Source organism: Vigna angularis, chromosome 1 (assembly GCF_016808095.1).
Source record: "Vigna angularis cultivar LongXiaoDou No.4 chromosome 1, ASM1680809v1, whole genome shotgun sequence".
NCBI classification, from domain to species: Eukaryota; Viridiplantae; Streptophyta; class Magnoliopsida; order Fabales; family Fabaceae; genus Vigna; species Vigna angularis.
Window position 1 is genome coordinate 42,871,612 of NC_068970.1, and position 72,089 is coordinate 42,943,700.

General features: G+C 34.1%; 4 protein-coding genes across 6 annotated transcripts; 2 read left to right on the top strand and 2 right to left on the bottom strand.

The window, feature by feature from the left end:
- The first annotated feature begins 16,493 nt into the window (after window positions 1–16,493).
- LOC108319705 (putative ubiquitin-conjugating enzyme E2 38) lies at window positions 16,494–20,816 on the top strand. Its single transcript, XM_017550930.2, has 6 exons — window positions 16,494–16,653; window positions 17,915–18,421; window positions 18,684–18,747; window positions 19,016–19,155; window positions 19,234–19,545; window positions 20,249–20,816. The coding sequence occupies exons 1-6, from the start codon at window positions 16,597–16,599 to the stop codon at window positions 20,585–20,587; spliced, it is 1,419 nt and encodes a 472-aa protein (XP_017406419.1). The 5' UTR covers window positions 16,494–16,596; the 3' UTR covers window positions 20,588–20,816.
- A 1,489-nt stretch (window positions 20,817–22,305) lies between these two features.
- LOC108319711 (uncharacterized) lies at window positions 22,306–24,745 on the bottom strand. Its single transcript, XM_017550935.2, has 4 exons — window positions 24,584–24,745; window positions 23,803–23,898; window positions 23,411–23,471; window positions 22,306–22,592 (listed from the first exon to the last, which is right to left on the bottom strand). The coding sequence occupies exons 2-4, from the start codon at window positions 23,885–23,887 to the stop codon at window positions 22,580–22,582; spliced, it is 159 nt and encodes a 52-aa protein (XP_017406424.1). The 5' UTR covers window positions 23,888–23,898; window positions 24,584–24,745; the 3' UTR covers window positions 22,306–22,579.
- Window positions 24,746–34,391: 9,646 nt separating this feature from the next.
- LOC108319682 (pentatricopeptide repeat-containing protein At3g24000, mitochondrial) lies at window positions 34,392–40,363 on the top strand. 3 transcript variants are annotated; one of them, XM_017550899.2, is made up of 4 exons: window positions 34,392–36,280; window positions 36,505–36,594; window positions 37,101–37,256; window positions 39,693–40,363. In XM_017550899.2, the coding sequence occupies exon 1, from the start codon at window positions 34,525–34,527 to the stop codon at window positions 36,199–36,201; it is 1,677 nt and encodes a 558-aa protein (XP_017406388.1). In that variant the 5' UTR covers window positions 34,392–34,524; the 3' UTR covers window positions 36,202–36,280; window positions 36,505–36,594; window positions 37,101–37,256; window positions 39,693–40,363. The 3 variants fall into 3 exon arrangements, with proteins under 3 accessions (XP_017406388.1, XP_017406390.1, XP_052727940.1); XM_017550901.2 differs by lacking the exon at window positions 39,693–40,363 and having other exon boundaries at window positions 37,101–37,489; XM_052871980.1 differs by lacking the exons at window positions 36,505–36,594; window positions 39,693–40,363 and having other exon boundaries at window positions 37,101–37,489.
- Window positions 40,364–44,792: 4,429 nt separating this feature from the next.
- LOC108319715 (protein SRG1) lies at window positions 44,793–47,419 on the bottom strand. Its single transcript, XM_017550941.2, has 4 exons — window positions 47,181–47,419; window positions 46,864–47,108; window positions 46,453–46,777; window positions 44,793–45,115 (listed from the first exon to the last, which is right to left on the bottom strand). Exons 1-4 carry the CDS (start codon window positions 47,373–47,375, stop codon window positions 44,843–44,845), a joined length of 1,038 nt encoding a protein of 345 aa, XP_017406430.1. The 5' UTR covers window positions 47,376–47,419; the 3' UTR covers window positions 44,793–44,842.
- Window positions 47,420–72,089: the final 24,670 nt, after the last annotated feature.

Sequence of the window (72,089 nt, forward strand, 5' to 3'; positions counted from 1 at the left end):
TTATTTATCCATCTCATAAACATCAAATTGATTTTTAGTGAAAAGTTAATCACTCATTCTAAAGTGATTAAGAATAATCGAGTATCATGTTTTTCAAAATCCATAACGGTCTAAAATAACTGATTATCACTTTTGGTAATCGATTATATGTGATAGTTGGGAGCTGTCTTTTCATTTTCTGACCCCTGACATATAAATAGAAGTCTCCTAAACATTTCCAAGGTTACCTAAACTATTTGAGAGTACATAATTGGTTCTAAGGAAGCTATTGTGTTTAAGTGATTGCTTGATCAAGTTCTTGAAGAAGGACAAACTTGTTGTTAGTGTGTCTACGATGCAAGCGGTTCTCTACCATGTTGTTCAAGCTGGTGATCATTCTCTCGTGTGTCAAAGGAAGGTGTACTCTTTACTACGTAGTTATTTATCCATCTTGTAAACATCAAACTGATTTTTAATGACAAGTTAATCACTCATTCTAAAGTGATTAACAAATAGATGTAGAATCTTTCGGTTCGAACCAATATAAAAGTCCTCTGTGTGATTTTCCTTATCTCTGCATCTCTTGACTTTAAACTGTTCGAAGAAATTTTTGAAAGAAAAAGAAAATTGTAATAGAACTCATCCACCCCTCCCCTCTTGCTTTTGTATCCGTTTACATGCTCTTAAACATTCTGCCGCACAATACCAATTCCTACAGTTGAGTTTCATCCACTCTTGGTTTGCACTAGACAAACTCGTCTAGCTATTGTTTAATCCCACCGTGTTAAGTGTTAAGTATTGTATTCTCTTTCAGAATGTGCAATCAATCAGATCGCTTACAAGTCCTTAGATGATTGCTTTCACATAGAGGATGTGTTTACAATACAAATCAATTTAACTGACTTTTAGAGTTTTCTCTCTTCTTACAAACATAAGATTATGATTCTATGAAGCTTAAGAGTATTTTCTTTTCTTTTGAGCTCATTTTTGTTCTTAGATAATTTCTTTCGTATTTGTGTGTTTATTCTCTTACTCTTCTCTTCAAGGATATTCAATTTATACCCGAATCAAATTAATGAGCAATTAAATGCAGTATAAGCTAGGAGAATGACCCCTAGGTCGTCTCCCAAGGACCAAATGTGGTTCAGGAATTAAGTAAAACACATGGTGGGGGTTTTGAAGGTGGTTTTGTGTATTGAAATAAACTAACTAAAGCACAAATTCAAGCACACATTTAAAGAACGATTAAAGACAGGTTGGTGATGGCTCGGTTGCACTTGTTTCCGATCATAGATTTACAACATATATTCAATCATATGACCCTTAATCCAACACGAAATAGACAACTAAGCGAAGTCTAAAACGGTCTTCATAAGATGCGAATTAAGAAAACACATTCACACAATTTCATGAGTTCTGCACAAACACAGTAATCAACTAAGTGAATATTATGAAGCTCAAATTAGACCACTAAGCGAGGACCAATTGCACAAAACAAATTGCTAATATGCAGGGCACACAAAACAGAATCCCAATTAGGCTTAAATAATCTCAAGGAAACCTCTACAACGTCACTAATCACCAACCTAGAAAATTACGCTTCCATGAACATCATTCAAAACGCAGAAACGAATGGGTAGCTCAATGCAACAAAACAAATTCAATTCAAAACTGGAAAATGAAATTGAAACACAACCAAAATGCAAGCAACGAAATGAAAACGAACTTAAATGAAATCTGTAATAGGAGAATGAAAGTCAAATTAAATGTGTAGAATCGAAATTGCAAAGAGTTAAAAACAAAATTGCATTACTGGAATTGAAAGTGCATCAAATTGTAAATGAAAAACCTAAAACCCCAAAAATGGGGAGCTCTCCCTTGTTGTCCAAAAGTGCTAGAAACGTAAAATGAGAGAGTTAGAGAGTGTTTTGCAGTTTGCCCCCCTTTTGCACACAAACCTAGGTCAAGCCACTAATGAGCCTCTCCAAAATGACCCAAAACAGCCCAAAAAGTCAAATTTGTCTAAAAATATAATAAAAACGAATTTACAATTGAATTAAATCTAAAATGCCTATGTGAAGAGTGGTTGTTGACGTTCTTGCCTTCTTGAAGTCCCAAAATAATATTCCAATAATTTCCTGCAATTAATAATGGACATAATTAGCCTCAAATAATTCAAATGAACTAAAATAAGAATTACTGGTGAAATTAAGCCCAAATATCAAAATTGAGGAAATATTGGACAATTAAGCATATTTTCCTAATCAAATGTAGTACAATAATCTAAGTGAATAGTAGAAAGTATTGATTCATTAGTTCGTTTACATACTCTTAAACATTTTGTTGCACGATACCAATTCCTACAGTCGAGTTTCACTCACTCTTGGTTTGCACTAGACAAACCCGTCTAGCTATTGTTTAACCCCATCGTGTTAAGTGTTAAGTATTTGTATTCTCTTTAGAATATGCAATCAATCAGATTGCTTACAAGTCCTTAGATTATTACTTTCACATAGAGGATGTGTTTACAATACAAATCAATCTAACTGACTTTTAGAGTTTTCTCTCTTCTTACAAATGTAAGCTTATGATTCTATGAAGCTTAAGAGTATTTTCTTTTCTTTTGAGCTTGTTTTTCTTCTTAGATAATTTCTTTCGTATTTGTGTGTTTATTCGTTTACTCTTCTCTTCAAGGATATTCAATTTATAGGCTTCAAGAAAATGTCTATTAAATAGTACTTATTTTGATCTTCGGGTCTTCTTAGCCTTTTCTTAGGTAGCAGCTGTAGGTTAAATTCAACTTGAAGAGTAGACATGCTTTTTCAATATTTTATCACAAGTATGTTGTACAAAATCTTGTGCCACTTTTAATAGAAATAACATTATGTGAATGTCTTCTTTGTCTCTAACGTCCACTTATGACTTGTATATGATAGAGTAGGTGGATACTTAATATAGGTAATCTGCATAAAGTAGACACAGGTAAAAAATCGCATTTTTAACTTGTACATTACGCTTCGGTTCCAGAAAAATTGAAGTGTATTAAAACGCGGTGGCAGTTTCGTAATTTTTAGAACACTACATGCCTCCGTTGTCAAGAAACCAATGTCTAAAGAGAATATTGCCTCGGTTGGCAGGGTGAACCGAGGCATAAACCCCATATATATTACACTAATCAGACCTTTCACCCGGTACCTATCTGGTGACAGAGATACTGCCTCGATTGGCAGGATGGGCCGAGGCATATAAGCCTTTCCAATAAGCGAAAGTGGAAATTTTTCCACAAATAAATCATTCAAGCCAGCAAAACCTAGCACCTCTGCTCTTCTCTTTTTCTCGACGAAGTTGCGATGACGACTACAATGGCGGTGAAAGCAAGTGACGGTGCGACGACAGAGCAGCAACGATGCTGCGATGGCGGTGAGAGTGCGCGACGGTGCGGCGAGAGAGCAGCGAAGGTTCTGTGGCTAAGGCTGCGATCTGCTAAGAATCTTAGGAGGTTGGTGTTTTCATGAATCAGAATCAAATGCGACTTCTATTACTGCAGGAGAAGGTTTTCACGCCTTCTCAATGCCCACAACCACAAAATCGGCTCTTCCTCTTGTCACTAGTGCAGAGAGGGCTTTAGACGTCTGTTATTTTGGGCTTTTAATGTTAGATCCCGATTCGACGTCTTTACGGGTGACGTTAATGGGACGTCGGACTCTATAGAGTCTGACGTCTTTTATAGACGTCGGATTACACCAAAACCGACGTTTACTATACACGTCGGACATGACATTAATCAACTTCTACTGCAGCTCGTGTATTTGGGTAGTGTAGTAGCACCTTCTTCCTTTGCTAGTTTCGTCGTAGAAAAGGTTGTGTCTTTTGGACCTCTTATGGCATTTCAACCGTAAACTGAATCTCGGTCCTTGCCTAGTTCCATTGCAACTGGCAATGAAAATGAATACGGTGACATGAGAAGGACCCAGGTTTGGTTTTCGGTTGAAACGCTATAAGACATCCAAAAGACGCATGTTTTTCTTACGAGGAAACTAGCAAAGGGAGAATGTTCTACTACGCTACCCTAAGACACAATAAAAACTACACTAAAACACAATGAAAACTCAATTTAATCGGTTCAAATGGAAGATAATCCATCAAAGACTAATTTAATCGGAGTAAAAGTAAGTTTAAACGGTTCAAAAGAGATATAACGCACCTGGAAATGCAATGCCGCGGAGAGAAAAGGCGAGGAGGAAGACGATGAGGTGTGCGTAACCGCGGGTTCGCGATTTCTGATTTAACAGGAATAAAGACATCGGTGCCCCCAGTGCTCGACGTCTATTCTCGACTATACGTCGGGGACCTCACTAATATGACGTCTTTCTGATTTAAAAATTAATATTCGCGAGACATATAGACGTCGGTTAGGAGGGTGCCCGATGTATAGGTTAACTTTTCACCTACCCTGTCAGCCATATAGACGTCTGTTACAAGGGCACTGACGTCTATAATCATATATAGACGTCGGACTGGCGGGATCAGACGTTTCTATGGCGGAAAAAATGACTTTTCACCTACCCTGTCAAGCATATAGATGTTTGTTACAGAGGCCCCGACGTCTATAATCGTATATAGACGTCGGACTGGTGGGATCAGACGTCTATATGGCAGAACAAAATGACTTTTCACCTACCTGTCAGGCATATAGACGTCTGTTACGGAGGGCCCCGACGTCTATAATATTATAGACGTCGGGGCCCCTCCTAACAGACGTCTATATGCCCAACTTATTTACGAAAATGCCATCAGTCAATAATTTCATTTTCAGTATGTTATCATTATATTCCAGTTGCCAATGCTAAGGAGCTTCTTTCTTGCTATGTTTGATCAAGAATTCTAGACTCGGTTGAGATTAAAAAGAGAAGGAAAAGAGAAAGTAAAAGAGTATAGAAAAACATAACAGAACGAGGAAACGTGGCAACAAGTGATCTCAGTTGAGATTAAAAAAATTAAAAACACTCTACTGCCTCGGTTGTTTGTGAACCGAGGCAGAATCTGAACCCTTTTGACTCGGTTCAGAACCGAGGCAAAAAGCATACCCTTTTTGCCTTGCCTGTATATGCCTCGGTTGCGGAACCGCTGTCTATAAGCGAAAATAATCGTTGTCGTTTCCCTTGACTACACTAGTGATAGTAGATATGCGTGCAGGAACATATGTCTTTTTTCTTATTACTTTTGGTTTGAAACGTTGTGCATTTATCGCTCATTAATGCAAGTTCAGAACAACTATAAGCTTTTCAAATTTTCTATTGCTCAAGTTAGATTTGATCGTTTAAGAATTCTAGTAGACATACCAAGCAGTTCATAAAATTTTCATCATTGGATGAAAATGTTGTTTGGTACAAGGTATCGTTTAGCCTGTGCAAGACTTTTCCTAACAACACTTTGTTTAGTGATTATTCGTTTGGTTCAAGAGCGTGTTTAGTACGATTCTTTCAACACTAGTTTTTGGAACAATGTTTATATCTTGTAGTATGTTTACCAAAAACATCATTTTGCACATTATAATTAGAGCTCGTCTAGCATTGTTTAACAAAGTACAACAAGAGCGCATTAAACAAGACTCTCATATAGCACATTAATGGATTTTGTGAGGAAATCATTTGGTTGTACATCTGCTCATATATTAGTATGTTTACTAAAGCTTTTCTTAAAACATTTAGATTTCATAAAACTTTTTTATAAAACGCTTCGAGCTATATTATTTTCCCTAAGATAGCACTTTGTCATATGCTCATTTCGTTTATTCCCATTTGTTAAATTTCAAAACATATGAAAATGTTTAGATAGTTTAGTTTTATAGACGATCTCGTCTTAATATTTTAGTTTTTCTTTTTTAAGTCAATTTGAAGTAAGGATGAACACGAGGTGGGGGATGCTAGTTTCATTATCCCATCACCATCACCACAATAAATTTTATCTCCATCTTTGTTCTCAAACTGAACAAGTATACAATTCTTTTTCTCATTCTCATCCCTATTGGGTATCAAATATGCCCATACCCATATCCAATTTTTAGTGTTCCAAATATAAATTAAATCATTTCTATAAAAAAAAATACAATCACATCAAAGAAATCATATTATTAATTCTTAATTACACGATCCTCTAATTTGTTTGAAAAATTTAAAAAGATTTGTAATTCTTATTTGATACAATTAAATCCTCTCGTTTTTATAAATGATCAAATATGGTCATTTTCGTTAGATTGTCATTACACCATGTTTGTATTAAAAAATTGAAAAACTATAAGTTGACACATGACATGTACAGACATGACATTAACAACAATCTAATGGAAAGAAACTAATTCGATAATTTTTAAAAGCTAAAAAATTTAATTGCACCAAATAAGAATTTTTTTAATTTTTCAAACAAATTATAGGACCAAAATTGTAATTAAGTTTAATATCAAAATATTCAATATTAAAAGAACATATTCTCTTTTCTTCAAAATAATTGTATATACATTTACTTCCTTTATCTATAATATACGGCTTGAACAAGATTATACAAATAACAAAATTAAAGTAATAATAATTCAAATTTAAACATAAATCTTTCATCTTTGAACTTCAATATATGTTGGATGCTGATAAAAAAAAAATTTAAAATTATATAATGAGAACCCCAAAATTATTCTTTTCTCTTCCAAATTTTGAATCAATTTCCATTATTTTTGATAAATCAACATTACTACGTGAAGAACTCTACTAAAATCGTCAATCAATTTCTTTTAATAGTGAGTTTGAAAATTCTACCCATTCTCTAAGGAAAATTTGTTTTCCCTTGCATGCAAGCTCATATTCATTTGCATGTTGCCTCTTTTGATGTTGATTGAGCTTTTAATTTTTTAAATAGATTGTTTTTTTTTTTCATGTGATGTTGTTTAGGGGAGGAAAGCAAGTTAGACAAACTTTATCAGGTAAGAGAAGATAATATCATTCTTTCTAAATCTAACGTTTTATTTTTGGAAAGATATTAATTGATGGTATGATTGTTATGTTTGAATGTTGCTGCAAAATTGGGAATTTCTTAAGAGAAGTATAAGTTTAATGCATAACATATGTAGTGGTGATATTTTCCGTGGTCTAAAGAAAGTTAAGAATTTATGAGAGGAAGAGATGTTTGGGTTTGTACGGTGAAGTTTTCAATTGGGGTGAAACTACCAGTTAGGATATGTTGAGTCATGTTTGATGTTGTTACGTTATGAAATTCGTATGAAAGTAGTGATGGAAAAGTTAGATGAGTAGAGACTTTATTGATTTTTGTGATTTTTGTGATTGCATGACTAAGTGATTTCTTTAGGTTCGGGTTTGAGTGTCTTTGATGCAGTGAGATGATTATACTAATGACTTTATTATCATATGAAGGAAGGCCTAAAGAGAATAAAAAAAATAGAAAAATTGAATCTAAATATTTGACAAATTGAATTATTAAGGAATATGAAGTTTATTGAGGTATCTATTGTTGAGAAATTTATGTATTTATTTTTGCATTGTTTGATTTGGGTTACAAAGTTAGAACTTGTGATTTTGAAATTCGGTTTGATTGATAAGTTGATTAGGAATATGGATACACTTGTTACCTTCTCTAACACTACTACAAAATCGTTAAATACCGAAGGAAAATTATCGAAGGGCACTTGCCCCTCGGTAAAAATGGTAATACCGAAGGATTTTTCGACGGTCAAAAAAGTTGGTCATTACCGAAGGCTTTTGGCCCTCGGTATTACACAGAGGATATACCGAAGGCTTTTGGCCGTCGGTATATGCATTCACTTAATGAAATCTGAATTTGGGATTTCCCTCTTCCATTTTCCCAAATACTTTCCGAAGAGCTTGTCCCAATCTTTCACTCCCGTCCCCGCTTTCCACTCTACCGTGCCCTAATCTTTACCTCCCTCTTACGTTCACCTTCCGAAACCATCATTGCCATTGATTCTGAAGCTGTCGAGTTGCTATTTCTTTACGACGGTGGTTTGGCGGCGTCAGGAGGTGTTGTCGCGGTGTGGGCAGAGCTTGTAGTTGCCAAGGGAGGCTAATCCAGGGGTTGTGTGACAAAGTACCTTTCGTTGCGTGAGAAGGGTTGCGCGACAGAGGGTATTCGAGGGTTGTCGCTACCGTAGAGGTGAGTAATTGGTTCATATTATTGCTTTAAATTAAGTAGCTTTTGGTGGCTGCCCTGTTTGTGATGCATGTGTGAGTTAACCTGAATATATGTGTATTGGTTTTGGTTGTCATTGGAGATTTTGTTTAACACTAAATATGATTGGAAAATTATTGGAATTGTAGTGGTGCGTTGAAGGCGGAGTGAAGCGTAGTGTAGGGAAAAAGTGTGGTGTTAGGAGGCTGTCTTCGTCCAGGGAGCTGGTTGTAGCGTGGAGGTAAGCTCTTTGTCTCTGAATGAAGCTAGCATTGGTGTAGAATTATGTTTAAATGTTGAACAAATGTCGTTGCATTACTTAAAGAATGAGATTGTATTATTAGAGTGTTTTGAGTTCATCTTAGGAATTACATTGCTTGTATTACTGTTATGCATGTTTGGTAAGGATTGAAACCACAGATTGCTATGGTCATATTAGGTTCAATGCTATTTTTTCTTATATTCCAAGCTATGTTGCATGTGTCAAATGTAGTGTTATGGCCATATTGGTAAAGGGTATGAAGGTTTTAAATGTATTAAAGTCCTGGACATTTGATTCAGTTTTGTTTAAGTATATTAGAATAAATGCTGTTATGAAACTGGTGATGATATCATGGTATGTGTGCATGTGATATAGGTACTTAGTTAGTTGATACCTTTGATTTAGGTACTTAGTTAGTTGTTACCTGTGTTGTTGATTCATTTTCCAGTTTTAGGTGTTTGCTTTAGCCTATATAAAGGCTTGACTGGTCTTTTACAAACCAAAACACACAAACACAGTAGTTGAACGTGAACGCAAAGAATTAAAGGATTGGAGACCTTCCCTTTTTGGTTTAAAGGAGAAGTTATCATGCAAAGACTTTAACATAATTGAAGAAGAATTAAAGGATTGGAAACCTTCCCTTTTTGGTTCCCTTTGAATTGTAGGAGTAGAATTTGCTATCAGTAGCAAATACTCCTTTTCTCTCTTTTCTTTTTCTCTTCTCTCATCTTGTGCTATCTTGTCTTCTTCCGTCTTTCTCATTTATTCTTCTATCTTTTCTCTCAATTCCTCTTCTCTCCTTCTAGTCTCGCTATTTCTATTGTTATCCAAGAGTTTCTCAAGTTTTTCTTTAAATTCAATTTCCCTTGTAGAGAAACCATGTACACCTATCATAAATGTTTTTCCCTCAAAAGTGAGGTATCCCATTAATTCTAGGTCTCTCTTGGTTGAAGGAGAAACAAAGTTTCTTCTCATGCAAGCTCTTAGCTCATACCAATCATGAATGAAGGATTTTCTACCTTTGTTGACACTATATTACCTATGACTCCACCACTCACTTGCATGTTCTTGTAATGTAGAAAGATATATGTTAAGAGCAAAGGATTCAATATCTCTAGGAAGAGAAGGATGTATTATATCAAATTTTCTTAATGACCTTTTTCAAGAAAACAAAAGAAAACAGATTACAAGTTCAAAACTCAAATAGGATCAAGATAAACTACTGTACTGCTCCATGTATTCACTGGTTTTGAATTTCTTTCTGTATCTGTCTTGGTGCTTTAGCCCTTCAATCCTTGTTGAAAGAGGATTCAATCTTCTGGAACAATATTGGGTACTACAGAGTATTGATTATGCTGTTTAGCTCCTCATGCAACCGTGAAACTTCAAGTAGAGCACATTCATCTCATTCTTAATGGTCTTCACAAAGTTGTCCAAAACAATTATGCATAGGTTGAATTTAAATCACGAGCAGTCTTTTCCTTTGTTGTTTAAGTGTATGCACACATCCAAATTGATGATATAAACTTCCTTGAAGTCTCAATTAACCCTTAGACACCCTGCCATTTATTTTTGCCACTGCTAGCACCACTTTAAGTGTCATTTTCTGGTGCAGTTTGCTTATTTTAGTGGTGTTTGATATTTCCAATCATTGCACTTGATTTTGGTCTTCGTTTTTGCTTTTTCTTGCTTGTTTCATCTGTTCTAGTGCCTCTCCTTTTATATATATACAATATAAAGAATAATTTAAGGAGGTGTTCCTAAAATGGTTAAGTTTTCTTTTAATTGTAGAACTTGCTGGTGCTAAAGTAGTGGACTGTGCTTGCCTAAATTTGGAAGTGCACTAGTGAAATACTGTTGCAGTGTGTTTCTTGACTATTTAAGTGTTTGCACACATCCAATTTGATGATGTAAACTTGTTTGACAAATCATTTGAGCCTCACATATACTGCCACTCATATATATGCAGTGAAACCTCTTAAGGGCTACTATAAATGCACTAGAATGGTGAAATCATGATGACTGCACTAAACTAGCCTAAGAAACTTGAAACAAACTGTCCTAACAAGTTTAGGATGGTAAATCAATGGTAATGAGAAAGTCATACTACAAAAACAACTTAGAACTCAAAATATGACACCCTAGAACCTAGAACTAGTTAGTAGAATACACTAAAAGTGGTCATAATATTAAAGCATTAACCAAAACAGTAAAGCAACTATATACACAAGTTTTAAAACATAAAAGAAAGATAGATATGAGGGCACAATTGGAAAATACAAAGTATACAAAATCAAACAGCACTAAGAATGAAAACTGCACCAGAAAAAGAACAAGCAAAGGTCAGAGTTGGCAAAAATATATGAAACGCTAACTTGAAACAATAAACTGTACCAACTCAAATGTCCAAAAATTACAAAATAGTAGTCATTGGAAAGATGTTTGAGTCTAGTTTCTAATAAAAAAAGAATCACATCATTTGGAGGTCGGTGGGAAAAGTTATCAGTAAAATACCCAGCAAAGGTCAAAGTTGACAGCATGTTAACTCACTCAAGTTGCTCATCTCATAAACATTGTTTCTTTCCTCCATCATGGGGTGCCAAAACATCACTTTCCTCCATCATTGGGACATAATCACATCACTAACCTCCCTCTCCCACCACTGAAACACAAGGAACAGCCTAAGACAAGTGCAAAAGTGCCTAAAAGTCACTTTTTTTTCAATGGTGACCCCTGTTCACCTGACTGAGTACCTGTGTTGGACTTTCTGTACAAATTCCAATTTTCTCTCGGGTAATCGTTTACAGGGTTGGTGTAAACGATTACCAGACCCTTGACTGAGTACCCTCCATTATACTTTTTTTTTTCAGCTATTCGGTAATTACCGAAGGCTTTTGGCCCTCGGTAATTAGCTTTTGGCCCTCGGTAATTACCGAAGGCTTTTGGCCCTCGGTAATTATCGCAGAAGCCCTCGGTAATTACCGAAGGGCAGAAGCCCTCGGTAATGGTTAGCGACAAGCGATTTACCGAAGGATTTTTGGCCGTCGATAGGCCTTCGGTAAACATCCATTATCGACGGCTTTTGGCAATTTCCGAGGGCTTATGGCCTTCGGTAATGCCCTACTTTTTTGTAGTGTAATAAACGATTACATGTCGAGTTTATGATTACATACGTTTGACGGGTTAAGTGGTCACATGTTCAAGTCTTGACTTGAACATAAATTTTATGTTATTTATTTATTTTGTTGATATAAGTGCAACACATATTTGTTTGATTTTATGTATATTTTTGCCTAAGGGCATGAATGTCTTTTAACCGTTGTGTGTTCAGGTGTAGAAATTATAAATGGGGTGTAGGAAGTAAAGACCTATAAATGAAAATGGAGACATGTAAAGAATTGAGAGAAAGGGAAAGAGAGCACTGCAAGACATAAATTTTCTTTAAAGAAGAGAAATGTTTTCCTTTAGAAGAAATAACAGAAGTGTGAAAGCCTATTGTTGATTGATCTTTAATGTTAAAGCTCTATAATTGACTACGGTATGAGAAGCTAACCTTATTTTATTAGTGATCGTTGTAGTTGTTAATTTTAAATGCTTTGAAAGATGATGTGATGTTTGTGCTCTATTGGTTGATTCATGATGTTTTTCTTTGTCTTTCTAAACAAACTTGGGAAGATAAACTTTTTACAATATTAGAGTTAAAATTTATATCTAATTATAATTAGAAGAAATCTAACTCTAATCGGTTCACAATTATAATTAGAAGAAAATCTAATTCTAATCTTCTAAAAAATTTCTCTTCCCAAATTTGTTTAGAAAGACAAAAAAACATCATGAATCACCCAATAGAGCACAAACATCACACCATCTTTCAAGCATTTAAAATTAACAACTGCAATGGTCACTAATAAAATAAGGTTAGTTTCTCGTACCTTAGTCAATTATAGAGTTTTAACGCTAAAGATCAATCAACAATAAGCTTTCACGCTTATGTTATTTCTTCTAAAAGAAAACCTTTCTCTTCCTTAAAGAAAATTTCTCTCTTGCTCTCTTTCCCTTTTTCTCAATTCTTTACGTGTCTCCCTTTTTACGTTCTTTCTCTTTTCATTTCTCCTTTAATAAACTTTTTTTCCTTTTATTTTTAATTAAATTCTATTATACAGTACTCGATAACCGTCTAAATGATCTTTCTCTAAAAGTCTCAAAATCAGAACTGATTCATTTAAATTTTTAAATTTTTTGCTTATTTTATTTCAAGGATAATTTAAATAATTAATTTTATTATAAGATTTAAAAAATATTTAATTTATTTTAATATATGTTATTATTTTAATAATTATTATTACAATTCTAATAATAATAATAATACTAATAATAATATAAAATCTTATTTAATATATTTTCATATATTAAATCATATTAAAATAAGTTAACTATTTATTAATTTTAAATTAAAAATAAAATTTTAAAAAGTATGTTAAACAATTTTCAAAATCTGTTAATACGTTAAGGTTTTCAAAACCCATTTAGCATTTTTTTTTAATTTTATTTTCTAATTTAAATTTTAACTAATAATTTTGTTAATATAATTTTGTTTTCTAACTCTGTTAATATAATTTTGTTTTTGTATTTTAATGGTTTCTTAAAATTGTTTAACATATTATTTTAATTTTTTTAATTTAAATTTTCATAAATAGTTAATTTATTTTAATATTTTAATATAATTTAATATGTTAAAATATATTAAATCAGATTTTATATTATTATTGTTAATATTATTACAATTGTAATAATAATTATTAAAATAATAACCTATATTAAAATAAACTAAATATCTTTTAAATCTTATAATAAAGGTAATTTTTTTAAATTTTGAAAAATTAATTAAAATATTAATATAAATTAATTATTTATTAAATTTTAAATTATAAAACAAATTTTGAAAAATATGTTAAACAAATTTGAAAATTCGTTTATGTAACATCCCAAAATATATAGTAAAACTATATAAAATAGTAGTCATCATTATAATATTTAAAGACTTGCAGATAAAAAGTTAATCTTACAGTCATCCAAAATGACTATAAAATTTAAAACTTTATATACAATGGAGTATTTCAAAACTTAAATAAAATAAAATCGACATCCTAACTAAACTAGACAGCCACATCATCACCCGCATGCTCCAGAGGCACCTCATCTATCTCTGCTCATATCCAAAAAGATTATCATTGCAAAAGAAAACACCACACAACAAAACATACAAACATAAGCAGAAGGGTGAGCTAGATATACAAAATCATATCATTATAATAGCATATAACATATAGGTTTAATTCAAGTAAAGTAAATTGAATCACACATCCTAACATGTTATACTCTAGACTTGACTCGTCCGGACTTAGAATGATTGCCGAGCTATGGCGGGTTATGCACTCGTGGTGGCCTCTACTACTTTGCAAAGCCATTGCCAATGGGTTTCACCCTACCACCCTCACGAGGTAGTCTGTTCCGAGCCTTGAGGCATACTGGTAGCCCCCAAGACTAAGACCTCCTACTACTCCTCACGACATGGTTCAATCCTCTCTACTTGAGAATGAAAGACCATTGGAGTTTAAGGATAACCCCCAAGACTAAGCTCCTGCATTCACTCTAAACAACCTGGAATCTCACCAAGAGATTCTACACTGAAACTTACGTTCACCCCTTTGAATCACATACTTTTATTGGTAATTGAACTCATAATAATTCTCAATTATATACAAACATCCACCTTCAAACATAATTCACAATACATACCACAAGTAATTTAATCAACTCAATACAAAGTAATTAAAGAGCAACTGTTTCAAACCTTTCGCTCCGCGCACCCAATTCACAAGGCGAATCCAGGAGTTTCTCGCATAGTGACTTGTCTCGCTATGCGAATTAACTCGCAGAGGTATCAGACCTCAACCTCTCACATAACACCCCCAGGTCGCTATGCAAAAGTCCAGACAGAGACCAACCTTCACAACCACTTGTTATGCGACCCTTTTCACTCTTCGAATAAAATTAGAAGTAACTCCAGACCCCAACCAGGCGCATAACGCATTGATTCACCATGCGAATCACTAGATGGAGAGCAACCCTCACCAACCATTTGCACAGCGCCTAAACTCACTGTGCGAATGCCCTTGGCAAAGAGCGTCTTGCCATAACGACTCGCTATGTGAAACTATTCGCACAGTGAGTTTGCATAATCTGCAGAACGAAATTTTGCAGATTTATGCAACACAACCACAAAATGTCAATTCTAACTATTTTTCCCAATTTCTAACACTCCTAGAATGTAATATATCCCTAATTAGGCTTGTCTAAGTGATTCTAAACATGCCTACCATCAATCTAAAGTGATTATGAACCAATTTCTACTCTAAAACATTAAATTCCTCAACTTAAAGACCCAAATTCAATTCTACCACTTTGCACATGTTTTTGACCATTTAAATGACTTAAACAAGTCATAAATAACTTACCTACACTGCCTCAACAGACCAAATGAGCCATTGACCTCTAATTCTCAAATTCACTACCTCACTTCCTCTAAAATGCCCCAAAACACCATAATTCACTTAACCACCTACCTAATAACTATCATAACAGATTTCACATCTCTAATAACTCAATTACAACAATATATTTCATCCAAATCAATTCACAAACACCAATTCACAGTTTTACATTTAGACATTCACATACATACAATTCAATCCACTCCAAAAATCTAAATTATGCTTCAAACAACAGAATAACACATAACTCAGCATATACACATATTATACAAATAATTTAAAAACAGTATCTAACTCCCCTTAGCTTAGAGATAACTGCCCAACTCACAAGATTACTCCAACAGTATCTTGCACTGCAAGGAAACTTGACAGAAACCTACAAATCACCAATCAGTGATAGAGAACAACTCTTATAACCTAAATTGAGCTGAGAATTGAAGAAGAAAGCTATAAGACACATGCAACAACACAATTTTCATGATCAAGGCTCAAGAACATGTAGAGAAAGGGGAGAAACAGCTTACCAGCTAGAATCAAGAAATTGATCGGTCAGTTGTGTAGCCTTCTACGTCGTGAACGTTTGGGCACCTCCTAATTGTCAATCAGACAACTCAGTTGAGAGAAAAATCTAGAGAAAAGACAGAAAAACGGTAGGAAATAGTGTTTTAGAGAGAAGAAGTGTTTTTAATAATGAACCGAGCTTTAAAAAATTATATTTATATTATAAGATTATTTTTAAATACACCTATCTACTCTATTAGTCTATCTTCTAAGTTCTTACAGTTTATATAGTATTTAATAATTTTCAAAAATTATTTAAGCCTTTAATAGAAAATATTTTAAGCATTCATCGACTTCGAAAAGCATTCATCGACTTCGAAAAGCATTCAGGTCTTTAATTCGAAATTCATTAAGAATTTTCAAGATATATTTTCATAAAAATAACTAAAAAATAAAATTAGAATTCAATTTTTCAAAAATCTAATTTTAACATATCTTTTAACAAAAATGATTGAAATTGGAAGTTAAAATTATTATTCAGATAAATATTATCTATAATATTATAAATAAAAAAAGGAACTATTTTATGTGAGAAAAAAACACCATAGATAAACATAAAAACATATTAATGAACATTAATTAAAGAAATTAAATAATCATAATTAAATATAAATTTTGTTAATTATGCCTTTACTTTATTATAACATTAATTCGTTATTTTTCTAATCAATGGGCATTAATATTTTCTCATAACGTGTAACCAAAAGGGTGATAACTTTCTAGACAAGTAATGAATAACTTCAGTAATTTTACATCATAGTTTAAATTATTTATGATAAATATAAACAGATAGTTTATGTATTTAAGAAAACAACTGATAATAAATTTGAGTATGTAAAAAACATTTATTTTTTCTTAACCTTTTAACGTTTTTTTTTTCTTAACCTAAACAAACATTTGTTCTATTGAAGCATACTAGTGTAATATCTATAGCAGTTGGTACTATTATAAGCCCTTTTTTGGGAGTGTTAGAGTGGCTTTTCGTTTGCACTTGGGTGGTACCTCTCTCTACTCGTGTTGTGGGGGTTCAGTTCAGCCTTTGATTCTATGGATCTTCACGAAAACTCCCAGAATTCTGGGATGAAGAAACGAAAGCCGGAGCAGGTACCATCTCATAACAATTCTCCTAAAAAAGATTCCTCTTTTTTTCATGTTTTTTTTGTTTGGAATTTGGTGCAATTGTTTGTATCAGTCATGTTTATTCTTGCTTTGATCACGGGTAAAGTTTGTTTTTTTTTATGGGCTTATGATCTTGTTCGCCTTGTGTTTCCCCTTTGGATTTTGACCTTCTTCCTTGATCGTTGGAATTTTATAAACTCACCCTTTTTTGTGTTCTTTCTGATGAAATATGTTTTTTTATACCCTCTTTTCTTCTTTTATTCTCCTGGTTTGATATTTTTATGGTTTTACGTTTCACGTTATGCCACATCAGGTGTGTTGATCTGTGGTTGGTGTGCAACCCGACAATAGAAACGTGGCCATTGAATTTTACAGCGAAATTAACTAATGTGGGGGTTGGAACAATGCTTAAAATGCCATGAAACCTCCTCTTCTTTTCTAGGGATTCGACCATCAGCCTATCACTTCTGAAAATAGCCTAAAGACTGACCTTGAAAACCTGTTTGTTAGTGCTTTTGATTTGGGAGTATGAAAGTATCTGTTGAGTTTTTTGTATTATATTTATATTACTGCTCTGAAAACCATGAACCTTGTCTTTTTGTTTGAAGGCCACTTATACAGGCCTGCACATTTTGGGTATGATCCTATTCTGAACAACTAGTTGGTACATCTTAAATTCATAGACAAGGGTTTGTCTCCCCCCTAAAATTAGTTAGTTTGATAAGCACCCTTAAAACTAGTTGTCAAGGGAGGAAAACCAACCCGCTAAGTTCACAGAACATCCCATACTACTCAATGTAAGACTTAAGCACCTCATAATTTCTGAGTCCCTATAATAAGATTTGAGTTCATAGCCTATCAATACCTGTAGGTTAATCTTAAGCATGCCTACAGTTTAGTAATAAAGAGTTCTTAAATTTTCCAACAGAGTAAAAAACCTTATGACATGGAGGCTTACTGCTGGACTTACTAATTTTGCATTGATGTGCAAGTCAAATCCTGTGTTATCTTGCATATTATATTATGATGGGTTAATTTTGACGTGGATGAGGTTGAAAGAGAAAACATTTATTGAGTGAAAAAAGGTGCGTGAGTGGGTGGGGGGAGAGTATAATGAACAGGTTGAAATATGTGGCAGTGTAAAACTATTAAGTTATCCTGACTCTTTTTCTTGATGATGAGCGCACGTGCTTAGAATGACCTTTTGCTCTATGTGAATTTTAAGTATTGTTTTACTCATTTGCAGGATGATGCTTTGATCAGTAATCATGGAAATTCTATGAGTGTAGGAGAGTCATCTGGGAGTGGTGATCTCTGCAAGAGTTCTACCTCAGGATCACTGAATTCAAACAATCAAAATGGTTCCAATTCTGACATTTCATGTCAAGAAGATGAGGATATGATTGATGATGATGCAGATATGATTGATGATGATGATGCAGATGAAGATGCTGATTATGCTTTTAGTTACAATGACGATATTTATGAAGACAATTATTCAAGTATGCAGGATCATTTTGACAGTGTGGATTTACCTCCTGGGGTGGAGGCATCACTGCCTTGGTTGAAGGACATTTCTTCTAGTGATTGCAAGCAGGTTGTCGCCTTTCCCCGTGCAGAATCTAGTTCAAAGGGAAAAGTGGATGAAATTGATGATACGGTCATGGAGAAGTTTCAACAATTCAAGCAATTTGATACTGTTGATTCTTTTCCTGAACATCACTATGATAAGGAGCGAACTTCAGAGTCACAGGTGATAAATATTGTGAAATATATTTGGGTGATAGGCTGCATATGCAGGACATAATTTTAGAGTTTTGATTTAATGATACATGAGCTTCTCATAACTCCAAACACATTCACAGTAATTATTTCTCTCTATGTCTCTCTTCCTATCACATAATATCATCTATCAATCATACACTTCTCTTTTTATTTCTCTAGTTGTCTATCCACTATTTCCCATACTTTTAATCAACTGATGGAATAGAAATTGCTTTTCTAAAATGATACAGAAACCTAAAAATTGGGCCAAAAAGATCCTGGAGGAATGGAAAATTTTAGAGGAAAATCTGCCTGGTAAAATCTCTTTCTCTCATCAGCAAAGATATTCTTTATCCTTAATATGCAAGATGATATTTGCTCCTGTTTTCTCTAGAGATTTATTATTTGAGGTGTCTTCCTATTGTATTTTTTCAATCCAGTTTTTCTAATAACAATTGCCATCCTTTAAATCTATTTTTGAAGAAAGGTAAATAATCGTTTAACTTCTTTTCTTACAATCAATCCTTTTACCATTGTGGTGAAATTGAAATTATTCTGTATGGTAATTTGCTTTCATTTTCAGACACAATCTTTGTGAGAGTTAGTGAATCAAAGATGGAGCTTCTAAGGGTTGTCATCATTGGACCTCAAGGCACACCATATCATGATGGTCTTTTCTTTTTTGATTGCCTCTTTCCTGCTAACTATCCGGCATTTCCACCGGTATGTATCATCAATGTTTAACATGTTTTCAGGTGTCTTGTGCTTTGTATAATGTAAAACTCAAATTATCTTCTGCAGAAAGTTCACTACCACTCAGGTGGCCTAAGACTAAATCCAAATCTATATGAATGTGGAAAAGTGTGCCTTAGTCTTCTGGGAACTTGGCATGGTAAGAATAGTGAAAACTGGATTCCAGAAAAATCAACCATGCTACAAGTATTGGTTTCAATACAAGCTCTAATTCTAAATGAGAAGCCTTTCTTTAATGAACCTGGATATATATCAACATATCCTGGAGCGGAGGGGCAAAGAAGATCTAAGGAGTACAATGAGAAGACATTTATTTTTTCCTTGAAGACAATGATGTATACCCTGCGTAAACCTCCAAAGGTATGTAAACTGTATTCTTTGGGTATGCGTTTGTCTCATAGTTTGATATCTTACGGGCTGTTTATTTTGAGGAAATATTTTCTGTTTTAATTTTATATTTTCATTATTTATTAAAAAATGTTACGTAGTTTCCATTTTTGCTTAATGTTTTCAATAGTTTGTACAAGAGTGGTACCAGAAAATTGGATAGGGGAGATTGTCTAGGATAGCAAGGAAGGCACTAAACTAGGTTTTGGGGTGTCATGGAGAAAACATAAAATTGAAACAACTGGGCAGGGAAAAAATGTGGAGGATACCACCGGGGCAGGAAAAGTAATGGGTGTTTGCTGTTGTGTAGTCTCCAAAGATTTCTTATGAACATACTTCAATAAAAAAAATTATATATGTAGTACGGCTGCCAATCAAGAATCTTTTTGCCACTGACCAAAATCCATTGCAAGTATTATCAAGTAAAAAGAAAGAGCTAATGTGTAATTCGTTACAAATTATTGTTAGACTTGTGGAGCACTTGATAAACGGGAAATGCAGATTGTTTCTGAATTGTCATTTTCCAACCTGTTTCATTGTTTTTGCTGACATAGGTCATTTGTAGGTTACTCTGTTATTTTCCTGAACCCAGTCAAACACCTGAATGTGACGTGTGTTTAGACTGAAAACTGTCTAAATCATAATTGATCTCATGTATACATTCCTTGTGGTGCAGCCCTTCGAGGAGTTTGTTGCAGGGCATTTCCGAACCCGAGCATATTTCATACTGACAGCATGTAAATCATACGTGGAGGGGGCTCCTGTCGGGTCGGTTGTACATAATCTAGTTCCAAGTATTAGTAGTTCTACAACTCCGGCTAACGGCCAAAAGGAATTCGAGTCAGCTGTGAGTGGGATGATGAATACTCTTATTGCATTTTTCACCAAAAATGGCTCCACAGACTGTGATGAGTTTCGATCTCCTGAGATTTATAACCTGTCTTCTGTGGCTACTGCAAACTTAGAGGTTTACAAGATAGAGTCTTCTGGCACAACAACATTGACCCAGGTGTGAATGTCCTTAGTATTTATTTATGCTGAGAATGGAGTGTAGTAGTGGGTACCTTTTTTTTCTCATACTTTTTTGTGGTGATTTTTATGTCCCACATAACCACCCTCCTTGCTGATTATATAACCCCTAGTTGTAAAGATTTACATCCTAGTCTTTAGCTTTTCCAAACATGGGTACTTGTTTCTTATAATTTGCATGTTTCTTTAATAAAATGTCAATAGTTTTGAGATTATCTTGTGGAGTGAATGCTTTATTTCCCAAAATTCATTCTCGGTTGGTTGGACATCACACTACCTAAATCCTCTGTAAAGCATTCGATGGTGTGTGTGTATGTGTGTCTGATCAAATGTATGTAATTATTATTTCTAAAACAATTAAATTTTTTTTTTCATTTTTCTGTCTTTTTCTTCAAAATATCGGTTCTTAATTGTTTTTCCAAGTTAATTTTTCAATGATACTCTATACAGTTATGAGTAAATGTTTTGCAAACGGGGATTGGTACTAAATATGTTGTCCTTGGTTTTAACAGAGGTGTGTTACGAATTTAACTTCTGTTTACGTAAACAATGTTTTTTGGAAGGGTCTGGTTTAGCTAGTTGAGCGAAGGATGAGTTATTGTAAATTCCATATTCAATTACTATGGATAAAAAAGTTATTAAAGTTTTATTTTTGTGTGCTTTATTTGATTTATTTTTTGCTACAAATTATATGTATCTTTTGTGATCGGTAATCCATGGGGATATAAACGAAGCGTATTTACTATTTAACTTGTGAAGGAAGTAAAATGACTTAGATTTTATGTTATTAACTATCTGATTTTCTTATACTTTACGACAGACTTTATTAAAATATATTCTGTATTAAAGAATGAGTAAACGATTTTGAAAGATGAACATCGTGCATTAATTCTACTAAAGAGGATTGCTCCCTAAACTCCAAACAAAAAATTGAAGGACTTACATATTCACAATTGATTGGTTGCCTTTCATATTGTTATTATTATTATAGTGACATGTATCAACTTTAAAACTACCAGAATTTGGGCAATCAATCTTCCCAATTTTAAGTGCCGTTGATGAGTTATAAAGAGGGTTTAAACATTGAAATTGGCTTTAATTGCTTCTCTTCCATATGAACAAGCATGCATGATGGTTAGAAACTTTTAAGCATCATTTGAATGTTTGTACGAGAAACCGCAGAGCCAATCACTTAATAATGATAAAATATGCATTATTTTTAACAGCGCGAGTTAAATTTCAGGTACAATTTGGGCATCCTTGAAATATACAAGTTAAAAATTCCGACATTCTTATTGACTAAAAGTATGACATGATTTCAAATGAATAACTTTTAAGTAAAAGTAACAATAAATGAAGACCATTGGCATCAGAATATAAATTAAACCAGTCTTAGAAAATGCATAAATCTTAAATCTGTCAAAATCAACCTTAAACATAGTTAAGTTAATAGACCAACTTGAATCGTGTTCAGTTATGCTCGTGAGCAGAATGCTGTAAATGCTGGGAGCAGAGAACAACGTAAAACAAAAAACCAAATCCAATTCCCTTCCATTTTCCTCTCACTGTGCTTTTCAACTCTGAAAAAAGGCCAAAATTTTAAGCAGCTGTATTCAATGTTTTGAAATGTCAAAAATGTTATTTTTAATTACACTAACACTATTCATTTTGATGGTATTACGGAGCAGTTCAAACTTTCCACCATTTAAAAGTCTAAACTAACATTCCCAATAATAATATAATTATTACAACGTAAAGAATATCAAACGGAATCCATACAAGAAAATAAGTAAAGAAATGTTCAAATAAGATTCATGACGGTGTATAGTTGGCATGAAAAGTAGCTTTAAGAAATTCTAAGTCAGGCTATATCAAGATATTCCCTAGTCAGCCATACCAAATACACCGGCTGCAACTAATTTAAACTTCCAAGTAACAATCTACATTTGCTTCCTCACGTGAGAATGGATTTTGTTTCTTACCACACATACCTGAGATTAAAAAATATAAAAGTTTAGATGAGGAGAAAAGACCAATTTGACACAGTAATATCAATTACAACATGCACAGATATTCCATAGCAATTGAGAAGCTATAAAGAATAAGGTTGGATTTTCATGCTGGTCTAAAAACCCTGCCATTGAAGAAACTACCAAAAGTTCCTAATGGCTAAAATTGCACTACATGTTGCTTTCCTTGAGCAATAGATTAGTGGAAGATCTTCAGCATTATATTATAAATTAGTAGACGTGAGTGGAAGTATTGTACAGAAAGAATATATAATTCGACATTTACTTGCATATTCAGAATTGGAAATAGGAATAGATTGGATGATAAGATATAAAGGGGTCTTTTGAAGGGTACATTGCTGCATACCACTAGAAAGGAATTACATCAATTGGATTATAATAAACATATAATCTTCACATGAAAGGGATTTACTTATTGTGCCTTGGCTTGGATCTCTAATTTACATCTATCACAGTGAAGGAAATTGGAGGAAAGGTACCAACTCTGAGTTTTTGAACAATGATTATCATCTGATCATTGTAGAAATTTGTAAAGGTGTTATACATACATCTACGCTTTGTGCAAAATTTAACATAAAGCCTATAGTATGGTTGATAGTGACAAAATGAAGGAAATTAGCGAAGCAAGAAGATATGGGTTATATAAGCGTTTTTGCTTTTTAAGAAAATTGTTATATATATCATCATATTCCACTAAACTACCTGCATGTTAAGAAATGGACAGATGCAATTTATGTTACTAATTAAGATGATTGATGAGAAGGGAAGAGATTCACTACCTCTTGAAGAACTGAGTAACATATCGAACGACAAAACACATTAATACAATCACCAAAATATCTGCAAAAAGCTTAGGAAATCCAACAAGAAGTGCCACAGCAGAGATAACAGCATATGAATTCAAGGAGTCCCTTCATCTCTTGGTCATAATTCTAATATAGTTTCAGTTGTCTTTCTAACCAAAGTACATGTAAACCACTATTGCTTTCACTACATTAGAAGTACGTGGAACACAAGTTTCCAACAATTGATGAATCCTAGTTGCATACTTCAAAGAAACCCCCATATAGATATCTAAAAATGCTCAAAATTCTTGCATTTCAAGAGAACAACAAGCAAAGACACATGAAAGAGTTGAAATCCATTTAAAAGATTGTGTAATAAAGGATACTGAAAGTACAACGCTCCCACCAATCCAACATGTAGAGACCGAAAGTCACATTGTAAAGGTAGATCTTGCGCTGAATCCAATTCATCTCTTCCTCAGCTGCACAAACAAATTTTCCTTTCTGGTTCAATCAGAATCAAGACAAATAGCTAAAAAGAATCATCACTAAAAATATTTGAAATTGCTGTTAACATGCTCAAGAAACGCAAAAAGCATTGACTATTTGCATGCAGTGCCATCATCTGCATTCCCTATTAACATTTTTTTTTACATACATCCTCAAACAGTGCACTGATAATGGATCCAAAAATAAACAATTTATAGTAATAAATGCATACTAATTCTTCTAAAATGTAAAAGATTACACTGCATGAAAGAAACTTGTCTTTAGTAATAAAAAGTCCAAAAGGAGCACAAGAGAAAAAGATACACAAAGGAATCAAGAAAAAAAAAAAGACAATTTAGAAATGGCTTTGAAACCTAAAACATTTATAGTAGAAATTAAGGATGCGAAAATACACCACAGAAGGCCAAGAGCCTCGCATAAAATAGTCTGAACAAAAGGCATCGTAACAAACACCCCCAAGCAACCCATTTATTTCAACCCAAGAACCATGTGATATCAAATCTAACAACAATAACGAGAGAACAGACTCATCAACCAAAGCATCAAACTTCTTAACAAAATTAATTAAAAAATAAAAAACAATGGTCCAAAACAACAAGAATCATGAGGAAGAGAGATCTCATTCCATGATTAGATCAGGGGATCGAGGTTCGTTACCTTAAGATAAATATCAGAATACAAAGTTGGCTGCAATTGCGGCTGTTTTGCGTTCCAGATAACCAGGAATGGAATAGACAGCGAGCACGACCACCACAGTAATCTCGTCGACAAGAGAGAGAACTATGTGGGAAACTTACAATGAATAAATCACAAATGGTAATAATTTTTAAGTTTATTTTTTATATAATTATGTTCTTTTCTTTTCTTTCTTTTCTTTTATTTGTTTGGAAGCCGCGATCTTTTCAAAATAGAATTATTGACCAATTAAATTAAATTGCCAAAGTTGACCCTTTATATTGCGATTGGACTTTTATATTTTATAAAATTCCTAGTTTAGTTTTCTGTCATAAATTTTAAAATATTGTATAAAAATAAGTAATTTGAGTTTCTATAATTGTTTTTAATTTTAATCTCTTATTTTGATTATCTATATCTAATGAAAACATATATGTTATGCTAATGTGTGTCTTTTTTTACAAAACCAAAAAATAATAAAACTGTTATTATTATAATTAAAAAAATGAATATAAAAAAAATTATAATAAATTTTTTATTTATTTTATAGATATTTTTTTATTAAAAATGAATATTTTAGTTTTAAAAAATAATTAATTTAAAACAAAACAGTAAAATCTTAAAAGGTTAAATTTTAAAAAAATTGTCACTTAAAGATGAAACTATTCAGATAAATTATTTAGTTTAAAAAACAGTCATTCAAAAGCTAAGAAAGTTTTTAATATGATTAATTTAATGGAACTAAATATCATTAATGAAAATTTTAATATAGAATTTTTTGGTTATTTTATTTCAAAATAATAGAAAATGAAAAATAATTAGATAGAAAATATAAAAAATCATAATATTAAATATATTTCAAACTACTAACTTTTAATAGGTAATTATTTTGTTACATGTATTAAAAAAACACATCATTTATACAGGTATGTTTGAGAGACTAGCACTAGTAGAAAAAAAAGGCTTTTACAGGTATGTTTGAGAGACTAGCACTAGTAGAAAAAAAGGTTTTTAATGCGTTATATACGTTTCGATTTTTACAAAATTGAAGCATATCAAAATGCAGTGACATTTTCGTAGTTATCGCATTATTATATACCTCGGTTTATAAGGAACCGAAGCGTGAGAGTTTTACTACTTCGGTTTAGTGAAAAACTAAAGCATAAAACAATGCCAATTCACCCTGCTATCATTGATATAGTCTGACATACTTTCTGAAAATCACATACTGCCTTGGTTATTTGCAGAACCGAGGCGTAAACTCTAACACATACCCTTTGTCCCTCTGCAAGTCAGAAACTTCAGTGGAATGGCAGGGATATTGTCTCGGTTGTTCAGAGAACTAAGACAGAAAGGGCGTTGACATTCCAATTGCTGGGAAGCTCTAATTTACCCTACTACATCGGTTTTCTGGGAACCGAGTCTATTTGAGCTTTTGGCATCGGTTTTACCACCAACCGAGGCATATAAGGTCAAAATAATTTCAAAATTTCCATTATATTTTTCATTTTTAATTATTTTCTAGTACTTTAGGCATTAGTTAAGCTGATAATTGAGGCAGTATAGCTTAATATATTCACAGAAGTTACCCTTGTGCACTGTTGTTCTTCTTCTCGCTTAAACTCCCTCCAAGTTACCCTTGCTCTCATTGTTCTCCAACCGCCCTCCAAACTGTTGCCGCCGCGTCGTTGTCGCTCCGTCGCCACCACTCCGCCGTTATTCTCACGCAAGATTCAACCTCACAGTACCTCACGGTGCCTTTGTCGCGTGCCTTCTTCTCGCGCAACTGTGTTGCTGTCTCGCCGTCGCGCTCCCTCCGCACTGTCGCCAGTGAGTGTGCTACCTCCATGCCATTGCCGCTACGCTCCCTCCGCATTTTCGCCGGCGTGCTGCCTCCACACCATTGTCTTTGCGCTCCCTCTACCGCGATACCATTTTTCCTTAAGGTTTGGTCTTTTAGTCCATAATTTGTTACATTTTGTACCATTCTAGTGATGTTCCTTAACATTTTATAATTATGATGATATATTGTAGTGTAATAGACAAAGTGGGTCATATGAGTGTGATTACTACATGATGTATTGGATGATGACCACTATTCGTGCCCATGTTACAAGTGGATGAGAAATGGTAATATTTAGTTTTACTGAATTTTTTTCTCTATAATTTAGAATTCATATACACTAATTGTGTCTTATGCAGAGATTCAATTCTACTACTTCAATTCCAAACAAGTCCCTTAAATCCATAAGGAAAACACTTGCAAAATATGTAATTGAACTCTATAATAGTATGTAGATGTTAGTATATAGTAAGTTCTACCTTAGCATATTTATGATTAGGTTAACTTTGTACATTAGATTGATTTATGATTCTAAGTTGATTTATGATTACATTGAATTGATTTATGCTTCTAAGTTGATTTATGATTACATTGAATTGATTTATGCTTCTAAGTTGATTTATGATTACATTGAATTGATTTATGCTTCTAAGAAGTTCATTTATGGTTACTTTGAATTGATTTATGTTTTAGTTTAATTTTTATTGAAAAGATATGCTTCTGAATTGTTATGGGTTGTTCTAGACAATTATGTAAACTTTAATATATAAGTCTGTTTATGCAGTTGAGAATGTTGCTAAAACAGACCTGTTCTTAAAAAAATAGGGGAATATGCATTGGTTGTGGTCACAACCGAGGTAGAAAGCCTGGCAAAAAAAAAATTAAAAAACAGTTTATTGCCTCGGTTCAGGTCCCAATCGAGGCAATAACGTCTAACATATTGTCTCGGTTCAATAGGAACCAAGGCGAAAAATCTGTCAAAAAAAAATAAAAAAAGGAAAAACTCTACTGCTTCAGTTAACTATGAACCAAGGCAAAATTCTATCTCTTTTTCCTCAGTTCTAAACCGAGGTAAAAAGTGGTAGACTTTTTACCTTGCCTGTATATGTCTCAGTTTAGGAACCATTGCGTATAGATGAAAATAACCGCTTTTGTTTTCCTTTAGTGCAAATTAAATATTAGATTATCTATGATGAAGTGATAGAGATTTGAAGAACTAAACAATTCTTATTTGAGCAAACAACTAAAAAGTAGTATTTGATGAGCATACAAAAATCATCTACCTTTAAATAGTAATATCAGAATTTCCAAAACAGATCCTAAGACAAACAACCTATCCTTTTAGCAATATATGTTCATTTTAGTACGGTTAGTACAAAAACATAGCAATTCAATTAAAGTTTGGTATTTTCCTTAACCCTTAATAAAGAAATATAAATTAAAACATAAAAAAAGCCATTTACGATGAAATATTTTGGCTAAAAAGACAACCTAGAAACAATGAGTCACAATTAATCTTTTTTGCACTTATAAATAGAAGTTTGTTAACAATATGAAATAATATAATTAACCAATAAACAACAAAAAGACAATGAAAAAAATGTCTTATATACACTTACATATTCATTTATTCTTTCAAAGCTTATAAATTAAGCTTATAAATTGTGACTTAGTAAATTAATATTAAATTGTCTTGTAGTAAAAGGAATTCTTACTAGTAAATATTTCATATGTGTAAAATAACTTCTTATTCTTATAAGATGACTTAATAAATTCTTATATGTGACAAATGAATAAAAAATTAGATGACCTTGATATCATCAATAAGTAACTTTGTTTAAAGGTCAATTTTTAAAGGAAATTTTAGTATATGTACACATTATTCTCTAAATCATATATCTTTATTTTAATATGGTTGAAAAGAAGATATATATGGTTAAATAAAATTTTATTATTTTTTTAGTGTTGTCAAAATGGGTCACTCGACCCGATCAAGTCCAATTTATCATAGGTTGACCACTTAGTGAACCCACCCAACCTGACTCACTTTTTAGCAAGTCGAAAATAATGAACCCGACTCGTCCCAAATGGGTTAAACGGGTTGGCTGACTCACTTAATTACAATATTTTTTTAAATCCAACAAAAAAATAATAATTTTTTTTTGTAATTCAACTCTAAATAAATTTCACTCTAAAGTGATGTTAAACTCCAAAGGCGATTAAAAAAAAGTAACATACAACTCAAATGTAATTCAAAAGTGTAAGATCCAGAAAAATAGGGGTCTTAGAAATAAGGTAGTCTTGAGACTTTGGTGTTTTTGTTGATAATTAGTGTTCTTATGTGTACATCTTTGTTAGAACATAATTGTTATGTTATTTATTTTATTTTCATTCGTACAGAAAAGACCTTTAACATCACCCTTTAGACGTTCAACACTCGAATATCCAACGTAAAAAATGACCAGTGGTATTTTCCGTAAATAAAACAATCATATAGGCGTCTGTTTTGACGGGAACAGACGTCTAAAGCCATATAGACGTTTGATGTGGGGGGAACCGACTCTATATGGCTGCATTAAAACACCGCGAACGCGAGGCAGCAGTTACGCTCACTTAATGTTCATCATCTTCCTCGCGTTTCTCTCTACGGGTTACGCATTTTAGGTTCGTTTTATCACTTTTGTACCATTTTTAAATTAATTTTACTCCGATTACATCACTCTTTGATGCATTATCTTTCATTTGAACCGATTAAAATGCGTTTTCGTTGGGTTTTGGTGCAATTTTGCTTGTGTCCTTGGGCGACGTTCTTGGGCGGCGATTTCTTGGGTTTTGCGCTCCTCTAATTCTCTCCACTACGTTTTTAAAACCATCCAATACAAAAAACAACGTACAATACATTCTCTTCAACTAAAATATAAAGTTGTAAACTCGAATCACCATGAGCCAAGAGCAACCCGAGAGGCCTCAAGCGGAAAAAGATCCAATCAAATACGGCGACGCTTTGGACGTCTGATCTGTAATGTCAAACGTCTATATAGACGTCTGACCTGTATGGATCGGATGCCTCATTAACGTCACCCATACAGACGTCGAACATAGATCAGACGTTAAAAGCCCAAAATAACAGACGTCTAAAGCTCTTTCTACACTAGTGTTTATTTATATTTTTGCCTAAGGGTAAAATGGTCTTTTATCTTTTATAATTAGGTGGAATAAATTAAAATAAGGGGGTGTAGAAAGGAAAAACATGCAACTTAAATAATATGGAAAATAAATAAAAAGATATTATGTGAATATTTTAGAAAATTTAATTGTTGTTATTTTAACAATTAGTTAAATAAAAATAGGAGATATAATCTTGGTGGGTTTAAAGATTAAAAGAAATATTATTATTAGAGAAAATCATCATTAGGTATTGTTAGATGATATAAAAGATATTTTGAGATATTTCTAGTTAAAAGATATCTTAAGATATTATTAGATGTAATTAGATATTATTATTAGCTAATAATACTAATAACGATAATAATACATTATTGATAGACTCATTATAATTAGAATAAAATATATTATTATAAGTGAGAAATATTAGAGATAAAGTTGGGTTATTTATAAATAATAACGTATAGAGAGAGGTAGTTTTTGGTGTGTTTAGACACCCTAGAAAACAGAGAAAGAGAGGAGATTGGCGTTTTGGGAGAAGAAAAGAGAAAGCAACATAAACTCTTAGTGCAAAGGAAGATTGATGGAGTTTCGGGATTGTAGATAAAGCCTTAGTATTGGCCAAGGTATAGGGAAACTTACCTTTGTTTGCTTGTTGTTGTATCTCATATGTGTTCTTGATTATCTTGATTAATAATCTTTGTGTTGATGCATGTATATGAATATTGTTATGATTATCTGTGATTATTGTTGGGTAAGGGTTTGTGTATGCATGGGGATAGGGTTTATGAAATATTTGTGTTGGGTTTTTTCTATGAATGTATGTATGGCTTGTTGGGTTATCCCAACAGAGGGTTTGATGCTAAGGGAGAAGTAAGTTATGATGCTTGGGGGTTTCCATGCAAATATATGTTGTTAAGTGTTGGGTTATTGGAATTCCTTATGTGGAGAATAGGTCAAATAATGTTGATCATTTTGTCTCACTTTGTTTTAGTGGAGGTAGGTCAGATTAGTAGGACACATTAGAGTCATTTGAAGAGAGGGAAAAGCCAAGTGAGAGAGAAAGAAAGAAAAGAAGTCATTCCCGCATAACATAAAACCTGCACTGGTGTTTTCCTCGTTGTGAAGTCGTTCACTATTGGATAGGGCTGATTTTCTGACAGTGAGTTCAAAACATATGGTTCTTCATTTTTACTGTTCGGATCGTCAATCGAAGATCTAGTTTGGGAGAAAATAGCCTTGCATCAGAAGCTCTGTTTTGGGGAATTTCATAAAATCTGCACTAGCGTTTTTAGTTTTGTAAAGTCGTTCACCGTTGGATCGGGCTGATATTTGGACCGTTGGAGAACACAGCCTTGCAGCATCAACAACTCTATTTTGGAGAAGTTATAGAACGTGATGAGAATTAGAGAATGAGTTTAAAGGTTCTGTTTAGGGTGAAGATTGACTTGTGGTTGAGATTGAAGCATGAGTGGAAGATGGAATGCACAAGAGTGTGTGTGGATAATGATCATGATGCATGGGAGATTAGTTTACTTGTTGTACCTATTAAATGTTGGTTCTATCTACGGATAGGTGTTCTCTTTGACATTGGTTATTGAAAAGATAGTGGTGAATCCCTTTGGCATTGGTTGTTGAAAAGGGTGGGATATTCCCTTTGGCATTGGTTATTTAAAACGGGGTAACTCTCTTTGGCATTGCTTGTTGAAAAGAGAGTGACATTCTCTTTGGCAAATAATTGTATAAAAGAGAATGGTATTCGAGTGATGAATCTTCTTTAGTGAGGGGGATAAATGTTCAGCCTTATGTGATAGGAGAACAGGTTCGAAGCCAAAAGAATGATGGCTCGAGTGTATCTGTATGGGGAATCTATAGATGTGACTGTAGGAGTGGCTATAGTCGGTGAGGTAAGGTACATGAATGTAACTAAGTCTTGTCATGATGGAGTTCATGGTTTGGTGATGCTTATGGTGTGATTCATGATTAGGATAATCATGATGGTGGTGTATCTATGGTGATGCTCAAGAATAAAAGTGAGAAACTATGTTAATGAAGTTAATGTTTGAAGAATGTTTCAAGAACAAATAGGAAACTTAGAAACAATTATGATGAAATAGGCTAATTCCACTATTTTTCCAAGATAGATTCATCATCGGTTATCCCTAGATCATTGTTCAATTGATTATTGTTCAAGTTTCAAATTAATTAAAGTACATTCTTAATTAATTTTAGCGCGATCACACAGTTAACCAAAGTAGATTCTCAATCAAATGCAAGACTTTCTAGATTATTCACAATTAATTCAACCAAAGTACATTCTCAATCAAATTCTATTGTGTTTAATCATGTCTATTCTTAAATCTCCTAACCAAATTAAAAGCTAATTAATCAAAGTAAATTCTTAATTAATTATAGTTGAAATTATTACCACCAATCAAAGTACATTCTCAATTGATAGCAAAAACCCGTTTAATCATATGAAAGTTCCTAAAATTAATCAAAGTACATTCTCAATCAAACCTAGAAACCCTTGAACTCATATGATTAATATGCCTGTAGATTCAAACACCTTATGATGCAAAAGTGATTGCTTTTAATATGATTGAGAGATGAAAGACATAGAAGAAGAATAACTCAAATCAATAATCAAAAGAAACAAATTCATTAATTCAACTTAGCCTCAGAATCCATAATGAAATTAGAGTGGAATAGCCCTAGAAGCTTAGCCCTCCATGAATGGAGTGAAACATGTGGTGAAATAAAAGTGAGAGGAGTGGTGAATGAATGCTTCTACTGGAGGAGTCTGAGTGAATGAATGAGTTATGATTTCTGACTCCTTGGGTCTCTTTATATAGGGCTTAATTGGGCTTGGACTCTGAGTATTATGTTGATAAAATCTTTATCTTATATCTTATATCTTTCAAATATTCATCAGATTTAATTAGTTTTTAAGAATATTTGATAAATATTTGAATTAATTTAACAACTGAATTTTCTCTTTGAGCCCTTCTGAATTTTCCAAAATTACACATAAATCCTAAAATTTCCTCTATTTGCGCTTTAGACCCTCATTTCCTTACAAAATTTCACAAGAGGCCTCAGTTTGACTAGATTTAACCATACTCAAACAAACTTGACCAGCTTTAACTCAAGGTATTTTGTCCAATGGACTGCCACATGTCTCCACCCAAAATTAGGGTTTTAGTAGATTGGGGTAAATGAGCTCCTACGCCGCTGCGAAAGAGAGAACGTATTGTGCTATGCGAGAGACGCCATGGCTCGTGAGGCATTGTGTTTTGATGATTTGTAGTTGAGCAGTGGTGGTCTGAGACGTGAAGGCTTTGGCTCATGGTGGTTCTGCTGGCGGCGCATGGTGGCGGTGCAAAGAAGATGGAACTCACGAGATGGATCTTGCGATTCTTCTCCAATTGAGTTGCTGCTTCTGGTTTCTTGGTTTTCCTCTTTGCAGGTTATGCGAATGGAGGAGATGAAGGTCCAATGATGCGCGATTGGAACCTTCACGATGACGCTTGATTGCAATTTCGCCCAATCTTCATTAGGCTTTCTTGATTCTGGGTTTTCTGTTCGGTTGTTCGGTTATGAGGTGGTAATGAACGAACTTGGATGGTCGCGACAAGGAAACTCGTGTGGTGATGGCGCGACGGCGGAGAGGCTTGCGTTTGAGTGGTCTCTACAGAAGTTGCGACATCATTGACGGTGAAGAAGATGGTCGCGCAACGGTTGATGGAAGACGCCTGAGGAGAAGACTTACTAGAGCTGTGCGAATGCTATTCAAACTCCTCAAGCTTCCTCCGAGAGTGAAATGTGCAACGGAATGATAAATAAACTCTAGATCGAATTGAGGTGAGGTGAATTGAGTTGGCAAGGTTGTGGAAATGTTAAAAAGTTAAAGTTATTAGGTAAAAGAAAAGGGTTAGGGTTTGTGCAAAATCATGTGTAAAATCAGAAGCTCCAATTGCAATTTTCAAAATCAGAATCTCAATTCACAAAATCTTGTGCAAAATCAGAAACCCTAATTGCCAATTTGCAATTCACAAACAATCACAAACCCCATCTCTCTTCCAACATTTCGGCAACTATCACCCTATTGTTGTATTCTTCTTCACCTCAAACCCCCACAACCAGAAAAAACCCATTCAAAGAGGATGAAGAAGGTTGAACAATAATTGAGAAAAAGGGCTGGTGGTAACGTTGGTGGTGCTCCTGGCCATCAACGCGCCTTGGAAAAGTTGCAACAACACCGACGATCACGTCTAGCTCCGACGTAAAGGCGAGGTGAGAAAAGTGTAGCCGTGGGTGAAGGTGGTATTGTAGTGGCCTCATGCAAAGAAGATGGAGGTAAGTGCGGTAGGTTTCCTTCTCTCTTTTGTTGTGGTTGAATTGAAAAACGAATGAAGAAAGAGAGATTATGAATGCTGAAACGGGTTGCTGGCAGGCGGGATTCTTCCAATTGCACCTTTAACAAACCATGAACCCAAATTGAAGATCACTTTCACCAGATTCTTGAACCCCAAATCGTGAATAGATTCTAACGTAATTGTAATTTTATTTAACCCTCAGTTAAACTTTTTCCATGTCATTCAAATTTATTTTTAAAATTGACACCTTAAAATATATCAAACGTGTCACATATTGCAAAACTGTACATATCATTCAGTTTTCGCCATAGATGCAATTGCACCGTTATGTTTTTCTTTTTTTTTATATGAAAAATGTATGAAATATATTTCAATGGTTCAAAGGCGAAGGATAGTGGGTGTTTTTTTTTTTTTGAGGTTACAAGTGTTTAAACCTGAGTTTGAAGCAATGGTGGTTGAAGTTGAAAGTGTTGTGAGAAATGCAGATGAAAGAGAGAGTGAGTAATGGTGTGGTGTGAGGAGAAGGAGAAGGAAGGATGGATCCACGTGCGATGCACGCTCGGGCCATAAGATCGGAGACCAAAGACCGCGCAGTGTGGAACAAACTCATAACCAGCTATTTCAAATCAAACCTCTCTTCCTATGCCAGTTCCCTCTTCCATCATCTCCCTATTCCTCCCAACGTCGTCTCATGGAGCGCCCTCATCTCCGGCCACTCCAACACTCTCTTCTCCCTCCGCCACTTCCTCGCCATGCTCCGCTACCCCACTCTCCCCAACCACTACATCCTCACTTCCCTCTTCGAATCCTGTGCCGCCGTCTCCGCCCTCTCCTTCGCCCTCTCGCTCCACTCCCTTGCCCTTAAACTCGCCCTCGACCGCCATCCCTTCACCGCCTCCTCCCTCCTCTCACTCTACGCTAAGTTTCGCATGCCTTTCAATGCCCGCAAAGTGTTCGACGATATTCCCCACCCGGATAATGTCTGTTTTTCCGCCTTGGTCGTTGCTCTCGCCCAGAATTCCCGCTCTCTGGACGCTTTATCCGCTTTTTCAGACATGGCACGTCGGGGTTTTGCGTCCACTGTTTACAGCGTTTCCGGGGGTTTACGCGCTGCGGGTCAGCTAGCTTCTTTGGAGCAGTGTAAAATGATGCATGCACACGTAATTGTTGCGGGGTTTGATACCAGTGTGGTGGTGGGTAGTGCTCTCGTTAATGGGTATGGTAAAGCAGGTGTTGTTAACGATGCGAGGAGGGTTTTTGAGGATAGTTTGTCTCATATGCGTATTGTGGCGTGGAATGCAATGATGGCTGCTTATGCGCAGCAAGGGGATTATAAATCTGCTTTTGAACTGTTCGAGTCTATGGAAGGTTGTAGACTTGTGCCTGATGAGTATAGCTTTTTGGCGATCCTAACTGCTTTGTGTAATGCTGGGATGTTTCGGCAGATTGATCAATGGTTTACGAGGATGATTGTGAATTATAGTTTGAAGCCGAGTTTGGAGCATTGTACATGTATGGTGGGTGCAATGGCGCGTACGGGAGAATTTGATCGTGCTGAGAGGGTTGTATTGAATATGCCGTTTGAGCCGGATGCTGCAGTTTGGCGAGCTCTGCTATCGGCTTGTGCGTATCTTGGTGAGGCCGACAGAGCTTGGTATATGGCAAAGAGGGTATTAGAGCTAGAGCCGCATGATCCTTTTGCTTATGTTGTTGTTTCTAACGTGTTATCGAGTGTGGGGAGGTGGGATGATGTTGGAGAAATGAGGAAGATGATAAAGGATAGGAGGGTGAACAAAAAAATAGGGAGTAGTTGGATTGAAGTGCAGGGAGAAGTTCATGTGTTTGTGGCGGCGGATTGGAAGCATAAGAGGTCCAAGGAAATTTATCAGAAGTTGTCAGAGCTTATGGGGGATATTGAAAAATTGGGGTATGTTCCTGTTTGGGATGAGGTGTTGCATAATGTTCAGGAGGAAAAGAGAAAAGAGGCTCTTTGGTATCACAGTGAGAAGTTGGCTGTTGCGTTTGGGGTTTTGTGTGGATCTGCACTACCCGGGAAGCCGTTAAGGATTGTGAAGAATTTGAGGATTTGTAAGGATTGCCATGAGGCTTTTAAGTATATGACAAGAGTTTTGGAAAGGGAAATTATTGTGAGGGATGTCAACAGATACCATAGATTTGTGAATGGTAGCTGTACGTGTAGAGACTTATGGTAGAACATATTAGTGACTGTGAATATGTTAGAGAGTTATTTCGAATAACAGATGATACTGAGAAAACCTGATTTTTTCAGTGGTAGGTATTTTTCTTACTGTAGTCCTGTAGTATGCTTTCAATTTTTTTTTTTGGCGTTTTATCTTCTTTTTGAGTTCAATCAAATTTAAGATATTTCCTCACGAACTTTTTAGTGAAGGCAGATAGGGGAATTGTGACTTTGAAAATTGCTTACAAACAAAGAGATGTGTGGAATTTGTGTTATTCCCTTTGTTGTTTTCTCATGGTTATTGCATGAAATGTAGTTAAGGAGGTTGGGCAGGGAAGTACTCTACTTATTCTACTTGACATATGATGTGTTAACAACATTGTGAAGAAGCTCTAGAGGTGACTAGGTGAGTACACTTTGGGTCTCATGTTCCTTAAAGATTGCTTGATGCGGGATGCTATTTCAGTCCCGATCAATAGCTTGATTCGTAGTTCAAAGTCCCACTATGGAAAACAACTACACAAATTTACAAATGCTAGAATGGTTAAGACTTCTGCTTCAATGTATTCACAATGAAAAGTTTAACTGCCAATTAGGAAACAAAATTGATGGAAAAGGAGGGGACATAGAAGGTAGCTAAACAATAAAAGGTTATCTCTTTAAAATAGCAAGGAATAATTATAAAGGTTTCATTACATTGTTTTCTTTCTTTGGCTTTGAAGCCACTTAAATTTTTGACTTGCTCTCTAGGATGTGCTAAATTTCTATCTCAGTAACCATTGGTAAATTAATGAATGGTCATTTTATCAGAGTTCTTGGGTGATCCTGTATAAAATATTTCTAAAATATGCTGACTTCTTGTTTTGATTTGTATTAGAACTTCGTCCTAATCACCTTTTCCATTGTTTCCAGTTTTAATCACTTGAAAAACTGCATCAAATACAGAGACACATCGGGGAGAATGGAATGGAGAAAGTTGGAATGTGTTTGGAATTTGTCAATGTCAAAACACGCCTCATCAGTCAGTCAAAGAAGTAAAAGTTTCTTCACCATTGGCTGCCTTGATTGGTAAATTCAACAGCTTATACAAAACTCATAACTCACTTCTTACTTGGTCTAAATAATGAATTGTCAGTTTCAAAGGCTAAAATTATTGAAAGAAACAATATATATTATAGATATTCTTCCATTGATGTTACTACAAAGCATAAATTTTCCAGAAGGATACTCACAATGACTACCTAGTGCTACATCTACACTCTACTTGATTAAAACACAATACATACGTTTCTTATTTTATATATTATTCGCATCCTCATTATTTTAAGAAATTACACAAGTATATGCATGTGCACACATTCGACAAATTAGTTGTTTTTGAATTAGTTAAAATAAAAATTGAGTTATTCTAAAAGTTAGTTTTCATAGTTATTTCTTTTAGTATTTATTTTGTATATATTGAATTTTAAAAATTTAAAGTATTTTAATATTATTTTAATTATAATATATAGTAAATTTTAGATAAATGATCTATTTCTAATTAAATATATTTATAACCAATATTTACTTATATTTTTAAAAGTATATTATATGTCAAACTAATTTTGCTTAGTGAATTGTCAAATAATATTAAAATGGACTCATTGTGAATAATATTAAATGTACATTCCACATTCTACCTTTGATAGCGGAAAGATTTTCCATTCAACCTGATATTGACAAGGTTTCTTTATAGTTTGAACTGATTCAGCAACCACTTTAAGTCGATAACGTCATTGTGTTTTTGCACTTACTATTTTCTTCGTAGCAGGTATCTTGTTATTATCGTCTACAATTAGATAGATTATGATAAATCATTTTATAATTTGAAAAAAAAAATGTAATTTCTCGTACTTATCAACATTAAACTTAACTCATCATTTTTGTTATTCTACTAAATTAAAATTTTCTAGGATCTTACAAAAAATAACTCTCATTTAACAATAATTGTTGACACAAGATTATATTTATACAAAATAATAACTACCATAATTAACTTCCATAAAACACGTCTAAATTAGCGGAGAAGACATCTGAATAATGTTTCCTACTACTACTGAGCTAACACATTGGTTAGACGACTTCTCTAAACAATACTAGTCTTAGTAGAAATCAAGAGAGCATTCATTTGAACCACATTGATATTAGAATATACGCATTTGCTACTGAATGGTCTAAAGGAGTTAGATGGTATGGAACCATTAGAGTACCTAGGAGCTTTAAGAAGCTTTTATTGAAATAATCTCAAGAAATCTCCATAAACACAAATCTTCTGAGCGAGAATAGCTACTTGCCACTTAGTTATTATAGGCTTTATCACTAATCAATTAGATCAAATCGAAGCAATCAATTAGATCAAATCGAAGCAATGAAAGAATTTATCACTTATTAGAATCTTCATAATCATATCAGAGGGAGGGATTATGAACTGTGGAGACTTTTATCACCTTAATAAATTCTTTAGAAATATCTTCTCTTACAAAATGCAACTTGATGTCAATGTGCTTCATTATTTGATGATAAACTTGGTTCATGGTTAATTGTATAACATTGTAGTTGTCATAGGAGAAGGTGACAAATTGGTCTTGCATCTTGAGCTCTCAGCTAAACCTTGTACCTTAAGGCTTAATTTACTGCTTCTGTTGTGACAATGTACTCTGCTTTAGTGGTTGAAAAAGTGACAACCTTCTAAGTTTTAAGCGCTTCTATACAACAAATGAGAAATTTTTTGGGTCCAAACACCCAATGTAGTATGAGTTAACGATTTAATGTTTCCTTTTAGTTGTAAACAATTGTTTTGAGTTTTCATTAAAAGACGTTTAAAGGATATGAATTTTTATTTACGAGTTGTTTAATTTATTTTTATTTTCACGTTTAAAAATGATGATTCAGAACATTATGAATGGAATATTACATACTGTAATTCGTAAACATATTATAGATATTATAAAACCTAACTATTATTCCATCTTTATTATATTATAGATATTATAAAACCTAACTATTATTCCATCTTTATTATTGTTTTAGTAATAGTATCAATATTATTCTTATGCACATAATAAATAAATATTTATTTTATAATTGTTGTAACCATTGTTTTATTAGTAAGTTTATATTGTTAAAAAAATTTAATTACTTGAAGATTTTTTTTATCCTATATAATTTAATATAATAACATGTATATATATTTTAATATATATATATATATATATATATATATATATATATATAAAATACCTATTTTGGTTCCTATATTTGTAACTTTTGTTTAAAATAATCTTCAACTTTTTTCGGTATTTAGAGTGGTATCTTTTTTTGTAATTTTTGTTTAATCTAATCATTTTTTCTTAGTGACGTTTAAATTGTTAACGACACAGTGTTCACGTAAGTCTTAGTGAATGACGTGGTTGCCCATGACAATGAAGCAATTAGGGTTTTCTGATTTGAGTTTTTGATTTGTAGGTTGTTGCTGTTTTTCGGTGGTTCATGGTGGTTCTACGTTGTAGGTGCGTGGATGAGACGTGATTTTTTGGTGGTATTATCTAGTGACACCAAAAAGCGTTGAACTCGCGATTTGGGATTTTTTGGTTTGGAGAAGATGACAAATGACATTCTGCATAGTAAATGCAGTTAGGTTTCGTTGCGTTTGGAAAAGGAGATTTGTCGTGGTGAAAACTGGCATTGCAATTTGGGATTGTAGGTTCGGGATGTGATTCACAATTTTAGGTGCTCTTGATTTTGTGGTTTTGGTTTCTTTTCCGATTTGGGGCTTTCTGCTGCAGGTTGCGATTTCTGCTGCACGTTACGATTTCGAAGAATGGTGGCTTGTAGTGGCTCAGTGTTGCTATGTGATGGTTGACGAAGATGGAAGGTGCAAGGATGGTGAATCCCTAACGACGGTGGAAGGAAACCATGGTGATATGGTTATGAGAGATTGAAGATGATGAGGTGGAAAGAGACCATGGACAGCCACGTCAGAAAAAATGGGTCACGTCATTCACTAAGGCTTACATGGACATTGTGCCGTTAGCATTTTAGACACCATCAGGAAAAAAAAAAGACTAAATTGAACAAAAATTAGGACCACTTTGAATGTAAAAAAAAAAGTCGATGACCACTTTAAACAGAAGTTACAAAAATAGGGACCAAAATAGGTATTAAACCAAAAATTTAGTTTGTTTTCAATTTTTTTCGTAATTTTTTTTATAAAAGTTTATATATTAAAAGCATATTTAATCATATAAATTATTTTTTAAACTTCTAATTGATGAGTTAATATTTTAGTTAGATAAATTAAAATAATTATTGGAGTTACATGTTAAATTAATAATTTAAAGTTATTTGTAAGTGCAAATGATTTAAATTATAATACTATTATATATTTATACTTTTGAAAAATATAGTATAAAAAAGTTAATTTTTTGAATTACTTTTTATTTTAATGTTTAATTTAATAAAAGGGTCAACAGACCGGCTTGAGCTAGCTTGCTTTTTGGCCCGTCAAATTGACGGGTCAAACCAAAATGGGTTGACATGTTGAAATATTCAACCTAAGAGAGTTACTCCCTCCACCACCACACACTCCTTCCTACACCTCCTCATTCCTCTTTTACCCAACTTTCGATTTTAACTTTTATCAGCATTCAACCACTACGTTTTCTTAATAGAATGTTATAGTACTTTTCCAAATTGAATATTAATGCCCTTCTCATTTATGTGAGACGTGCTTCTGCTGCATCACCGTGCTTGACAGAAGCAAGGAAAAAGATTCTAGAGAAACGTCACAGTCTTCCATACCACAAATCAGACACGACCTTGGATCAGGTAACAAAACCAGTTGTAGTTCCTTTCAATTGGAAGCATATCCCTGGAAGACACAAGGGCAATGGTGGATCTGAGCCTCATCCTCCCAAGGCCACTTCAATCACTCCAAGCCCAAGGCTTCCTCCAGGAAATTCAACCAATGCTACTAAACAACCATTAGAAAGGGAAAATAAAGCTGCAAATAAATTCAAGTCCTCAAATAAGTCCAAAGTCAGTGTGGCAAAAGTAGAAACTAAGAAAGAGAGAAAAACAGAGAAGACAAAGAAAAATAGTTGAGAACAGAAGGTCCAATGTGAAGTATGATGAGGATGATGACAATGATACCTTTTCAGATGCTCTTGAAACACTGTCACATACATAATCATTCTCTATGAACTTAAATGTGAGTGGTGTAAGTGGATTAGAACCAAAAGACACAATGGAAGTGGGATATTCGGATGTCCATATTCATCTACAGATGTCGGTATTCGTTGAAGGCCAAATAGATATCCGACTTTCGTTATGACCTCCGTTCATGCCAAAACACACAACTATGTAGGATGAATAGTAGCAACAACACAGCACACCATCACAGAACACACCGAACACCAAATGCATGAAACAATCTATCATCTACCATGCATACAAGCATAGGAAACAACCACTAACCTGTTGGAGAGCAAACGCACAAACCACCATTGAATCGAACTACCACCAGATCGAACCACCACCGCCACGAACCCCCACCGTCCCGAATGACGCACTACCAATGCACCAGCAACGCACCAAGGCGAGAATGAAGGGTGGTTAACGGATGTGGAAATGAAAAGAAAGAGAGAAAGTGAATGTTGGGGGCGGGGGGATGGGGGGCTTGCGGACGAGAGAAAGAGTGAAAGTGAAAGTGAAAGGAGATTACGGTTTTAAAAATGAAAAGTAAAATAGGTAAAGATAAAAGTAAAAAGAGTAAGATTGGAATTTAGAAAAAATTGGAAAGGTGTAGGAAAAAGATGGGGTGGTGGAGGGAGTAACACTCTCAACCTAACTCGTCCCTTTTTGAACAAGCGGGCGGGTTCGCCTGTCGAATCTAATCCATTTTGTCATCCTTAAAAGGTTGCTCCTAATGGCTCTAGTTTTCACATATTATCCTAATTACACAAAAAAAAAATTTCAACTAAAGATTTGATCACATCCTTATGGTCACATATAAACAAATATTTACTTTGAACTATTTTGATTCACATATATTAGACTAAAGACCAAATGCAACTCAAAATACTAACTAATTTAAAAAAGGTACAAAAAAATAAACTTACTTTGCTTTTAGTTCTAATTGATTGAAAGTGTAGAATTCTAACAAAAATCACTCATACAATCTCTAATATTCAAACACATGAATAATGAGGTCATAAATCTAGAATGAAAACATATAATATAAGAGTTATAAAAATATGATGATTTTTATAAGATTAATAAAAAAATTATTTATAGTTTGATATTTTATTAATAAAATAATTGACGGTCATATTTAAAACCATGGTTAGTTTTAAACTATTTTCTAGATCCTCACAAAATTCATTTTTAATAAAAAAAACAAATATATATATATATATATATATATATATATAATTAAACTAATAAATTTATATAATTATTAATTTCCACATTGCAATGTCACTTAACAAAAACAACTTGGAATTCTTATAAATATAAAATACCACATGAATGGAAAAAAGGATATTGAAAAGTTAATCAACTAGAGGTAAAATACACCATCTTCCTTTTCAAATAATAATCAATATAATTAGTATTACTTTTTGTTGATTTGTTTTTATCAAACTATATGCTTTTATCTTTTATTTGACTATTTGCTGTCTTATCATCTATGTCCATCATTATATTAATTAAAAACCTCAGATTTGGCATAGTCCGAAGAGGACATTAATTGAGTCTTTTATATATAATATTACATATTGAACATGTGTAAATTGAAGATTTAATTAATAGAATGACGTGAGTTGGCCACTAAGCTTTGCTGGTAATAATTCATTATTTTATTTCAAATATAATAAATATTTATTAATAAAAATATAGGATAATATTACATGCCAATAATTTTGTAAAGAAACAACTAACTATTAACGCGATATAAAATATATGAAGCAATACAAAGAGATAATTTTTTTTCCTATTCAAGTTTTTCTTTGCGGTATAGTATTTCCCTTCTTAATAAATTAAATAGTTTGGAAAATATTTATTATATTAATTTTTTTAAAATAATCTTAAAAGTGATTTTATGTCTAACTTAAAAATTGAATATAATGTAAAATTTTTATTCAATTATAATTTAGTTATATTTTTCAGATATTCAATACATCCTTCCTACTAAAGAATAAACTTCTCAAATATGGAATTAAATATTTATATGTAGTTCAACAACATTAATAGATTAAATAATATTACTAAAATATATTTTGATACCATAGTCCTTAATTCAACTTTGTAAAATTAATAAAAAATAATAATATTTATATTTCACTTATATATATATATATATATATGTTAATTTGATTTTTTCTCTAAAATATCACAAAAAGATTTATTGTGTATTGTTTTGAAACTTTCGTATATTTTATTATGTAAAAGTTTTTCTTTTAAAACATGCCTCATTGTAAATGTCAAGGAGTTGAAAAAAAAAATCTTTCACCTATACTTTATTAAAAGGATTGGACATGATTACACCCTAAAATTTTCGTAAACTTAGAATTGTTACAAGTGAAAGTATTTATTTTGGATTACAGTTTTATTATATGTAGTGTTTTACAAATTATTTTAAACATCGATCGATGTAAAACTTTTTTAATGTACTCAAACTTGAGAACAAATATTTTAATGCTAAGACTTCATATTTACACAAACTGATCCAATTTTAGTTTTGGTTTCTAAACTTTTCTTTATTTTTTATTTCTTCGAACTTTGAAATTATTGTTTTTAATATACAGTATATATTTTAAGTCAAATTATTAATATTTATTTTAGAAATAAAAAAATATTTATTACTCAATCACATATTAAAAAGCATCGTAAACATGTTATTGGGTATTGTATGAGATTGCATGTGTGATCTTTCGTTAGACACAACACAAGCACTTATATGTTGTTATATAACAAAAACAAAACTTTGATTTTAAATTGTAGAAAGATAAAAGACGACCCTTTTATTTGTCATAAAAAACATTTAACTACAATTCAACCCTATAAAATTAATTTATAAGTTAAGATTTATATTTATTTATATAATATGATTTTGGTCTTATATCTAGTTTAGAGGTTAAATACACATAGATATTTCTACAAGATAAGATATTGTATGCTTTAAGCCAGACCCTCACGGATTTGCTTTTGGTACCACTCCAAAAGACTTCTTAATAATGGAGGTATGTTATGTATATATAAACTCATGTTCATCTCTTATTTTATCTGATGTCGGACTTTGTTTGTACCCAACAGACTCAAACTTAAGATAAGAAGAAAGGATGCATTCACATCATATCTAGAACATATATACACATGCAAATACATGCATATATATATATATATATATATATATATATATATATATATATATATATATATATATATATATATATATATATATATATATATATATATATATATATATATATATATATATATATATATATATATATATATATATATATATATATATATATATATATATATATATATATACTTTGATTGCAATATTTGAGTTTATGATGGATAAAGTATATAGAAGAGGATATGTTATATTAAGTTGAATGTTTGAGGGAGTGAAGAGTTTTAAGCCTCATTTTGTCCAAGTGGGACTTGCCATTAAGATTGCGAGAGAAAAAGTCTTTGAAGTAATCTTCCATGAGCATGGTTTTGAACAAGGGAGGGTTTTCAGAATTTAACAAGCTTTTGACAGGTCCAATCTCTGCCTCAAATCTAGGGTTGAAGAACATGGCAATGGAGATTCTCTCCTTCTCTTTGTTCACTGCAGCTCTGTGCTCTATGCTCGTATAGGCTCCATTACTTAGAATCTGCAACATCACCCAAAGCTTCACTTTTTCTGGATATGGTCATTCTATCATTTACATTGAATAACATCATTCTTTAGATGTGCAGAGATAAATGCAATCTTAAGTGAAATTTTTACAATAATCATTTTATTTTTTCCAACCCTCAAAACATTCCTATTTTTGAGGCATTAAACACATACTTTCAAAAGTTATTTTATTTTATTTTGTATCCATTGTTGTTATGATAACCATCCCTTTGAAGTGGATTCAAATAAGAGAAAATAAATTGAGTAAAAAGAAAACATGGATAACAATATTCTTTCTTTTATTAGTTGAGGAAACGTTAAAGAAAATAAAAATAAAAACGACTTCTAGAAGTAAATTTTTTTTTTTAAAAAAGACATTTTTTCCATTCTACTTTTCTTATAGTTTAAACTTCTGAACTCTTCACTTTCTTTCTCCTCAAGTAACTGTTTTTGTTATTCCAATTCCAATTTCAAAAATAAGCGTTATGATAAGTAAACTTTATTATTCTTGACAGTTCATTTAGAGTAATCAAACCAAGTCAATATCATGCATATTGCACATTCAAGTAATATATATAGGTTCCTCTAACCTATCTAACTAATATACTCATTCAATCAAGTTCTTCTTTGTTCATCTTCATCTCCCTACATAGTTCATAATTGATGTTTTGATTCGTTCAGTTTAAAAAGGAAAGGGAGGAGGAATGCTAATAAGGATATAGTAAATACGTATTTTAATTAATACGTATTTTATATTATCTATTTTACTAGTTCACTGACGTATGAGGTATTATTTGCTTTAAAATCTTATATCTCGATTTTTTTTCTTATAGACATCTTTGTGGAATATGAGAGAAGAAAGCAGAAAATTTGTGTTGATTTCTTTCTACCTTATCTCTCTTTTACTTGTACCATTCTTACTTTTTCCCTTTTCCCCTCTCTACTTCTAATTCAAATGGACATGAACCTAAACTACTTATAATAAACTTATTCATCAAACAAATTGAATTAAAAGCTTTTTGAAAACATAATTAATTGCAAAGATCACACATAAACTATTTCAAAATATTTAAAATATCATATACTTATCTAAATTTTAATTAAATATAGGTTATTATTATTATTTTCATAATAAGTTTTTATTATGAGTATCGATCATTTGTCCATAAAATTTTAAACCGTTTTCATTGATTGCCGTACGTAATCCTGACGTGATGATGTTGAGTTCTGTTTTATCCATCTAAAGCAAAAAAAAAAAAGGTTTATCTTATAAAAAATAAATCATATAAAGGAAGAAAAACATAAGAAAAAGTAAAGAAAAGCATGACAGACCTCCATGATGTCTCCAACGTTAACTACAAAAGCATCTGGTAGAAAGGTCACAGGAATCCAAACCCCACCTTTCTTTATCTCCAGACCCTCCACTCCATTCATCTGATGAAGGATGGTTATGCCTGTGGCATCAGAATGAGGGGTCAACCCTACAACCATCTCTGGTTTAGGGCATGGTGGATAGTATGTCATTCTCACTGACTGCATCCCATCATAAAAAAACTCTTCCACTTCCTTCATCTCCATTCCTATGGCTTTTCCTAGCAATCCAAGAAGTTCCATACCAAGCTTCCTCAGTTCTTTGAAGTATGACTTCAAGCTTTCCCTTCACAAATACATATATACATCTGTTTATGTTCATTATGTTATGTCAACTGTTAAGATAAAAACTCTAACTTTTGATTAGAAGACCTGAGTGATGGAGGGAGCTGAGGGAGAAGATATGGCTTTCTTCTTTCAACTGGGTTGATCACCATGTAGAATCTGTCCCCCCAGTCAAGCTTTTGATCTTTACATCTAATCACACTTCCGTAACCTTGAACATCACCTGCTCTGATTTGATATTTCTTCTTATCTTCAATGGGAAGTTGGAAGAATTTCTCAACCTCATGTTTCAGCTTCTGCAGCAGTTCAGAGCTAACACCATGGTTCACCACCTGCATAAAGAAACAGTTACTGCAAAGGGAAAACTAAGCAACAAATCACTAATTATACTACTAAGTAGAAACCTGAAAGAAACCCCAATCTTTGCATGCTGTGTACAGCTTGAGAAGTTGAGCATCTCTGGAATTTTCATGCAGCAAGCTTTTAAAGTCGAAAACGGGAATAGTTGGCAAAGAGGGTTCATCTGATCGAATAGAAGGTTGTTGTGGGCGAATATACATTTCTGGTATTCCCATTTCTGGTTTGTTGGCGACTTCCATGACACCAAGAACAGAATGAGAGCTCCCAAAGTCACTAACCTGTGTTGAAGCCATGATTAAAGGTGCATGCCACCCAAAGGTGTGATCGGTATTTATGCAGGAAGAAGTTCAGTTTGGACCCGTTCTTGGAGGTTAAAAATGTTATTATATTGTGCAGATGTCTTTGACTGTCACTAAATAATGCGTACGGCCACGATGCTTATCAATCCCACTGTAACAGCTTCTTTTCTTCCAACTAATTTATTTTTGTATACAAATTATGTAATCTTCTTTTTTATACAGGCACACATATATTTATATATCATTTAAAAACGTCTTCGTAATCCAAATATTATATTATTATAACAAGTTATCAAAATAGTTTTATTTAAAATAAGTATAGTGAAAATTACATCTTTAATCAAATCGTATCGTAATTATTTGTCACACCAAATGTATTTGATAAGATTTAAATAGCCTTTATGATTAGACAAATGGCAACACGTTCTTGTATATATATGCATCAATTAAATTAATCAAAATTTGGAGTTGCACTTATAAATGTTATGCTGCATGGAAAATTCAATTATATATATTATTTGATCATATGTATAAGGTGTTGTATCGTATTCATATCAGTATGGATTTGTAAGATTTAAAATACTATAATATTGTTCAATAGTTTTTAAATATTTTAGGTGTTTAATTAATTTGTTTGTTTACTTGCATGTTGAAACTTTAATTTTCAACTACTATTTTTATATTAATATTTTGTAAAATAGGTGAATATTTTGATTAATGTTATAAAAAACAATCAGGTCAATCCATTTTTATTGTACTATAATAAATAAATAAATTAAGTAAATTTACTAATACATCAAGCTCTATTACACTGAATCGGATTATCAAATTTTTAATTCACTAATAAATGAGTCGGGTTGAGTGTAACTGTAATGAGCTAACCCATGTGAGCAAGACCAATTCACTTTGATAACCTTAGATTTGTGTATATGATTATTTTAATATATGAGATTCACCTTAATCAATTAAAACTTCTTTAATATAGTTCAAAATAGAGCTTATTTTAGAACTTTCAATATTTAATTTGCTAAACTTATGTTTTAATGTAATAAAATCACTTGAAAATGATTTTAATTGATTAAAATCTCATTTCTAATTGGTCATAACAAGACATGCAAAATGAGTTATATACTTGTTGGAAGTTCCACATGAGATAAGACCAATTTATAATATATAAGTGGGTGCAAATCTCACCATACAAGCTGGTTTTGTGGGGTTGAATTAGGCTTAAAGTCCACTTCTTAACATGGGTGCAAACCTCACCTTACAAGCCGATTTTTTGAGTATGTTGGAAGTCCCATATTGACTAGAAATAAAACTAATTTACAGTATATAAGTGGATATAATCTAGTTTTGAATGATTAAAGTAGAGTCTATACTACAACTTTTTAATTTTAGTATTTACATACAATTGACTCAATAATCATTTTGATTGATTCTATAATATTCTAACATATTAAAATACATTTTAATGTATTAAAAATGTAATTAAAAACTAAAAACATCTAAATAACTTCAAAAGCTTTCCACCTTAGCAAATGATTAAAACAAAATCAAACATGAACTTAGATCAAGATTTTTAACCTTATAAACCATTGCAAAAAAATAAAAATAAAAATCAACACATTCTTAATTCATGATCTTATTCATTCGATCTTACATTCTTCAATTTTATTGGCTTAACCAATTCATTATGGTGGAGTTATAAAATAATTGACACTTATGTCATCAAACTCCTCATATTTAACTACCAAAGAGACACAGTACTTAAAGCACAAAATTTTAATTCTTATGATCAAATTGAAAATCGTGGTATGATCTTGAAATCGTTCAAATTGATTATCTAAATATTAAAATTTAACTACACAAAATTTATGGTGAGTTCCTTTCATATCCATGTGTGAGAACAACAATTGCTCAAAATGATACATAGGATACCCTTGTTGACTAGAAGTAAAGATGAAAATGTGGACTAACTTACCCTACATTTTTCTAATAGAAAGTGGACTAGGCTAACCCATCCCACATTTTTTTCACAAAAGTGAACTAGGCTTGCCTACCCCACATTTGGCCAGCAAAAAACAGGCTATTCTAGCTTGTCTCATGTAAGAATTGTAGGTTAGTTTTGTTGGTTCATCTTACATAATAATTGACCCATGAGTAAATTTACATAAACAAAAATATTAAAAAGAAACATTTACAAATATTGTAAATAATAATATTATTTTAATATTTTGCATATTTGTTGCACTCCATCATTTTACTATTAACAATAAAATTGAAGTAAACATAATATTAAGATCTATAGACTACTAGTTATGTAAGACAAACATAAATAAGTTAGCAGACAACATGTGTGGTTCATCCCATATTATTATCTCTTATTAGAAGGATATATTCAATACAATAAATGATAATTAGATCTTCTCACTAGTAAAGTAAAGAAAAACGACAACAGTTATTTTCGCTTATACGCAGCAGTTCTGCAACCGAGGCATATACAGGCGAGGCAAAAAGGGGTATGCTTTTTGCCTTGGTTCTGAACCGAGGCAAGGAGGTGTGTGCTTTTTCCTCAGTTCAAATCCAATCGAGGCAGTAGAGGGGTATTTTTTTCACCATTCGCTAGGTGAGTTGTTAGCCCTTGGCCACAATCCATCAACGCCCACCGCTTCATCTCACACCACCATCATCAAAGATTCCCAACTACGAAGAACAAAGAATAAGAACGACGCGCTCCCACCACCACCTACAGATAATCAATCAAACATCACTACTCCTACAGAGAATCAATCAAACATAAAACAACCTAATCGAAATAAGAAAAAGGAGAGAAGAAGAAGAAGTACGAGAACGACCATCACGCCCTTGCGTCCCTGTCGTGTCTCCGCTACGTCTCCATCACACCATTGATGATCCCTCTGTCGCGCCTCCATTGGAATAGAGAAGAGGAAGGAAGCCCCCCTCTCGCCAATGAAAGAAAATGGGAGAAAAGAGAGGAGCAGCACAACTTCTGTCTTTATTCGCGAAATTTAACCCTAAACACATGTTATTACCTCAGTTATTTTTTTAACCGAGGCACTAAGGGTCTACGGCCTCGGTTCTATAAAGAACCGATGCCTAAACCCTCTCAAAAAAATAAAAAATAAAAATTGCAGCTCTTTTATGCCTCGGTTCTTTAAACAATTGAGGTAATAGACCTTTGCGATAATTACAAAAATGTCATTGCGCCAGTTTTAGGCATCGGTTCTTTTCGAAGCGACGCATATACGTTTGTGGTAATTACAAAAATATCACCGCACCAGTTTTAGGCATCGATTCTTTTTTAACCGAGACATACGTTTGCGATAATTACAAAAATACCACCGCGTCATTTTTTTCTCCGGTTACAACTAAACTGATGTCAAATGCGCGAGTTAAAATCCTTTTTTTACTAGTGTCTTGTTAACTACCAATTAGTCTAGCCTCATGTTGAATGACTTTGCTTTCTAGAGGAGTCCCTTCATCATCAACATTTTTTTCGCTATTATCGTCTTGAGAAGAGTTAAATCTCATTAAATATATTAATAATTTCATTGATTTTTTTTTGAAACATCTAATAGTTCTCCTTCAACATTAACCTTTAAATGTTTCAAGATTTTTAAACAAATACTACATAAGGAAAATTTAAATTTTGAAAGTACTTTGACTTCAACATGTGATCTTTGATAAGATCCCCTTAATTGGGAAAAGCATGATTGTTCCCCTTATGAAAATGCATACAATTCACCCTTATAAAAAATTCACTAGTAAAAAAAGGCTTTCTAACGTGGCTAATAGGTCTCGGTTTGCACAAACCCGAAGCAAATATAAATGCGGTGGCAGTATTGCAATTTGAGTGAACTTATAGGCTTCGGTTCAACAGGAACTGAGGCATAATAGTCATATTACCTCGGTTAGAAACTATCCGAAGCGTATAATCTGCTTATAGGCATCGGTTGGAGGAAGGAATCGAGGCAGTGGAAGTGTATTACTTCGGTTAAAGGTATAACCGAGGCAAGTTACCCCACCTACTACTGCACAGTTACCTTACCTACTGCTGCAATGTTCTTCTCTCTGTTGCATCCAAGAAAAAATTTCTCCACTTTTCTTCTCTCTCGCTGCATCCACATCCAAGAAAAAGTTCTTCACTTTTCTTCTCTCTCACTACATCCAAGCGACCCGCTGCATCCAAGCGCTCCATCATCGTCTCCACCACAGGGTCGCCGATAGGTGGTCGCCGCCGCTACAGTGTTCTCGCATTGCTTCGTGATTCCTTTTATCGCGCAAGATCTAGATGCTAGTGCTGCCATCCAACCACTGCCTCCTCGTTGTTGCCTTGCTGCTGCTCCCTTCCCGTTGCGTCCACAATGTCACCGCCGCTACCTCCTCGTTGCTGCCTTGCCGTCGCGTGGTCAAGACAGTGTTGCCGTCGTCCGTCAAGCTCCCTCTGGTCATTGGCGGCCTGCTTCGTCCGGGCGAGCCTCTCGTCACCAGCTTCATCCATTGGGGAGCCACGGAGCCCACAGTCGAGTGCGGGGAGGCTCGAGGTGGGGTTGAAAGCCACCGTAGTGGCTGCGGAAAGCAGGGTTGATGTTGACGACGTCGAGGAACGGGGCTTGAACCACTGGACCCCGGTGCGGATCGGCGGCGAGTAGAGAACCACCCGAGGACGAAGGAGTGAGGGTGGAAGGCGGAGGGGATGACAACGCCGGAGGATTCATGGAAGGAGGGGGAGCAGAGGAAACCGGTGACGGTGGCGAGGGTTTTCTTGTCTTCCTGCTAATAATTTTTTGGGTTTTCTTGTGTGCATATTGGAACCTCTATCCTCTGACATTCAGATTCAACCTCAAAAATTGAAACAATGCAGGTATCAATTGAGAATCTCACTGATTTGCTACCATATTATTTCACCTTTCACTTTGTTAATTTCCTGATAATTGAAAACAGGATGTGCATATGCTGTTTTTACCATTTCATTTGCAACCTGATAAAGTAAAACGAGGCATATGACAGTATGAACCGAGTCCTAAAATCTGATAAAAAAACACACTACTGCCTCGGTTATCTAAGAACTGAGGCATAATCCTATCTTGTTTTATCTCGGTCCGTGACCGAGACATATAGCCTACCTTTTTATCTCGGCCATATATGCCTCGGTTGCAGAATCGATGCCTATAAACAAAAATAACCGGTGTCTTTTCTTCTTATTGTACTAGTGATTACACAATATGATTTTTAGTTAGAATTCGTAAACAAAATCATAACTATTTAAACATATCCAGAAATTACTTCTCAAACTCTCTTCATCAAATTGTTGGCACCAAGACGTCTACAACTGAATGAAATAAACTTGCTCCTTGGAATTGACTTTGTTGCTTCTACATTTTTTCAGTTTGAAAGAAGTGATATCTAACGACAATATGTTTTTTTCCCAACCATTCTTATCAAGTATCTTAAACTTATTTTATTTTGTAAATATCGTATAAATGCTTAAGGGTAGAGTAATAATTGGTTTTTGTTATTTCTTGTATCGCTTTAAGAATATCACTTTTTTTCACTAAAATTTTGTAAATTATCGTTTTCAAATTCTTTCCAATAATCACTTCTTATTAAGATCATTCATGCCCTTTTTTCATATTTTTTTTTCATTTTTTACGGAAACTATTAAAAACTTTGAAAAACGAGCACTACAAAAAAGAAGGGCATTACCGAAGGCCAAAAGCCCTCGGAAACAGCCCAAAATCGTCGGTAAAAGGTAATTACCGAAGGCTTATCGACGGCCAAAGAGCCCTCGGTAAATCCTTTGTCGCTAACATTTACCGAGGGCTTTTGCCCTTCGGTAATTACCGAGGGCCAAAAGCCTTCGGTAATTACCGAGGGCCAAAAGCCCTCGGTAATTACCGAAGGGCAAAAGCCTTCGGTAATTTCCGAAGGACAAAAGCCTTCGGTAATTTCCGAAGGGCGAATTTTCTGCTGTCCAGTAACCAATTATGGTGCAGTTTATGATCTGCTTTGGTGCTAATTTCATATGATTTTTTATTACTCTCCTGCATTGTGGTGCAGTTTATGAAATTTTTCATGACATCAAGTCAAACTAACTACTGATATTTCTATTGGAGAAGGATAATTGAAAAGGAGATATCAAATTATATTGCATAATATGATTGTAGTCTTTTACATAAGATACTTGCTGCCACAACACTATAACACTACAAGTTTTCACATCTCAGTACATAGGAAAAAAATTTAAATTCTAAGAGCAAATATAAACGATAACTAATAATAAAGACTATCCAAGTTGAAGCGGCATGATGAAGCAGACTTTGATCAAGGTGCCACACACCTGCAAACCATAAAGTATAAATGTAAGTAGAAGTCATAGGTATTGGGAGAAAATTACCATATTGCTGGAAATGTACATGGCTCATTGAATGATTTTCACGGCTGGAAATAAAATGCACAAGCTTACCATTTAAGTTTTTGAACAAAGCCTTTTGTTGCTTCTTTGCTGGAAGGGGAAAAGAGTACTGTGTTTCTCTTTAGAATAGAGCCTAGAGGATGGAACGTTTGGCACCTAGCAATCAAATTCTTTTATTTACAAAAGAGAAATCAATTATAAAATGGGAAAGAAGTGCACGGTTACCTCCAAGATGTAGCACCAAACACATTAAACAAAATTGGGGCAACCACATTTTTGTTGGCTGGAACGTGGTTTTCATTTGTGAAAAACAAAAAACAAATGGACTTGAAGCCACATAAGAAGAGTAGCCACGACAATATAGATAGCCAACACAAAAGGACAAAATACAAGGTCAATTGAAATTAAAGGAGGGGACCACATTGAAAGCTTATGTCCATACGTGATTTTCCACTCCACACATCATAAACTTTTATTCTTTGATTGATAAGTCCTGGGTAATGTCCAGCAAGGGTCATGGAAAAGTCTAGCCACCTAAAAGAGGAGTTTGGCAATTAGTGGAGGCAGCACGTACAAAGAGAGGGCACACTCCTTTTCTTCCTCTTTGTTTTAAATATTGTTTTGGATTTATGGGAGAAAAATAGTGTGGCACACTTGCTTTTCTCGGAGGAACCCCCTTCCCCTTTAGGAGCTGATGTCCGTCCAACACTACCCATAAGAAAGAAGCTCATGGCCATGATAGCAGCTTAGAATGGAGGCAGCTTCAAGCATTTTGGAGCAGTTGAGTTTGAAGAAGAAGCGTTCCAGCAGCAGCCACCTTGGATGAGAATAAATGGAGTGTTGCAGATGAAGGGAAGCTCACGGTTTTCTCCATTCATTTTGGCTTGCATCTTGCCTTGCATCACAGAATAACAGAGAAGGGGTCACCACTTGATAGCTCACGGCTGCACACTTGGGAGAAGCACATTACAATTTCTTTTAGAAGTCCAAGGTGCAGCATGTTAGAGTTTGTAGAAGCTGGAAGAAGTTCAAGGCTAGAAGCACGTGAAGCAGAGAATGATGCACAACAGCAGTGAAGCCAAAGAGGCTTGAAGAGAAGAGAGGTCTTGCCACCACTCACGGTTTTTACTTAATGGCTTGGCAAAAGTTCATGACCATTTGGAGACAATTGCCACGTAAGGGAGCAGCAGATTTGGAGTGACATCCAGCTTACATTCCACCTTGCAACTCATTGATTTCATCAATTAACAAGTGAAAAAAATAAGCTGCCACATTTGCACCGCACCTCACGGTTTTCTCAACAACATTATTATTTGGAAGATAGCAAGTTACACGGCCCCATATGACAATTCTCTTGGCAAGCATCAACCAAAGCATTTGGAATAACAAGAGGGGCCACGTAGAAATGAAGGAGCCACGTCCAGCCTTTGTGAAGAAGCAATGTCCAGTAAAGAAGAGAGTGACCACCCTTTCACGGTGATGGAGCTTACAAAATCCAGCAGCTTGGAGTTGGAACAGCTGCAGCCACCACTTGCCACTTATTTTGAAGAGTAACCGTTGAGAAGCATACAACAACCGAGAGGGGCTGGAACAGTTTATTTTTCAACAAGACAAAAGGTGGAGATTTGTTTCACGGTGGAAACATTGGAGTCCAGAAAAGAGAAGCAGCCGTGGAAGAGAAGAATGGTGTGCAACGGATTGCAGTGGGAAATGGGCAAGTGGCAATATCTTGGCAAGAAGCAGCAGAAGAAGATTCACGGGTCTAGCAAAGAAAGGTGTACACGGAAAATTGAAGAAGAAGACAAACAATGGGAGCCCACCTATTTCTTTGGCAAGACTAGGAGGTGAAGAAAGTCATCCAGCTACACTATTCCAGTAACAAAAATGTTTGTTTGCACGGACTGAACAACAAATCCATACATGTTATTCTAATTCTATCAAAAACTGAATTCATTATGTTACACACCAGTTTCAATAGTGTTAACGCACATGCTAATCATAAAATCCAAACTGTTACACACCAGCTACAGTGCCACAAAAACAAAAAATGCTTCAGAATCATGAAACAAATGCTACAATATCAATTAAGAATCAAGTCTCTCAAACAACAAGTGGATCACAAAATTATAGCATTGATACATCGATTACTATTTTAATTTCAATTGAAGAAGGGATCTTCACTCAATGAAGGAAAGACTAAAAATACGTACTGCTTGAGTATCAAAATAGAGCACGCTCATTTTGAAGGCCAAACTGCAAGTGGCCAAAGACCTAGCCGACGCGGAGATTCCGACAATGCCGAGAACAAGGCCGCGACAGCGGTGCATCCCACGGCAGAGAGGCTGGACGAAGCCGAGCCAGCCGGAGGCGGAGAGCGCGTGGCGGGAGAGGAGGTGCGTGCGGCGGAGGAGGCCGAGGAAGAGCCCCATGACGGTGTCTGCGATCTCCTCGGTGCGCGAGGTGTCGACGTGGACAAGGTGAAGGCCGAGGTCAGCGGCAAGGGCGGAGTCGACGGCGCGGTCGGCAGAGTCGACGGTGCGGTCGGCGGAGCCGAGGCAGACGATGAGGTGGTAGGAACGGAGGCGGTTCTGGGTGGCGCGGGAGGTAGGCGAGGGAGTGCGGGAGAGTTTTAACGAAGACAAAATTTGGGAGAATGGGAGAGAAAAATCCCAAATTGGAATTTCATAAGTCGAACACCAATACCGAAGGTTAAAGTCCTTCGGTAATCACTGCACCAATACCGACGGTCAAAAGCCTTCGATAAATCAATTTTACCGAAGGCCAAAAGGCCGTCGAAAATATACCTTCGGTAATTAACCATTTTCTTGTAGTGGAGTAAAGAACAAAACTCTTGTCTATCTTCTATAGTTATTAACTCTGAATAATTTGTTTCCATTGACACTAATTCATTAAGACCGATTTTACCCATTCTTATTATTCGTCTTTTTTAGTTGCCTTAGAAAGTAATGGTGCCGCCGTTAGAAGGTAATGAAAAATAAATTTTTCTTCCATGAATATCCACTGTTCGATTATAATAATTGATATTTTTTTTTATATTATCAAACACGTTTGCAAGAGATAAAATTGTCTTTAAGTTATCCATATGGACTTAGATATTCTTTTTATTAGTGTTGCAAGCTTGAGACTTAACGTCTTATAATTATCCTTTTCCACTTGATTATGTATAGTTTACATCTCACTCTATGAAGAAGTCTTCAGAAAAAAACTTTAGTATCTACATATTTGTCTACATAATTTATTATAAACTCAATAACCACCCTATAATCCACCTTGTTATGTATAATCTTTGACTACTTCAATTTTATAATTTCTTCATGTAATAATCAGAGTGACTTCAAATCGAAAGACTATTATCGTGTTATAGATAACTTGAGAGAGACACTTATGATGCTTGCATTACAATTATAAAACTTTCTCATGCGTAATATTATTCTAGAATTTATACTTACATGTGAACTTTAGATATTCTATATTCATGACTTCTAAATCCGCTTCAAAAACGTAATCATATCATTCAATAAAAAATTTAAAAATTAAAATGCATTAGATATAAATCAAAGTTATTTAGAAAGTAGCATATATTGGATTGACCAATAGGAAACTCATTACGGTGCGGTGATTTATTTGTAATATAAATATATGTTTCGAAATTATTCATTTCTAAAGAAATACACGCGTTTCAAAATTATTTTAACAAATTTAAATTTGAAAAATAATTTATTTTTAATTTTAATTTAAAAATTTATGCTAACAAATATTAATAAATATTTGTGGATAGTCACAAATGTTTATATGTAAAATATTACAAATACTCATTTAATAAGTATTCTGTATGTATGAAAGAAATACAGGACACTTTGGTGCACAATAAAGTTACCTTTTATTTTGTTATTCAATAGTGTATTTAAAGTTTTATAAATATCAAATCATATACTCTTACATAAGGTTCACCACTCTTTCTTTTGGTTTATTCATTATCTAAATTAATTCTTTAGTCTCTGTGATACGGTCTTGTATGACATGTGAATTTAGATTAGACTATTCTTTGTATTTCCTTCTCAATAAAGTTTTGTTTATACAAATATGTTTTGCCACCAAAATATAAATGCTATGTAATTTGTGAGTATTCTATACGCTAATTATATACATATATTATTGATTGCAAAACAATATAGTATATATATTCGGTCCATAAAAACATCATTGGAAAATGTTTAATATGATTAAATATTACAAATACATACATACATATATATATATATATATATATATATATATATATATATATATATATATATATATATATATATATATATATATATATATATATATAAAGAAAAAACGGTATATTCATAATCAATTAAAAACGTTTGAAAAGCTTGTTCAATTATACTTTGTTAGGGATTGTTTAATAATTTTAAAATTAGTTTATAACATTTTTCATAAATGTTTTTATAAGAGGACTAAAAGATGATAACAAAAACAATATATATATATATATATATATATATATATATATATATATATATATATATATGTATAATAGCAAACAATTAGTTTATATTGGTTTACTTCCCATTCTAATTTGGATTTTATTGTAAAAGATTTTATTAATAATAAATAGATTTAATTAATAATAAATTATTATAAATTTATTATTTACCATCACTTTTTGCTTATGCAGGTACATACAGTTATTTTTCACTGTTAATTAATTTCCTTTTAAGAGATTATGTACTGAGCACAAAAATGTTCTCTAAACTAAGTTCATAAATTTCTCTAAGTTGTACAACATTGAAATTTTTAATTTACAAGAAATCTGTACAAAATATATAAAATTAAACATTTCTTAATTTATAATACCCTTTCACACGAACTAGAATTTATAACGACAATTATTCTAATAATCATGTTTGTAAATAGATATCACGATTTGTCATTAACTAAGCAAAATTTGTTTTATGAATGTCATAAAAGGAGTTAAAATTATTTATAAAAGTATCGTTACTTTCTCTGAATACAAATTTTGTGCTTTTTAAATATATATTCAGTTTGATTGTCGTAATAAAAAAAGAAAAGATTGGCTAACATGGCCAATCTTTTACGATTAAATATATGATTTTCTCTTCGAGAGTGGAACATTAACTAACCAGAGAGTTATGGTTCTAAAAGTAGAATGCAAAAAAATATAATAGTTCTCTTAACCCATATAATTCTCATGGGTAATTAGATATACTCGTGATTCATGACTATACAACATTATAAGCTTGCCCAAAAACATAGTACACTAGTACTACAGAGTTTCCTTTTAAAACATTAATGGTATACGACCATTATTTATTCAAAATCAAGTTATGTATAGTAATCAACCAATCATGTTAGATTATTCATCAAAATAGATAATAATTAATAATTAATGAACAATCAAATCATCTCCTCTCAATATGAACACTCTTTAATATTTAACAAATAATATGCGGAACCGTACTGAATTGAATTATAGAAATAATGTAGATAGAAGAATCTTATCTTTAAAATGTAGAGTACTTTAGATTTCTTCTTGAGATTTTTTTCTCTAACAGAGATGAAGAAAAAGAAACAGATATAATATGTACGTGCTCACAGATTGAGATCATAACCCGTCATGTAACTTCTGTTAGTTAGTACATTAATTTTTAATATTTCTTATTTGTCCTATCATTAAATTAGAATATTTTTTATGATCTCTATATAATTAATATTTCATGATATATGATATATAGGGTGTAGATGGTTGGTGCTCCAATGAACCTCTTCCACTAGTGCAATTGATAGTAAGTTGTCATGCCCTCATATAGTCCACCTAACACTTTGTCTTGATGATGCCATCATCATTAGGATTTTCTTCTATTGCATCAAGACATGACCTTTGCTCTGATCTAACTTGTGAGAGTCTAGTTGAAAATTGTTTCTATTAAAGAATGTGCAAAGTGTTAGTAGAAGGAGGAAGTTTAAATGAAACAAAATAATATTACAAGTTTGATATTGGTAAATGAGTTTTCTTACATGTATCCTTCGACACCTCTCATCAACAAACTAGCCAGATCCCTTTTGAAGACGAGTCTGTTGAAACACCTCATTAATGTGCACAACGCGTCCTAGCTCTTGTGTGTGTAATAGAATATGGAGTTATCTATATACATCAATTTTAAAATACATAAATCATATTATAATGGATAGGAAATGTATGCAAAATGTCATGCTCATGAGTTGTAATGGAACTATCTGTATGTAGAACACCACCCTTCTGAAGTTCGATTCCTTTGGGTGGTAGCATATTTATTGTGGTAATCTAAGTAATTACAATGGGTTAGTAAGGAGTTCCATATATGCTTGCCAACTCAATAAGGGTGTTCTCCTGTTATGCGTGCATGTCTAAACATCTCAAAAAGTCTATGAAATGCTTTTGGTGTGGGAAACTTTCTTAATTTGAGCTTCATGCATAGGTCTTCACTAGACCTTCAACTTTAACAATAAATCATGTTAAAATGGAATTGATGGACTTAATATACATGAATAGAAAATGAGAATTGGTTTCATGATGTTTTATCTTAAATCACTACCATAATGGTTCTTTGTCTTCTAGAGGTATTGCTTCCCAAGATTGAAGAAATCTTTGCTTAATAAATCTTGTGATGGCTTCAGAAGCAACTCTAGAAGGAATAAACCTAAATATGAATACAAAAAAGTTTTAAAAATTAAAGCAAAGTAAAACAATTCATGTAATAGAAATTAGATACAAAGATGCTTTGGTATTACCCTCGACCATAAGGTTCAATGATCAGTCGATCATGGAAACACTAGTGTAGAAAGGGCTTTAGACGTCCGTTCTTTTGGCTTTTTGACGTCCGACCTACCCCCGACGTCTTTGTGGGTGACGTTACTCAGATGTCAGGGGGTCCACATCGAACGTCTATGTGGACGTCCGATGTGTTAGCCCCGACGTCTACGTAGACGTCCGATGTGTACTCTCGGACATCCACATAGACGTCCAATGTGCACCCCTCGGACGTCCACATAGACGTCTGATGTCCCCTCCCCCGACGTCTACACATACGTCCGAGGTGTATCCCCCCGACGTGCCATATGTCTGAATGGTTTTGTGCTCGGGTAGGGGTTTGACGTCGGTGTCTGCACTGCCAGACATCTATAGACGTCCGACAGTGCACTAACAGACGTCTACTGGGCGTTTTTTTTTAAATTAATTTATTTTTGCAATAAAACCACACCTGAAAAGTAGAAAATTGTCCCAGAACAATATAGTATAATATATATATGCGTTTCATATAAAGAAAGTTCTACTTAATGTAGAAAATAATCCACTACCAAAACTATCAACATTAAACTTAAACTAAAACTAAGCAATGTTCAACAACAAATAAAACTATTCCTAACTCCATCTTTGCAGAAGATAAGCGGTCCACTCCTGCCTTATCTGCCTGATTGTGTCCTCTGGTATAGGAGATGTACTCTTGAAGCGCTGCAAAATTCAAGAAAGATTCATTATGGTTTCATATATATTTGAAGATGAATTTGATTTGTAATGTATTCAAGGTATACATCATTACCTCATTTCAGTCATCTGTAATGACAACTCGAATGATGGTCTTAATCCAACACATCACGTAGAAGCCACATTCCCATGAATCTAGCTGCTGGTTACACTAAAATGACAAACTAAATAGTTAAGAATTTAGATCATTCAATAACATAGAAAATGAATTAGAACTATAAATGACTTACTACCTTTGGATACAAAATTTGAACCAGTTGACCTCGAGATTTACCAATAACTCTGTACAGATTGAAAACACAAAGTATAATTAATATGACTATATTTATCATAAAAGTTGAAGGTGAACATCAAATTCAAAGTCATTTTTGGAGAAACACTTACCCTTGAAGCATTGTTCTCAAGTCATTTTTCATCTTCCTATGCAACGAACAAAACCATATAATTTTACATGCTTTGGGAATGATGAGCATCAGCTGCCAGTGCAACCTATCACAAAGGACAAATAGTTATTTAACTAATTAAGGAAACTATAATAATGAACTTTTACATATAACAACACCTACCCATCAATGTATGGCACAAGGTATACGTCTCTTTTGACTCATCCATCCATGTTTGCAAATAATGTTGTCTGTTTTCAAGTGTGTTACCAGACGATTGAATGGTCTGAGGTTCAACAAATCCGTACATGGAAGATCGACCTTGGTCTACAACGATTGTGTCCATGTACCTAAAACAACAAAGTTAAGTTGATTAAGACAACGAACACAAGGACAAAAATATGTCCCGTTCATAGACTTAGCATTTTGTTCAACGTATTGCAAGAACTCCGAAACACCCTTATCATATTCTTCACTAATGCGACGTTCATTCATCCAGCTTCGATCCATACTATGTTCGTAAAATCATTAGTATAAGTTTTTTAACTCTTACAAGGTTAGGTCCTACCCATTCAAAAAAATTAATTTTCATAATTTGCTAAGACACATGCAAAGAAGTCTACATCATAAAATTGATAAGATTTCGGCAACATTTCGCATTGGTCTCCAAAATACACGAAATGAGAGTAGTCAACGATGACCACAATCAAATATGCATCCGGAGAACAACACAAATACTGAACCGAAATTTTATCAATCTTATCGATAAACTCCAACTTACATGTTATTGCATATTATGAAAATTAATTTTCTCAAACTGTCCAATTGGACAATTCAAAATTTAACACAAACGATTAAAAGATTAATCGTTTGTGTTAAATTTCAAACCAGAACTAAGTGTCACTCAATGATTTGATACTTATATTCTAACATGACAATTATAATAACACAACTAATACATGCATATTCAAAAGCCAATAACACATGCAGACCTTAAATTCAAAAACATGCATACACAAAACCCAATAACATGCATACAAAAAACCTTATCAACGAAGAAGCTAACCTGAAAAGCAGATTCCAAATGAATCGGAGGGAAATCGAGGAGGGCACTACCTAAAACATAGGCCAAAAACAGTCAAAAATGTCGCCCAAGAACACGCAAGAAACTACACCAAAATGCACCGAAAACAATTTTTAATCGGTTCAAATCAAAGATATTTCATCACAGAGTAATTTAATCGGATTAAAAGTAAATTTAAACGGTCCAAAAGAGAGAAAACGCACCTGGAAATGCAATACCACAGAGAGAATTCGCGGGGAAGACGATGAACAGCGAGCGTAACTCCTCGCGGGTTCGCGTTTTAATATAAATATCATTAGACATCGGGTACTTGGGGGCCCCGACGTTTATAATACTATAGAAGTCGGGGCCATCACTAATATGACGTGTTTTGGATTTAAAAATTGATATTCGCGGGGGGTTTTAGATGTCCGTGGGAGGGGCCCCGACGTCTATAATATTATAGACGTCGGGGCCCTCCACAACGGACGTTTAAGAGGCTGAACAAAATGAACTCTTCAACTGCCCTGTCAGCAACTTAAACGTCCGTTATGGAGGGGGACAGACGTCTATAATAGTATAGACGTCGGGGCCCTTCCCACGGACGTTTAAGAGGCTGGAACAATTACCTCTTCAACTTCCCTGTCAGCCCCTTAAACATCCGTTGTGGAGGGGGCCGGACGTCTATAATATTATAGACGTCCGGCCCCCTCCGCAACAGACGTTTAAGGGGCGGAACACAATTAATTCTTCAACCACCCTGTCAGCCCCTTAAATGTCTGTTGTGGGGGGCCGGACGTCTATAATATTATAGACGTCCGACCCCCTCCACAACGGACGTTTAAGGGGCTGACAGAGAAGTTGAAGAGGTAATTGTTCCAGCCTCTTAAACGTCCGTGGGAGGGGCCCCGACGTCTATACTATTATAGACGTCCGTCCCCCTCCACAACGGACGTCTACAGTTCCACTTATTTACGGATATGCCACTGGTCAATTATTTACGTTGGTGTTTTTGTGGACGGACGTCTATGGGGGGACGTTAAAAGCCAATTCTGCACTAGTGAAATGAGGGTTAACTCCATCAGCAAATGTAGCAAGATCATCAAATGGATGATGTATATCTGGAGACGGTACTGAGGATAAGGTGGGTATAGAAGAAGTGTGATAAGCAGATGGTGTGGGATCCACATGAGGGTCTGGGCCCTAAAGCAGTGTGTTGCACAAGAAAACCCAATGTCATGTGGAGTTGGGGCCTCTAGGGATGGTAGTGTTGGAGGAACCCTTAAAATTTAGCGGGGCTGCCTCCTTGGCTTTATTACCACCTTTCCTTTATCAGCCCGAGATGGACATTCTCCTGACATTACTACAATGAAACTATATAAAATTAAGTAAAACATTGCAAAGGATTAAGTAATGCATATATTTTGAAATCAAGTTAAACAAATATGTATATTTATAATGATATAATCTAAAGTTTATCCATACAAATTTCTACTTGATATGTACATCTTTGTATTTCACTTTAAAGTTTTCCAAATCACAAGGGACCTTTTAATTCAATCATCCTCATCGCCCTCGTCATCATCATTGTCATCATTGTTGGACTCGTGAATTCTATCATCGTAATCATCATCATCATCATCATTGTCATCTTCTTTATTTTCCTCTTATTCTTGTTCTTGTTTTTGTTCTTCTTCATCTTCTTCTTCTTTTTGTATTTCTCCTTCCAATTCTTCAAGATTACCATCATAGTCATGTAATGCAGATACACCTTCAACTTCAATAATTGCATGGGCATGTGACATTTCATCTACTTGGTAGGGGATATCCTCTTCCACATCATTTAACTCAATGAACCCCTAGGATTGGATGATATTGCAACACACTAATCACGTTTATCAATGCTGTAAAATTTTGGATATGGAACACAATAAACTTGTCTAACATTATTTTCTAGAATTAATGGATCAAACGGTTGATATCTTAAACTCATTTCAATTTCGACAATATTATACCTAGGATCCATTCTTGTACCACTTCTAGAAGGATCAAACCATTCATAATATAAAACAACTACTCTTTTTTGGGGAAGGATAAGTGTTGTACTCTAGCTCATACCCATAGCAATAATCATAATCACCCTCTGTAAGGCCCTTGACGTACATACCAAAATTAGGTTTCTTCTTTCCTTTGGAACATGCATTAGTGTGAAACTTGTACCCATTGAAAAAGTACGTGTTATTCTTTGACACATCTCATGGTCCAATTTGCCAAATCCCTTAACTCTTGAATTGTGAAACTTCATGGCTGATTATAAAGCTACAAAGATACTACAATCAAATGTTACATGAATTATAATAACAATTGTTTTTTAATTATAAAAAACATATACACACTTGATATTCGAACCAGTGAGGAAACTTTAAGTATAGAAGCACTTCCTTCTAGGACTTGCTTGGAAACAAGGAATGACCTATTAAATTTGAATACAATTAGTTACCATACACATTTCGTGATTGGCAAGTCTTAGATAAGGCCATCAACACTACATTGGTGAAGGAGAACCCATATCTTAACCTTGTCTATTTTAATAGTAGGGTGTTGTAGGATCCGAAGACTGGGTTCTAGTAAGTAGAGAAGGTAAAACTAGCTCTACTAACAACAGTCAGGCGACTTATGTCGTACTTTCAAAGCTATCAAGTGGTCATCCGCACTAGCCACCTAGTGGCCAAAATTTTGAGGAAACACGATCTGGCAAGACGCATAGTGGGTTAGGTAGTTTAGCTCTTGAATTTTAGGTTACACTTTGAACCACGCGGTTCAATAAAAGGGAAATATATGGAAGAGTTCATTGTTGAGTTCTCACAACAAAGTGACCTACTGAGTTCGATATGGAAGTTGTATGTTGATGGCTTATTCGATAAGAAGGGAGGAGGAGCCGACGTGGTCCTAGAGTGACCAAGGAATATAATAATTGAGCATTCATTCATTTTTAAGTTCAAAGTTTCTAATAATTAGTCCGAATATGAGGCCTTGGTGGCAGGTCTAGAACTGGCCAAGGACATTAGAGCATGGTACACTGATTGCCGCACAGACTCCCAACTAGTGGTTGGACATATGAATGGAGAATTCCACTTCAAAGACGACCATTTTCTCCAATATTTCCACAGGGCTATAAAGTTCGTTAAAGGCTTTGACTCTATTGAGATCAAGCACATACCTCGCATGAAGAATGCCTAAGCATACAACCTCTCGAAGTTGGAAAGTGGTGAAGAGAAGGGAAAACTATCCATGGTGATTAGGCAAATCCTATTGAAGTTGTTAGTATAGTGCATGACGTCAACGATGTCTGACACAAAAGATTGGAGAGCCGAGATCAGAGAGCTGATGAGGAAGCAAGAAGAGGGGTAGACCATCCGACCATCTGAAGCAAAGAATATTTCTCGTTTCGTCATGATTAGCGAGGAGTTGGATAGGAGAGGGTTTGTCACCCCGCTGCTCAAGTGCCTTTCGGAGGCCAAATCTCAATATGTGTTGGATGAGCTACATAATGAAGTGTGTGGTTTCCACACCAGTCGCCGAATGCTCAAGGCCAAAGAAATCCAAGCGGGTTACTACTGGCCAACGATGGAAGAAGATTCACTAACAAAAAAATAGCTTTTAAAGTCTGTTATTTTAGGCTTTTGACGTCTGCTAAATGTCCGATATCATAGCGAGAGACATTAAATTGACGTATGTTGTCTTTGGACAGATGTTAATTGAGGTTTGTTGTCTTATAACAGACGTTAATTGACGTCTGTATTAAGAACAACAGACGTTAATTTATGGGTTGTTTTTTAAAAAAAATTCGCCAATATTTTCTTCTATCGAAACCATGAGAAATCAATATACAACACAAGAATACATCACAAAAATTTCCAGAATTTTAGAAGTAGTAACAACCAATGAAAAGTGCAACAACCAATTTAAATGCAACAACTAATTTACATAAAAACCAAAAATGAAACAAACCGTGAATGTGAGGGAATATATAGGTGCCACTGTGAGAGTGAGAAGAAAAAGGCGCACAATAACGGTCTGAAAAGTGCCGCCGTAGGTGTCCTAGAACACGCCCAAGAACTGTATCAAACTGTGCAAATGAAAGATAATGGTTCCAAACATAATATAATCGATGCAAAAGGATTTTAAACTGTGCAAAGTGGAAAAAAACTTACCTAAACATTGATGGCGAACGAGAGAAAGCATAGAAAGAAATTGAACGCAGCGAGAGATAAAATGCGTAATTGGTGCTCACATTCTGGAGTGGGTGAAAATGTAGGGTATTTGATGTCGATCCCCCTCCTAGCCGACGTCAAAATGCTCTAAGACTTCAGACCCCTTTCCTAGTCGACGTCTAAGTGGTAAAACAAATTAATATTAACGTTCAAAATGAGGTAATTTCGTACCTTTTTGACGCCTCTAGGGAAGAGGCTGACGTCTAAGTGGCAAAAAAAATTAATATTGACGCCCAAATGAGGTAATTTCTCACCTTTTTGACGTTTGTGGGGAGGGGAGCCAACGTCAAAGTGGTAAAAAAAATTAATATTGGCGCTTAAAATGAGATATTTTCGGACATTTTTAACATCCGTTGAGGGGGGAGCTGACGTCTAATTCGAATTAGATGTCCAGGGACTTGTAGCCAAAGTCTAAAGGCAATAAAATAATGAGACGATTTGACGTCTGTCCTTTGGAGAGCCGACGTCTATACCTTATTTTACATTGGGGGCCCATTTAACCGACTTCTATAATGACGTTTTATTTATAAAATTGCCATCGGTCATTTTTTACATTAAATTTCCTTTCATTAGACGTTAAACGTGTGACGTTAAATGTTATTTCTGCACTAATGATTGTAAAGATTTTGTTCAAAAGTGCAAGGCCTGCCAGGCATATGCAAAAAGTTTGGTGAATAAATTGGAAGACAATTCATTATTGAAAAGCTCGTTGAATTTTGCACAAGCTTGGGCATCAAGCACATTACAAGTTCGATAAAGCATCCTTAAACGAATGACATGGTAAAGGCCGTCAAGAAGAACATTGTTGCCAAGTTGAAAGGAGTTAGGTGAAGCGAAAAGAGCTTGGGTGGATGAACTCTCCAAGGTGTTATGGGCATATCGATGCACCACATGACACCATTAAAGAGACACCTTTTAATTTGACGTACGACACTAATTCCATGCTACCAATTGAATGGGGGAACCTTCATTGCAAAGGCAGATTGAGGACTGAAATCTCAATGAAGAAGAGTTAGGAGTAGAGTTTGATATCCTCTAAGAGCAAAGAAAAGTAGCAACCATATGGTCAGAAGCGTGAGAGAGGATGGTAGCTCGAAGATACACTGAGGTCTAGCCGAGGCGTTTCAATGAAGGAGATTTGGTGTGGAGGAAAACTGAGGACACGCGAAAAAAATCAACACAAGGTAAGTTGGTGGCCAATTGGGAGGGACCATTCAAAATAGTTGAAGATTTGAGCAATGAGGCTTATTGCCTCTATCACCCGTGCAGGAAGGCAGTGCCCAATACATGGAATGCATCTCACTTGAAATTTTATTTGGCTTAAATGCTTACTTCGTCCTCATGTTAAGAGGTGAATTTCTATTTAGTACCCGATTTTAAAAATGAAGACATTGGGTTCCTATGTTATGAAAAATATATGAATAAGGTCCACACAGAAAGAACAAGTTAAACAAATCATCAAAGAAAAAGCTAAACAAGCGAGAGAGAAAGCTGGACAACAAAAGAGAGAAGAGAAAAAGTACGGTCACATCAGCATGGACTTAACGCCGTTGTTGTCAACTTAATGGACAAGACCTTATTCATACACTTTTCATAAGCATTTAAGCCATTTTATTTCAATAGAAAATTGTACTCATCTTTGCAAAATATGAATATAATGAGACATTCCCAGAGTTTGAAGACGAAATATGAGTGCACACATGAACGAAAAGCACGAGGTTGGTGAATGGCGAGGCAATGCCCAATACGTGGAATGCATCTCACTTGAAATTTTATTTCAATAAAAAATTGTACTCATCTTTGCAAAATATAAATACGATGAGGCATTCCAGGAGTTTGAAGATGAAATATGAGTGCATACATGAACGAAAAGCACGAGGTTGGTGAATGACGAGTTGATTCGTGAATCACTACCAACCTTCCCGAGTCGGTGAACGACGAGTTCATTTAAGAAGTCGTGCCACTCGGGTCAAACAAACAGACTAAAGGTTGGTGAACAACGAGTTGTTTTCGGGAACCACTACCAACCTTACCGAGTGGTGAACGACGAATTCATCATGAATCATTGCTATTCGATCTTAACAAATGAAAAACCGAGCTGGTGAACAACAATTTTCCTTAAAAACCACTGCCAACCCTATTGAGTGGTGAGTGGCAAGTTCACCATGAACCACATTCACTCAGTCCTAACCAATGAAGGAAGAGATTGGCGAACGACGAATTCCCTAAGAAACCACTACTTATCTTTCCAAGTTAAACGATGAAATCATCTTCGACATATTATCGTTCATGATAAGTTCGTGCTATAAAGAGTTATCAGATGATAAGTTACTTAAACGAGATAAGTTTACTTGAACTATTACGTAAGTGGACAAAAGTTAAACCGGGTAGGAGAAATTCACGGCGTACAGTTATAACTTATGAAAGCAAAGTAAATAATGTGCGAGTGAACAACAATGACTTCATAAAAAATCCAATGGTATACAATTTATATCAAATAGTCGGCGCACAAACATACAAAAATCCTAAAAGGGTTGTTGGTTGCTAGGTCATCATAAAAAAATACAAACAAAACGAATAGCCACCCCCTACTATTTGGTCAGGATCCCGACATTCTTCTCATAAACCCAGGCTTCAAGGTCTTTAACACCAATGTCTAGGGCCAAGTTCTTCTAGACCAGATCCCCCTTTTCCCCAATAAATTCTTCCCCTCGTTAAGGGTTTATAAGCTTCCTAACTAGTCTAGAAATCAAAACTACAACTATACATGAGTTAACTTGCAATACAAGCAACTAAAAGGAGAAGAGACTTATTTATTCTTCTTTCTTTTAAGTCCAGGCTATGTGAAGTCCCACATTGCTTGCACCTTAAAGAAAAGAAGAATATAAAAGCTTCTTTACAACTAAACAAAGAGAAAGAAACTAGAAACTAGAATAGGAAAAATACAAGCCTAAGAAAACCTATGCTATTTCTTTTTATACTTTTTGTGATTTTAAAACTCTTCATTGTTGCCCCATGTATGATCATATCAAGGTTCCTCCCCACACGAAAACATGTGACATAATCACCCACCTTATGGGAGGCCTACCCACACCTCACTATCATTGGTAGGGTGCCCTGACATTCGACCCCTTCGTTCTTGGCGTCAACTTCCACGTCTCCATAGTATAACTAGCAACACTCATGTCCACGTCTCTAAGATAGAGGAGGACATAAAGCTTGAAGTCGAAAATCGCGAGTCATCGCCAACGAACCTCTTGCCACCCCTTCTTGATGACTCCTCAAACGAAGATAGTTCAATAATTGACATTTGTATTACATGAAATGAAGAAATGACCGTTCAGTATGTAGAGAGAATAGAGAATATTGGTGAAAATAACAAGGAGGGACCACCCCTATTTATAGAAAAATAATCCTTAACCGTCGAGGATGATCCAACGTTGGATCTGACGATCAAGATTACGCGCCTCTACAACTTCTCCTAGGCACGAAACACGAAGTGATGTATTCCTTTTCCAATGGTCACTTCCAACCATATTTTGAAAATAGTCAAGTAGGGTAAATCGAGCGGGTTAAACGTAAGAACCACCGATTGAAATGATCAGCCATACTAAAGCGATTATCTCTCAAACCCTATCGTCAGATACCTCTGGCTCGGGCTTGGAAGGTTTGTGTACTGTATGACTGCTTGGTCAGCTATTGACCGAATGTTCTACGATAGGAGCACACCAGGTATTGGCCATGATTAAGCCTATACTAATTATAAATTCATCTCAAAATTTATAAATGCAAGTTTGAGGTAAGAAGGTAGGTGATTGTATTTATTATAAATTTAAATTTTTTTTGTGCTAACTGAATGATCATATTACTGATTTGAGCATAGAAATACTTTTGTCAAGTATATCCCTGTACGACTTGGAGAAAAAAAAATTATGCATTTAAAAGAACTTTATAATTAGGACTGAAAACGAAACTAATAGATTTGGAGAGAAGTGTGAAGCGAGAGTGTGTTGATCGTAATCTTAGACCCAACACCCAAACCATATATATTACTAATAAAAAAATATATCCCATTTTTCCACCATTATAATATAACGAAAAAGAAAGAGACATACTCCTGTACTATTCTATTTTTTTGTATTTACTATAAAAGGGAAAATCATTAGTGAGGCCATGTAAGCACAAGAAAGGTGACCTTCCATCACACATTAAGAAACATTTATTTAATGAAATTAATTCAAGTTAACAATTCATCTTTATCTATAGTCATTTCTTTCTTTCTTTAAAATTACCTTAAGGAATATTATAAGCTCATTCCAATATCTGTTTTCATATCAATTACGACTCTTAGCAGAGTGTCCAATATTTTTCATTTATAAGAATTAATTGTGTTAAAGATTTACAATAATTCATGTACTTATTCAACTAAGTAATTAATACTCTCTCAATATAGTGTCCCTTCAGTATATAATAGAGTGTCATTCTATTTTGCAAATATCATTATTACATTTTACTATTTTGAAAAGGAAACACCTATGTACCAGAATATATATATATATATATATATATATATATATATATATATATATATATATATATATATATATATATATATATATAAAGGAATGAATGAATTGTGCGCAAGGTATACTGTACGAATTAAAGAGACATCAAATGTATTATATTTGTGTATTCATATTCACTCCCTCTAATACTAGAACTCATTTCAGTTTTTATCCAAACAAATTTTAAATATTCTTTCCTTTGTGATGACTAAGAATTAAACTTTTTAGGTTTCTACCTTTTACTATGTGGTTTCAAGAATGGACAATTTATATTACAATAATATTTAGAGTTAACTCGTGTCATGGTTTGAAGATTATTTATTGATATAAAGAAGAAAATTATGAAACTTCAAATATTAT

Bases quoted from the DNA above. Each gene is read 5' to 3' on its own strand.
- LOC108319682 (XM_017550899.2), top strand. From the start codon at position 34,525: ATGGATCCACGTGCGATGCACGCTCGGGCCATAAGATCGGAGACCAAA.
- LOC108319705 (XM_017550930.2), top strand. From the start codon at position 16,597: ATGGATCTTCACGAAAACTCCCAGAATTCTGGGATGAAGAAACGAAAG. The intron at 18,422-18,683 runs GTGATAAATATT...AAAATGATACAG, and splicing joins AGCGAACTTCAGAGTCACAG to AAACCTAAAAATTGGGCCAA. The intron at 19,546-20,248 runs GTATGTAAACTG...CTTGTGGTGCAG, and splicing joins CCCTGCGTAAACCTCCAAAG to CCCTTCGAGGAGTTTGTTGC.
- LOC108319715 (XM_017550941.2), bottom strand. From the start codon at position 47,375: ATGGAAGTCGCCAACAAACCAGAAATGGGAATACCAGAAATGTATATT. The intron at 47,109-47,180 runs GTTTCTACTTAG...TTCTTTATGCAG, and splicing joins AAGATTGGGGTTTCTTTCAG to GTGGTGAACCATGGTGTTAG. The intron at 45,116-46,452 runs GTCTGTCATGCT...GTGATGTTGCAG, and splicing joins ACGTTGGAGACATCATGGAG to ATTCTAAGTAATGGAGCCTA.
- LOC108319711 (XM_017550935.2), bottom strand. From the start codon at position 23,887: ATGAATTGGATTCAGCGCAAGATCTACCTTTACAATGTGACTTTCGGT. The intron at 23,472-23,802 runs GTATCCTTTATT...AGCTTTTTGCAG, and splicing joins GTGGGAGCGTTGTACTTTCA to ATATTTTGGTGATTGTATTA.